The sequence below is a fragment of the Jaculus jaculus genome, chromosome 19 (assembly GCF_020740685.1).
Source record: "Jaculus jaculus isolate mJacJac1 chromosome 19, mJacJac1.mat.Y.cur, whole genome shotgun sequence".
Lineage (NCBI taxonomy): Eukaryota > Metazoa > Chordata > Mammalia > Rodentia > Dipodidae > Jaculus > Jaculus jaculus.
In genome coordinates, this window is record NC_059120.1 from 30,276,911 (window position 1) to 30,348,999 (window position 72,089).

The following is a 72,089-nucleotide window of genomic DNA, read 5'->3' on the forward strand; positions in this document are numbered from 1 at the left end:
TGGACATGAAAACAATGAACAGAGGGTGGACATCACCTCCTGACCAACATCATGCAGACAACAGTAGTAGGAGAGTATTGCAAACACTGACAAGGGGAAGCTGGTGATAATATCCATAAGCTGGCCCCCAACAATACATCACCTCCCAAATTGTCACCAGCTGGGTCCTAGCATTCATAACTGGTAAGTTTATGGGGCCAGCTGAATTAAATCACTACAGTTGTATTTTGAGTGTCCTCAGTGTCTATTTTGCTGGCCCAAATTGCCAAGCTCACTGTGAGAGCAGCACTCATGCTTAACTCACCAAGTCCTCTGGTTTCACCTGGACCCTGGATAATGCTCAAATTTGGCTCATCTCATGATATGGTTTCAGCTATTTTTCCTTGTCATGTTGATGGATTTTGGTTCTCCTGGGTTTTCGCTGCCTTCTCTAATGGAGAAAACATTCTACATCAGAGAGTGAGAACAGCATGGGTTAAAGGGCATAGGCATAGTTAATTAAGAGAGATTTTGAGGGCTGGAGAGATGGCTTAGCGGTTAAGCGCTTGCCTGTGAAGCCTAAGGACCCCAGTTTGAGGCTCGGTTCCCCAGGTCCCATGTTAGCCAGTTGCACAAGGGGGCGCACGCGTCTGGAGTTTGTTTGCAGAGGCTGGAAGCCCTGGCGCACCCATTCTCTCTCTCTCCCTCTATCTGTCTTTCTCTCTGTGTCTGTCACTCTCAAACAAATAAATAAATAAAAAATTAAAAAAAAAAAAAAGAGAGAGAGATTTTGATGGGTATAGCTTCTATTTTGGACCTTCCCACTCAAGAGCATGACAGTTGTCTCCATAGGATTCTGACTTGGTTCCCAGTATTGGCTATGAATCCTTCCCAGTGAGTGGGTCTCCTATCCCATCATAGAGCCATTGGTTGCTCATCTAGGCTGAGTGCTACTATTGCACAGGTATGTACATCTTGTCTGGCTGGTTGATTTCATCTCTAAGTGATCCTCCTACCTCTACCTGCCAAGTGCTGGGATTAAAGACATCCATCATAACATCCCTGTGTTCATTTCCTATCTTAATGATTTGAGTTTTAATTTTGAACAGTTTGAGTTTGGCCAGAAGCTTATCAATCTTGTTTTTTTTTTTTTTTTTTTTTTTTTTTAAGAACCAGGTCTTCATTTCATCAAGAAGTTTTTGAATTGTTTTCTTAATTTCCAATTTATTGATTTCTGCTCTGATTTTAATTCTTTCTTTCTGACTGGTACTTTTGGATTGTTCTTGTTTTTCCATTGCCTTCAGGTGGATGGTTAAGCCACTGATTTGAGCTCTCTCTGACTTTATAATGTAGGCATTTAGTGATATAAACTTTCATCTTAGGACTGATTTCATTGTGTACCAAAGTTTTGGTATATACTTTTTTTCTAGAAATGTATGGATTTTCCTTTGATTTTTACAATGACCCATTTATTGTTTAATAGTTATTTAGTCTCCAGGAGTTGGTGTGATTTTTTTTTCTCTTGTTGATGGTTTCTAATTTCACTGTATTATTGTCAGAAATAATGCAAGGAGTTTTGACAGTTTTCCTAAGTTAATGGAGACATGCTTTATGCCCTAGTATATGATCTATCTTAGAGCAAGTTCCATGCATTGCTGAGAAGAATGTGAATTCTGTAGAGTTAGGGTAGAATGTTCTGTATATGTCTAAGTCTAATTGTTCTGTGGTATTGTTTAGCTCCATCATCTGTTAATTTTCTGCTTGGATTCTCTGTTTGTTGACAATAGTGGGGTATTAAAGTCTAGTAATATTATTGTGTTAGTGTTTATTTCTGGTTTATTGTATAGTAGTTTGTGCTTTATGAAATTTGGTATGTTTGGTGCATATAAGTATATAATTGTAATTTATTATTGTTGGGTTGTTTCCTTAATGAGTAAGAAGTCACTTTCTTTGTCTCTTTTTATTATTTTTGGTTTAAAGTCTGTTTTAGCAGATATTAGTATAGCTACATCTGCTTGTTTCTTACTTAACACCTTGAAAATCATTTTCTAACCTTTTACTCTAAGGAGTGCCTATCTTTGATGGTAAGGTGTACGTCTTATAGACAGAAAATGGAAGAATCCATTTTTTTCTGATACAACTTGTTAACTGGTGTCTTTTGATTGGGGAGTTAAATCCATTAATATTTAGAGCTATGGCTGTGAGGCTCAAGTTCATCCCTGTCATGTTGGGGCTTTTTTGGAGTTTTGTGTTTTCTTGAGCTCTGGATGATTTTGTGTCTGTTTCAGATTTGGTTGTTGCTTTATCCCTCTTGTGGCCTCTTGAGTAATTTTTCTCTTCTGTGTAGAGTATTACCTGCAGTATTCTCTGTAGAATTAATTTCATTCTCATATATTCATAAAGCTGGCTTTTATCATGGAAAGATTTCTTTTTACCATCTATTATGAGGGATAATTTTGGTGGGTGTAGGAATTTGGGTTGGCACCAATGGTCTTTCAAACTCTGAAAATCTCCATTCCAAGCTCTTTTGGCTTTTAGAGTTCCCATTGAGAAACCAGAAGTAATTCTGATTGGCTTACCTTTGTATGCAATAAATTGTTTTTCTCTTGCCACTTTTAGTAATCTTTCTTTGTCTTCAGTGTTTGGAGTTTTAACTATAATGTGATGTGGAGAATTTCTTCTCTGATTTCTCTGTTTGGTGTTTTGTGAGCCTCCTGCAACTGAATGGGTCTCTCCTTTGTGAGATTACAAAAATTTTCTTCAGGGCTAGAGAGATGGCTTAGAGGTTAAGGTGCTTGCTTGCAAAGCCAAAGGACCCAGGTAATTCCTGGCTAGTGTGACAGCTGCCTGGTCTCTGTAGGTGTAGACCACAAAGGCATGGGGGAAGAAAAGAAGCTTTCCAGGGCTTGGATACCCTGCTGTGCCACAGTGCTGGTGTGGCTGAAGGGGTGTAGTGTACTATGGGTCAGGAATTTCTGTGGCTGCTGTCTGTACACAGCACTTTCAGGAGCTGGTATGTGGAGGGAAGGGATAAGAATCATCCCCTGGGCATGATGAAGGCCAAGCCCCACCTGCCTGCTACCTGCCCTTTATTGCTTAATCAGTCCCGGGATCTTGTGGGCCATAGTGCTAGTGCTGGCTCACTGGGGCCTAGAGGGTGTTCCAAGCTGCAGATACTGATCTAGAATTACTGCTCCTGGATCCAGGCTTCTCGCTCTCAGGACTTTCAGGACCAGGTACATGCAGTGGGTGGGGGTTAGAAAGCCTTTAAGAAAAGTGAAAGAGAAAAACAAAGGAAAACACTGGACTTTATCTCAACAGAATGACTGTTTATTGAAGCACAAGGAGGGCCTACAATCTTCCTGTATGATGTGCACTGAGGTAGGCTGAGGTTCAAGCTTATAAGGAGGATCCTAAGAAAAGCAGACTAGACCAGGTGTAGGTCCAAGAGGCAATGTTTGTATTTGATTTAGTGGGATGGGTTGAATTTGGGGTGACAGGGAGAGACCCTGGCAAGTCATGGCCAGCTGACAGAACTCTGTGTGAGAGACAGAGTTTTAGGAGGGTTAGAAGTGGGGGAGGGAACCTCAGACCATTTGCCATGTTGTCAGAGAAGTTCACAAGAGCAATGAGAATGTTAAAATTGAAAGTACCAAATTCAGGCCAGCCGTGTCATTGTCTAGAGAATATTGTGGCCAAATTTTAGTAGAGAGTTGGAGTAACTTGGTAGGCACGAGCTCACATAGTTTGAGTTCCTTTAAATTAGTTGTGAGACATGCCAATGGAGTGTCTTTTGGACTAGATAATTTACAGCCCATTTTGGAGGACAAGAATTGAGTGGCCGATCCCCCTTGGATGTCTCCAAGGCTTAGGAAGGGCAACAAAATCCAAGGATTAGAAGGGTGTGTCCCCATACTCATAATGGTTGGGGTGTCCAGTGGAGCAATACATGGGGGCCTCCCAGTATAGTATCTTACTATACCACCTCTCCAATCATCCATGGAGCAACAAGTGAGAAACTTCTGGAGTTCTAAGGTCTGAAATGAGGTGCTTCTATCACAGAACAAGAGTAAGTACCTTGTACTGAAGGCTGTAATTTGATGAGGGTATGGATGGAAGTTATCGCATGGCAATGGCCTCTCATCTGAAGTTCAAAAGTATAGGGGGAGAGGGTGAAAAGAAGAAGAAAAGAAAGAAGCCCCCAGGTATCAAGGGAAGTAGATGAGGAACTGTAGCTATTTGTGCCCTTTTCCAGAATAATCTTTTTCAGCAAGATTGTCTAGGGAGGATGTCTAGGGAACCCCAGATGGTTTCTGTTCCTTCAAGGCTTTCTGAGTTAAGGGAAGTTTATCATTCAGGGGAGGTGTTAGCATGTCTGGGACTGAATGCCTCTGATGCATCTTCAAGGCCTTCCAGTCTTAGAGACAGTCGTTAACCCTTTAGTTCCCTTTGATTTTTCAGGTGAAGTCATTAACCTTTCAAAGCTCACTGAGGCTTGAATGTCCAGTGATACTCACTGATTGGTATCTAGGAGTGAGGTCCCTCCTATGGGGTATAGCTGAGACAGGAAATTGGCCTTGAAATCTGTTTAAGGGACTCCTCTGGAGGCTAGTGCTAAGTCTCTGTGTTGTTCTCTGCATGCACCCTTCTCGGCTTTTTTTATTTTCTTTTTCACATGCGGGACACTTTTCCCAGTAGATCTGATGATGCTGATGGAGGAAATACCTGTCTGCACTGGGGGAAACCCCACCCAAGCAGGGCCTGGAGATTCCGAGTTGTGGCAGGATCTAGGTTGTAGATCCCAGCTACAGCAAATTCCTATATGAGAATCTCTGGAACAGATCTCCCAGGTAGTATAGCTGCTAGGCATTTCTTTCTCACTCTAGTTTTAGTGCCCAGGAATCCTCAAGGCATTTAATCCCTTACACACAATCCCTTTCTGGTAGATGAGTGTGCTATGTGTTATCTTGGATCTTTCTTCCTCCTAGTTTTTCTTAGCATGGCTCCTAGCTTACTATTTTAACCAGAAGCTTCCTCAGTTTTTCCTTTTACAAAAAAAAAAAAAAAAAAAAGGAAACAAACAAACAGAACATCAGAGACTCTATGAAAATAGCATATGTAAGATTAGTGAAACGTGTCTATTACTGGAAATTAGTATAGAGTTAGTAAGGCAGGTGCAGAATGAGTTAAATGTTCAACTTTGAATACCAATGATTTAGGATATCTTCTTGTTTCCTGGCAAGTTACAGCATTCTCCCCTTTCCCTCCTGTTTCATTCTGTGATTGTTAATATGTTAAATGAGCTGTACACAATAAGCAATATTTTTAAGGAAAAAGGCATTTCTGAAAAAATGTTTATCTTACTATACTCTGTTCTTTATTTTGATTTAAAAATCTGAAATTTAACTTAAATTCATCACTTGTCCCTTAAAAGGAAAATGGACAGACCTAGAAATAACAAGAAATGAAGTGTTCCACTTACAGTCTCCATGGCTATGACACATTCTAGTAAAAGAAAAGCAAAAGCATTCTTACAAATCCAATTTATATAAATGCTCTCTCTGAAGTCATTCTTCATAAATAAATGCTCTCTCTAAAGTCATTCTTCCATAATATTAGGTGACATTTTGAATATAATTGTCTTGAGTCCACATGTCAATATAGATGTAAGGTAGAAATGACAAGATATCTAATGAACCAATTTTATTAAGTTTTCGTGTTCCCAAATTATATGAAAAGTATCAGTTAAGGACATCATTTGATTATTGTTATGAAAATAGAATATTTTAAAAAATATTTTTCTTTGTAAGTCTTAACAATACTTGTGAGATAAACCTAAATATTATTCAACCTTTGAAAACTTAAACTGTGATGAATACCCCAAATATATTCAAAATGTTTTGTTTTCTATCCCAATAGTTCACTATTTTACCAATTGTAGAAAAATCATGAATATGTTAAGAAAAGTGAGTATTTGGCTCTTAAAATGTATAATGGATGGATATGTGCCATTGCTGCAAGAAATAGTTTGTGCTTTATATAACATTTGCCTGTTTGGAGATCTGGGAAAAATACAGGACAGTCTACAACCACAAATGTATGCCTGTTTTCTTCTGGCATTTAAAAATGTAAGTAAGGCTACTGTGGTCTTGGTAACATTTTGGGATTGATTTAAATGACAAGATTTTATATTTTACTAAAAATGTTTGTTGTGGACTGGAGAGATGACCTAGCAGTTAAGGTGCTTCCCTGCAAAGCCAAACAAACCAGGTTCAATTCCCCAGTACCTACATAAGCCAGATGCACAAGTTTCACATGCATCTGGAGTTTGTTTGCAGTGGCTAGAAGGCCCTGGCATGCCCATCCTAATTCTCTCTCTCTCAAATAAATAAACAAAATATTTAAAAGAAAATTTTATTAAAATTTTCCATGATTATAAAAAAATATCTCATGGTAATTCCCTCCCTCCCACCCACACATTCCCCTTTGAAATTCCATTCTCCATCATATTACCTCCCCAACTCAATCACTGTACTTACATATATACAATATCAACCTATTAAGTACCCTCCTCCCTTCCTTTCTTTTTCCTTTATATCTCCTTTTTAACTTAGTTAATGAGAAAAAAAACTTCTCATTAAACTTTGTTTTAATGGGTGTCAAAATTCTGTGACAGGTTTTTGGTCAAGTTGTTTCCATTAAAAATTACTGATTTTAAAAACTAATAACTTAAAACTGCCACACACACACACACACACACACACAGGTCCACAAACATTTTCCTTTCCTTCTGAAGGTTTTATGATGCATTGGTATCATTAACCAGTCTTTTACTAATAAACTTAAATGGCCAATTGAGACAACAGTTCTGAGACCTTCGTTCATCACTGATTACGACTGGGGTGGCAGGTGTTAGGGTTGATATTCACTTAGCCTTCTGAGCTTTCTGGGCAGACTTGGTGACACTGACAGCTCCAGCAGCCTTCTTGTCCACAACTTTGATGACACCCACAGCAATTGTCTGCCTCCCTCGTATCAGGAACAGCAAACTGACCCAGAGGAAGGTAGTCAGAGGGCTCTCCACGCCCACAGGCTTGCAGGAACCATGGCAATGATGGCAGCATCACATCAACTTGGGTTCCTCTTCCAGCTTCTAACCAGAACGAAGATCAATCTTGTCTTTCAGGTCAGCAAACTTGTAAAGCTATGCACGCTGTGTGACAATCCAGCCCAGGGGCATAGCCAGCACTGATTTGGCCTGGGTGGCTCAGGATAATCACCTGAGCAGTAAAACCTCAGCCTGCACTGGTGGATTACTTTTGCTGTCACCAGCAACATTGCCACGGAGAACATCTTTGACACACACATTCTTCATATTGAAGCCCACGTTGCCTCCAGGGAGAGCTTCACTCAGAGCCTCGTGGTACATTTCAACTGACTTGACTTCACTTGTGATGTTGCTTCGAGAAAAAGTGACCACCATGCCAGGTTTGAGAACAGCAGTCTCCACTCGACCCACAGGAGCAGTTCCAATACCTCCAATTTTATAGACATCCTGAAGGGGCAGGCAGAGGCTTGTCAGTTGGACGAGTGGGTGGTAGGACGCAGTCCAAAGCTTGCAGCAGTGTGGTTCCACTGGCACTGCCATCCTTGCTGGTGACTTTCCATCCCTTAAGCCATGGCATATTTGCACTTGACTCCAACATGTTGTCACCATTCCAACCAGAAATTGGGACAAATGCTGCTATGCCAGGGTTGTAGCCAATTTTCTTAATGTAGGTGCTGACTTCCTTAACAATTTCCTTGTATCTGTTCTGGTTGTAGGGTGGCTTGGTGGGATCCATCTTGTTGACACCAACAATTAGTTTTTCACACCCAGTGTGTAAGGCAGAAGAGTGTGCTCTCTGGTTTTATTCCAGATATGAAGGGAAGGTTCAGTATATATAAATCAATAAAGGTAACATACCATATAGTTGGACTCAAGGACAAACACTACATGATCATCTTAATAGATGTAGAAGAGGCTTTGAGATAATTCAACATTCCTTCATGGTAAAGAGTCCTGAAGAAACTTGGAAGACAAGGAATATATTTCAACATATTAAAGGATATTCACACAAATCTACATTGCCTTTGGTAATTAAATAAAAGGGGAAAAGCTCAGACCATTTTCTACTAAAATCAGGAATAAGACAAGGGTCTTACTTCAATTTTATTCAAGATAGTATTGGCAATCTTAGCTAGAGCTATGTTGGGATTTATGAATCTGTAGTTATTTAATTGCTGGAAATGTTTTAATCAGCTGCAATATTTCTGTTGATATATTTTTGGTGTAATAGTGAGTGGTAGATTTAGGCACCCCAGAAGTTATATCCTCGATCTAGGAGCCCAAGGGGTCTGATGTAACCTCTATTTACTCCCAGAGTACAATATTAACTGCAGAAGTGACTATGCTGCTGTATATGCCCACTGTGTAAATGTCATACTAGCCAATAAATAGCAGCGAAACCTTTGGCTTCAACAACTGTTGGAGAAGAAATGAATAAGAATGGTGTGGAATATATTAGGCTTTTAGTTACAGGGGTTATATATGGGAAAAAGCAGGGTTGATGAGGAAAGGAACTGGTGCTAGGCTGGATTTGGAAACAATCAAGGTGAGACTAGTATATAGGAGGGAAATGGGATATTGGCAGGGTCCAAAGATTTTAATATTTGTTAAAGCTATGTAAATTTATATTTATGAGATATAAAGAAGAGGGGCTCACAAAGAGAGAAAAAGAGGTTAAGATAAGAGGACAAGTATATGAGTTGTATGTGGGAAGGATAGAATGTGCTCAGTCATAGACTAGAAGGGAAAACATACAGAACAATACTAAAATCTAACTGAGCAATAAAGAAACAAGACAAACCCACCAGATGTTATACATGCAAATACAGCAATTAAAAATGGGCAGTACTAGGGCTGGAGAGATGGCTTAGTGGTAAGGACCCAGGTTTGATTCCCCAGTACCCACACAAGTCATGCGCACAAAGTGACACATGCTTCTGGAGTTCAATTGCAGTGGCTAGAGGCCCCAGTGTGCCCATTGTCTCTTTTCTTTGTATCTATCTGCTTGCAAATAAATAAGTACAAAATTTTTTAAAAAAATAGGTAGTAATAGGTTAAAAAGTTCTAAAAATGAGAAAAGTTAGCTATAACATACAAACTAACATGCAAAAATGCTGGGCTCCAATGGCAGGTAGTGCTGAGGGAGGACCAGGCCCGCTGGTTCCTCCCAAGGGGTTGAGGAGGAGGGTGGGTGTTGATAGCCAGGAACAAACCACTGAGCTGAGAGTCTTGTTGAAGCAGGAACTCACTTTATTGTAACAGGCAGGTGCTTACATAGCTTTGAGAACGAGGGTGGGGATTTTAGGATGGGGTGAGATGTAAGGGCCAATAGTATACTGCAACTTGTGAGATGATTGGTTCTAAGTGTGCACGCAAGAGAACTCCAACTTCCTACGCAGAAGTAGCAGGCCTGAAGCCATTAGCTATGACTCCTACTGAGTCATAGCTGGCCAGGGACAGGTCACCAAACTTTAGCTAGGCTCAGGAAGTTCCACTAGGCCTCACATCCAGACCTCTCAAGGCCCAACCTCTCCCCCTTTTGTTTTTGTAAGAACATTAGTCACCATGGCCCCTGTCTTAGATTGTCCCCCTCTGGGGATCTTACCCATCACTAGGTACCATGTGTTTAGCTCGCTGAGAACCCACTCCATGGCCTATCTTAGGTTGTCTCAGCCAGTCTGAGATCTTACCCATCATCAGTCACATGGAAGGCAGAGGAAGTGGCAGTGGGTCATCTGAGGAACTTAATTTCTGAGTTGCCAGCCTGTGGTAATGTATCTCAACCTGATGGAGTTTTCCAAAAGGGGAATAATGAGTAACAGCTATTTGCCAAAGATGGTTGGGATGAAGGCCCTGAGGGTTACTCCTGGAAGTTTGGAGGGGGGATGTGGAGGAAGGGTTGGCAAGACTTGCATGTCCTAATAATCTTTTTAAGATTTTTATTTGGTATTTGGGGGAATCTTTGTTTAAGGCCTCTCCAGTTGGTGTGGGTTAGGGAATGAAATTGGATAGCCTCTGAGACAGTGTGACAGTGAGCCGCAGAGGCCAATTGATCAGCCAAGCTGTTTCCTTCAGACAGGAAACCTGGTCAATTTTGATGGCCTCGAAGGTGTTGTATGAAGATAGGGTAGACTCTCTGTTTGAGTAGGGTGAAAGCCTGGATCATTAAGGGGGTTATAGGGTTGGAATCAAGTCTAATGTGAGCTTCAATGAGATTGGGCAATAGATTTACCACATAGAGGCTGCCAGAAAATAAGTTGAATGGCTCTTAAATGGTATCCAGGGCCAGAACAAGTGCAAAACACTCTTTGTACTGTGCTGATCCCTCTATTTCCTGAGAGATTGACTTGATGGGCTTAGGTTTGGCCCCCAATTTAAAGGGGCGGTACACAACCAGGGAAGCCCCCAGGTGTCCCCCATCTGTAAAGGCAATGAGGAAGTCAGGGTTGGGTTGTGGTAGGAAAAGCCTGAGGGGGGGCCTCCACTCCAACCTAGAAAGGGAGCTCATCCACTTATGAGGGCCATAATGGCAGTCTTTGGTGCCCAGAAACCCTTCAAGTGCTATAGCGACTCTTATATTATTTCTTTGGAGCCAATAAAATCAGTTATCTTATACGGGATAATGATGGAGCAAGGTTCAATAACAAAGAGTCTAATGGCAGTTTCCCTTCCTTTAATGATACAATCAGTTACTTGGTTACTTAAAGAATAGACCCTAGGGTCCCCACTGATCAAGAGGTGAATCCACTGGATAGGCTCGCCCTTTTGAGCCAACAAGGCAGTTGTCAGGTCTCCTCAGGGAAAAGGTAGAGGGAAAGAGGGAGATCAGGGTTGAATCGTTTGAGATTAGAGTTATCTATGGCTTCCTGGACTCTATGGAGGACTTGTCTCTGCCCAGGTGCTAAGGTTACTTGGGATGAAAGATCAAGGCCCCTTAGTAGGTCGAACAAGGGGGATAATTCCTCAGTGGATATAGGTATCTAGGGCCTTATCCAGTTAATTTCTCCTAAGAGCTTCTGAAGTTGAGGCAAGGTGTAAGAATCCTGAATATAAAGTTGTGGTTTAACAGGTGAAACTGTATCTAGGGTAAGGATCAAGCCCATGATCTTAAAGGGAGGCACAGTTTGAACTTTCTCAGGAGCTACTTTAAAGCTGTGAGTATGAAGGATAGTTAGACATTAAAAGTACAAGCCTAAAGCCAAAAGCCACAGCACACTTCAGGAACTCCTGCTAGGCACACTTTGCATATCTTTAGATTGAAATCTGAAACCCACCACCACACCTTAAGATCCACCCAGTGACATTGCCTCTAGCCAGGTGGCTGCAGAATGCCACTACAAACAAATAAACAACTGAATATATTGGGGGCCATCTATTCAAACTACCACATTCTGTCCCTGGCTATCAGTAGATTTATAACCATCACACATTATAAATTGTACTCAGTTTAATTTCAAAGGTCCCCACAGTCTTGACCAATTTAAGATATTAAGACCTGTAAAATCAAACAAGTTAACCACTTCTAACATATAAAGGCACAGAGTAAACATTTTTAACTGGTATATGGCATAGCAAGGAGAGACTAAAACAATGCTAACTTAACCACCATCCAAAAGTCTTTGTATTTCTATGATAGTCTTCCCTCAGGCATCCTTTCCATGGTAAAGCAATTGGACCATCTTCCTTAAAGATTGTTAATGTGTTTGACAATAGCAGATTTAGTAACCTAAAACCAGTCTCAGTGCCTGTAATTTTAACTTGCTTGAGGTTTTCCAGCTTAAAATCTTAAATCTCTCAGTCCAATATTTCTAGCCAAGCACATCATTCCATTACAAATTTATCCTTGATCAAACTCTCTGGGCCTGGGTAGCAGGACACAGCCAGCCCTTATGCCAGTAGCCCAGTTCCAACAAAGTCCTCTGCAGTCTTTCCTTCCCCTTTGAAAGCTCATAAGCCAAGCCTCGAAGTAGCATTCTCAGACTCTCACCAGAATAGTCCATAAAATTTGGCTTAGCACTCCAGAAGATGCCTTCAGTTGCAAGCACCAAGTCCATGCCTATTTCTCCAAAACAAAGTTTCCAAAAGATCAACATCCATATGGTCAGGTTCATCTCAGCCCACTCCTCAGTACCAAGTTCTGTAGTAGGCAGCTTTAGGTTCACTGAGATGAACTTCCAGACCAGGCACAATTATGGAGGAAGGGATATTTATTGAAGCCTACAGATCCAAGGGAAGTTCCATAAATGGCAGAAAAAGCTGGCCTGCCTTCACAGGTCCAAGAAGCAAGAGAGAGAGAGAAAGAAGCACAAGCCTAAAGGTCAAAAGCCACACAGTGCGTCCACTAGGGACATATGACCCCAAGATCTTAAAGGGAGGCATAGTTTGAACTTTTTCAGGAGTTACTATAAAGCTGTGAGTATGAAGGATAGTTAGACATTGGTGGGTAAGGTCCTGGAGTGTGGAGGAATCTAGGCACCCAAGAATAATATCATCCATGTAAATATAAAGCAGAGTATTGGGGAGACAGATAAGAGAAGAGAAAATGGATGACAGGTAATATTGACAAATGGGTGGGCTATTAGCCATGCCCTTGTTGGGCCTTGAGAGGCTTGGGCATGAGGCCTAGTGGAACTTCCTGAGCCTACTAAAGTTTGGTGATCTGCCTTTGGCCAGCTATGACTCAGCAAGACGCCTAATGGCTTCTGGCCTGCCACTTCCATGTAGGAGGTGGAATTCCCACATGCACGCATGCTTGGAGCCAATCATCTCAAAGGTCACAGTTTTACTATTGGTCCTTACCTCTTCCCCCATCCTAGAATCCCTGCCTTTGTTCTCAACATTACATAGGCAATGGCCTGTAACAATAAAGTGAGTTCCTGCTTCAACAAGACTCCTGACTCTATGGTTTTTCTCTGGTGACTAGGAGAGGTTCTGAGTTGTCGACACTCACCATCCCACTCAGCCCCAGGAAGAGACTGGCAGTACTGGCTCTCCTACAGCCCTATCTGCCAGTGAGCCCAGCATGCCCTGAGGTAAGACAGTCCACTCAAATCTCCTATCTGGGCCACAAAAATTAACAGTGGGTACAGAGAATGCAAATTTTTCCATGTCTCCTGGATGGAGCGGGATAGAGAAGAAACAATCTTTAATGTCAATGACAGTAATATAATATATATTGGAAATAGCTGGGATCCATGGAAGTCCCCTATAGGGAGTTCTGAAGGGGATCATGCATTCATTGGTCTTCCTTAAATCATGTAAAAATCTCCAGGACCCGTTAGGATTTTTAATGACAAAGACAGTAGAGTTCCAGGGACTAGTGGAGGGATGGATATGTCCGGTCTCTAACTGTTGATCAATAAGTATGTGGAGTTGGTGTAAGTTAGAAGAAGGGAAAGGCCACTGCTCAACCCATATGGGATCCCCCAGTCTCCACTGGATTTTAAATGGGGGGAGGGCTAGGCAGTGGCCCTTAGAATTGGGGGTATTCATTGGAGTACTTTTGTCTGAGTTGCTCAAAGTAAGGATCATCTCTGTAATTGGGATGGCATTCCCTCCCTTCCTCAAACTGTTGTTGATATTCTTCTTCATCTAACAAATCATTATAAAAGGCCTTATGGTCAGTAGTGATGAAAGCGTCGGCATCTCCAAGGATGTCTTGCCCCAGTAAGTTAGCAGTGAGCCCAGTCACCACGAGAGGGTGGACTTCTCGCTGCCCCCACCTGGGTCAGTCCAAGGGAGCCACGTGGCAGTCTCCCAAGAGGTGGACTGCCCGCCAACAACCAGCAGGGGAGGGCTGGGCACAAGCTGCCAGGAGAGGGGCACTTCCTCCTTTCTCAGGGCCATTCGGTCTGCTCCAGTGTTGATGAGAAGTTTGAATCTTTTATTTCCAATATTTAAAATAATTTTGGGTCTAAGTCTGGGGACCAGAGGGACTGTCCAGTGGGCTTTGATGGTCTCTTTCCCTTTATTTAACAGGGCTGTGGGGAGCCCTGTGAGGAGCTTAAAGGCTTTCCCTGTATGTCAAACTTCGACCGACACTCCCTAGCCCAGTGAAACCCCTTCTTGCATTTAGGGCAGCAGGTGCGAGGGGCATTGGTCATCCCCCCAGAGGGAGGGAGAGGCTTTGTCTTGTTGGGGCACTCCTTTTTAAAGTGGCCCTCATCCCTGCACCTGAAACATGTTGATTTTTTAGGATTTAACTCTAATGCACAGATTGTAGTGGCCAAATCTCTCTGTTTATTTTCCTGAAGGGTGGCAGCCATGGCCCTAGCCTGATGGGAGATAGTGCCAATTGGTGGCTACAATCCATCTACTCATGGAGTTGTCCTTGAGACCCACACAGGTGAGGTGATGATCGCCATCCCTTCCCAGACCAACATTTTAGTAAACTAATCCTGTAATGCCCCTGGGGGAAATTTTCTTTGGAGACTTTTTTCCACCCTATCTATAAATGTAGCCAAGTCCTCAGATGATTTATGAGTAATACCCCTAAGCGGGGGGGCGGGGGCGGATTCACAGGGTCCCTCATCAAGCCTTTTCCATGCCACCAAGCCCAGTGCCCTGACCTGGTCCCTATATGGATCAGGTATAGCCACCTGTTGAGTTCCTGTAGAATATTGGTCATACCCCTAGAGGGAGGGGGAGGCTTTGTCTTGTTGGGGCACTCCTTTTTAAAGTGGCCCTCATCCCTGCACCTGAAACATGTTGATTTTTTAGGATTTAACTCTAATGCGCAGATTGTAGTGGCCAAATCGGCATAGCGGGCCATTGACTTTGATTTTGCTCTGCCTGTGTATGGCACTCATCTTTAAAAAAGGCACACCACTTAATGTATAGGGAACCTAACAAGACAGCCCTGACTAGATTTTTCCAATCTTGGGGTGTACAATGTTGATGGGTAAGTCCCTATAACAAGGTCTCAGCACAAGAAGAGTTAGGTCCATCCTCCGAGACTGCCTCTTTAAGCTCCTTATGGTCCTGAGCTTCCCACAGATACCAGGCGATTGCCCCCAGGATTTAGATTCATGGGAAATAAAAAAGTAGCTTTATTTTCTGGAGGCTTGGTGGCCGAATATGAAGGAGGGGCCTAGGGGTTCCAGAAAGAATTAGTCAATGGAGGAGGTGGGGGAGGACCCCTGGAAGGCCAAGGAGCACTCCCAAAGGGATCAAGTGAGGGGTATAAGGATCCACCCTTTTCTGGGGTTTTTAAAGCTGCATCTCCAGGAGGAGTAGCCAGATCTTTTTCTTTTTCCTCTGTCTTTTGTTTTTGTTTGATTGGCCTTGGAGGGAAGCAGCCCTTAAAGGTTGAGATCGTAGGGAGGATCCCTAAGGGGGGTATATGACCCTTCTCCACATGTGCCCGATGAACAAGGGCCTCTACCCTATCCCAAGTGTCCCAATCAAAGAGATTTCCTTCTGGCAGCCATGGCGCCAGCTTAAGAAGGTAATCCCAGGTCTGTTGAGCCTGATCATCAGTCAAATCAAGCCCTCTGCTCTTCAGGAGTGCCCTGAGAGAATCTAAGGCAGGATTGGATTTAGAGGTAGACTGTCCCATATTATAAAGTCAAGAGAGAAATGTCCATAAAATTAGGGCAATAGCACCCACAGACACATGAGTACAACACAAACACAAGGACCCAAAAGATAGGTAAACATGCTGTAGAATTAAGTTCAGATGTAGATCCGTGACAGCCAGACAAGTCTGTATCCTTAGGGGACGGCTCAATGATACCAAACACTGTGCGGATGGGAGCGGGTCTCCCCAGCAGATTTGCTTTGTCTTCTGGGATGAAGCCCTCACTCAAATGAGGGGGCAATATGACTTGAGTCTCCTCCAGGTCTGCACACACTGTGTGTCCACTAGGGATATATGACCCGTTCAGAAATACAAAAGCTGAAGATGCAGCTTGCCAGTGAACTGAAAGTGAAAGGAAAGAGAAAGAAAATGAAGAGATGTTGACAAGCAAGTATAGGTTATAGAAGCAAAATTTAGCACATTAAATATGAAGACTGCCTCATGACTTATGAGGGTACACTCACCCGCACACAGATTGACCTCCTCAACAAGAATGCCTCACATGGGGCACCAGTCTGCCAGGTTCCCGTCCCCCCATGTTGGGGCCAGACTGCCAGGCTACCCCGGCAGGTAGTGCTGAGGAAGGACCAGGCCCGCTGGTTCTTCCCAAGAGGTTGAGGAGGAGGGTGGGTGTCGATGGCCAGGAACAAACCACAGAGCCGGGAGTCTTGTCGAAGCAGGAACTCACTTTATTGTAACAGGCAGGTGCTTATATAGCTTTGAGAACGAGGGTGGGGATTTTAAGATGGGGCCAATATCATACCATGACTTTTGAGAAGATTGGTTCTAAGTGCGTGCAAGAGAAGTCCAACTTCCTATGTGGAAGTAGCAGGCCTGAGGCCATTAGGTGTCCTGCTGAGTCATAGTTGGCCAGAGACAGGTCGCCAAACTTTAGCTGGGCTCAGGAAGTTCCACTAGGCCTCATGTCTGGGCCTCTCAAGGCCCAACACAAAAAAGGGAAAATATAATAAATGTACATTTTTAAAAGAGTAACATATTGTATCAGTTGGTATTTTTACTTGGTGGTATGGGTTTTGAATTTTTTCTCCTTGTAACATTTCATGGAGCAAGCTGTACTGATAAAAGACATACACCTTACAATTCCAGTCTAACCTGTGGAATCACAGCTGAGGTAGGTCCCAGTGGGCTTTAGACCTTTTGGATTGAGTTTTTGGCACATGTGTGCTAAGTTAATGACTTGGTTCTGCCCTTGGTGTTCTTTCGCCTTAGCTCTTCCTGGCTAAGTGCTGTGTGGGGCAGAGGCAGGCAGGAGCCCTTGGCTTCAGCAGCAGTCTGAGTTCCCTGTGTGGGCATGTGGGGAGGACCATTTTAAGATGCCACCTGGTGACACCCCCATCCTTTTCTGAGGCTTCTTAATAATCCTGTGAGGCTGTTTTGTGAGTGCAAGCATTTCCCAGCACTTTCCACCACACCACACTGGAAGGGCCAGTGGGTGTGAGTTACACTTCCAGATGGTTTCCACTGTGCTCACCAAAATATTTACTTTGGCAAAATGTACTGATTTGTACCAACTGTCAGTGGCTCTCACTTGCTTCTCTGTGGAATTCACCTGGTTTAGTATTTTGTTTGCAGCTCTTTTCTCTTGTAAGAAAAGAGATTACTAGTTATTGAAAGTTTTCTTTTACTGGGTTTCACTTGTGAGATTTCTACTATAGTACCTGGAGGTCCTTGAGAATTAACTTCTGAATGCTCAAATTTCAGATAGGCCAGGTTGAGATAAAGATCATAGATGACTAAATTATATTGTTGTTGCTAGAAGAGGTAATGTTTTGTTAGAATCATAATAAGGGCCAAATACAGACAGAGCAACAGTCTTTATGCATTCAATAACTGTAGTTTTAAAATTATCTTTAAGGCAAGAGACATACATAAAAGGGCTACAAATTGGAAAGGAAGAAATCAAGTTATCATTATTTGCAGATGACATGATTCTATACATAAAGGACACTAAAGACTCTACTAGAAAACTGTTAGAGCTGATCAAAACCTACAGCCATGTAGCAGGATACCAAATAAATACACAGAAATCAGTAGCCTTCATATATGCTAACAACAAACACACAGAGGATGAAATCAGAGAATCACTCCCAATCACAATTGCATCCAAAAAAATAAAGTACCTTGGAATAAACCTAACCAAGGAAGTGAAGGATCTCTACAATGAGAACTTTAAAACACTCAAGCGAGAAATTGCAGAAGACACTAGAAAGTGGAGAAACATCCCTTGTTCTTGGATTGGAAGAATCAATATTGTGAAAATGGCAATCTTACCTAAAGCAATCTACACATTTAATGCAATCCCTATCAAAATTCCAAAGGCTTTCTTCATGGAAATAGAAAAAACAATCCAAACATTCATTTGGAATCACAAAAAACCTCAAATATCTAAAATAATGCTGAGCAACAAAAATGAGGCTGGTGGTATCACGATACCTGATTTTAACTTATACTACAGAGCCATAGTAACAAAAACAGCATGGTACTGGCACAAAAACAGACATGTAGATCAGTGGAACAGAATAGAGGACCCAGATGTAAGCCCAAGTAGCTATAGTCACCTGATATTCGATAAAAATGCCCAAAATATTCATTGGAGAAGAGACAGCCTCTTCAGCAAATGGTGTTTTGAAAACTGGATATATATCTGCAGAAGGATGAAAATAGATTTTTCTCTCTTGCCATGCACAAGAATTAAGTCCAAATGGATTAAAGACCTTAACATCAGACCTGAAACTCTGAAACTGCTAGAGGAAAAAGTAGGGGAAACCCTTCAACATATTGGTCTTGGCAAAGACTTTCTGAATACAACCCCAATTGCTCAGGCAATAAAACCACAGATCAATCACTGGGACCTCATGAAATTACAAAGATTTTGCACTGCAAAGGACACAGTGATAAAAGCAAAGAGGCAACCTACAGAATGGGAAAAAATCTTTGCCAGCTCTATATCTGATAGAGGATTAATATCTAGGATATATAAAGAACTCAAAAAGTTAAATAATAAGGAATCAAACAAGCCAATCAAAAAATGGGCTATGGAGTTAAATAGAGTATTCTCAAAGGAAGAAATACGAATGGCATATAAGCATCTAAAAAAGTGTTCTACGTCACTAGTCATCAGGGAAATGCACATTAAAACTACATTGAGATTCCATCTCACTCCTGTCAGATTGGCCACCATCATGAAAACAAATGATCATAAATGTTGGCAGGGATGTGGAAAAAGAGGAACCCTTCTACACTGCTGGTGGGAATGCAATCTGGTTCAGCCATTGTGGAAAACAGTGTGGAGGTTCCTAAGACAGCTAGAGATTGATCTACCATATGACCCAGCTATAGCACTCCTAGGCATATATCCAAAGGACTCATCTCATTTCCTTAGAAGTACATGCTCAAACATGTTTATTGCTGCTCAATTTATAATAGCTGGGAAATGGAACCAGCCTAGATGTCCCTCAACAGATGAGTGGATAATGAAGATGTGGCACATTTATACAATGGAGTTCTACTCAGCAGTAAAGAAAAATGAAGTTATGAAATTTGCAGAAAAATGGATGGACCTGGAAAGGATTAATTATACTAAGTGAGGTAACCCAGGCCCAGAAAGCCAAGCGCCACATGTTCTCTCTCATATGTGAATACTAGCTACAGATGATTGAGCTTCTGTGGGAGAAGGAAAATACTTAGTAGCAGAAGCCAGTAAGTTAAAAAGGAGACATAAAGGGAAGAGAAAGGAAGGGAGGAGGATACTTAATAGGTTGATATTGTATATATGTAAGTACAATGATTGTAATGGGGAGGTAATATGGTGGAGAATGTAATTTCAAAGGGGAAAGTGTGGGGATCGTAAGGGAGGGAATTACCATGGGACTTTTTTTATAATCATGGAAAATGTTAATAAAAATTTAAAAATTAAAAAATAAAATAAAATTATCTTTAAGGCTAGAGACATGGTTTTGTGACTTAAAGGCACTTGTTTACAGCCTAGTAACCTGGGTTCTATTTGCTGTACCTATGTACAGCTTGATGCACAGGGTGGAACATGAGTCTGGACTTTGTTTTCAGTGGCAGGAGACTGGTATACCCATTCTCATCCTCTTAAATAAAAATAAATACTGAAACTATCTCAGACACATACACATATTCACACAAAAATATTTTAAATCAGACATGACAAGAACTGCCACTTTTAGCGTGTTTTAAGTAAACTCCAGTTAGCTCAGCTCCCTAGCCTGTGTTCCTGGCCTGGACAGTGTCAGGCGGGTGCAGGGTGTGGAGTGAGTAGGCCAGACCCATCTCCTGGCTCCTCCCAACTCCTTGCTCTGCTTCCTGCATGTCTGTGTGAGGGCTCATGGCAGTGTGGACTAAATTTTAAATAAGTGCACAAAAGAAGTGCTACAGATACACTAGTCATATATTTTTAGGAAGTTTTAGAAAATCTGGTTTTGGGATCATTTGCGGAGAGTTGCTGACATGGGAGAGAATGCTAAGAAGTATTCTGGGGTCAGTGAGGGTCTTCCCCACAGTGTCACCCATGGCCTGGATATGTCCCTTACATGTCCGAAGAAGCAACAACACTAAGAGATATGGCTTAGCTCAAGGTTTGGGGTGGCCAAGCCCTTATGTGCACATTCCAGATGAGTTTCTGGAGTTCCTTTCAATCTGGGAATGGAAAATGTTCTGTTCTATTAGACTGCTGTGTGCCATAGAGTCAGACACCCCAGAATGTCCACGAATGCCGTGGCCACCCAGCATCAGTAGAGTGGGCTGGAGGGATCACTTGTCCTATACCCTAATAGGATGGTTGCTGTATCTGTCAGGTGTTCATTTTGTTGTTGTTTATTTTGCTGTCAATAATTTTAGACATAGACAAATAGACTAACATATAGAATGAGAAATAAAACCAATACCAAACTCAGTATGGGCAGATGGGCTCAAAAAAGAAATGCAAAAAGAGTGGGTGCTGGGAAGGTGCTCAGTGGTTAAAGGTACTTGCCTGCAAAGCCTAGCAGCTCAGTTTCAATTTTCAATCCACCCATGTAAAGCAAGATGTAAAAAGTGGCACAATTGTTTGGCATTTGTTTGCAGTGATAAGAAACTCTGGCATATTCCCCACCACCACCAACAAACAAATTAAATGAATGAAAAATTTAAAAATGGGGCTGGAGAGATGGCTTAGTGGTTAAGTGCTTGCCTGTGAAGCCTAAGGACCCTGGTTCGAGGCTCCATTCCCCAGGACCCACATTAGTCAGATGCACAAGAGGTGCACATATCTGGAGTTCGTTTGCAGTAGCTGGAGCCCCTGGCACACCCATTCTCTCTCTGCCTCTTTTTCTCTCCATCTGTCATTTTCAAATAAATAAATAAAAATAACCAAAAAAATTAAAAAAAAATTAAATTGGAGGCAAGTTTTTAGGTACTCCTTGGAAATTCAGCTCAACCTTTGATCTAATGCTTATTCTCCTCTAGCCTCAAAATGCACTGACTTCTCTTTCTCACCTTCTTTCCAGAGACTAACACAAAATGTACAGAAGGCGAACAGCAAAATGCCCAAATTCGCCACCCAGCACACCAGGGTTCCCAAGAAAACCCCAGACATGGAATCTCCATCCCACAGTATCAGGCAGAACTCACACAGAACAAATTAGTAATTAGCCCCAGATAGGGAATTTTTATTCACAATATTCAAATGGCTCAAAAGTCCTCCCTTAGTGATGGGAATTCGAAATACACCTGCCTTTTTTTCTTTTTCCTCAAACAGCTGTACAAATCAGTGTACAAATCAGAATGTACAAGCACTTTATCAAAGCATTGTAAGAACCCAACTCACCTTTCTCCTATGGGAAATATCCACCTCTCCTTATCAAGAGACAGAGTGTTTGGATGGCAAAGTTGGTCACAGCCCAGAAAAGAACATGGTGGTGTGCCATCTGGGCATAAAAGGTAAATTTTATAGTCCCTGAATGCTGTGAGACCTTTGTCCCTTCTCCCCACTGGCCAAGTAGTTGGGGAGGTGCAATCTTCCTGTGCTCTGGGGTCAACCCAGACAGGAGTTTCCTTAGCTTTTATGTTTATCTCACCTTGGCTCTGATTCTGCATTTTGAAGACTTGAGGTTTGGATCTACATTCGGGAGCTTTGATGTCTACAGACCCTAAAGGAAACCAGGCATAATGTGGAGCCTCTTAATTATGAAGCTTGTAAACTCAAGGCTTATGTGAGATAATTAACTTGCAAATGGACTATCATCCTATTATGTTTTGCATTAAAAACTGGGAAACTCAAATGTCAACAATGAAGCATAACTGATGAGGGAGCAAGAACTTCCCAAATTACAACACCAAAAACCCAAATCTTCAGAGTAAGACCAGGTCAAAACTCTTTACCAATATCTAGTCATAGGTAGTTGATACCATCATGCTTTCAGAGAGGGAACAATATCCAGAATGTGGCAACTAGAACCCTCCTCTCCTGATTGGACTTGTGAAATCTGCTCCCAGAGTCTAAACTCTCAGGCCTGAACTTGATGGAGAGACAGGGACTGGTAAAGAGAAATGTGTCTATTTAGTTTTGTCCAGAACTGGGGAAAGAAAGGTTCTCAGTTTGTCCTTTCCTTTCCTGTACTAGTGTCACAATTATATAGAAAACATGAAAAAAGCCACCAAATATCCATATACAAATTCAGCTGTGAGGTAAGTTATAACTACTGAGACTTCTCCATGGAGGGCACCTCTTCCTGATGCACAGGGTTTGGTGGTGTGTTCTCATCCCAGCAAGGGATTTTTCTGAAGAAAATGAAATTCATTCTCATCTTTTTTCTGTGTGTGTGTGTGTTATGTGCATATGTGTGGGCAATCATGCATGCATGTATGCATGTGGAGGCTGAAGTTGACATTAGATGTCTTCCTAAGTCACCCTCTTTATTTTTATTGAGGCTAGGTATGTCACTTGAGTCCACAGTTTGCCAACTAAGCTGGTTTAGCCAGCCATCTTGCCCCTGGAAATCCCTTTCTGCCTCCCTGGCTTGGATTATAGGTGGTTTCCATGTCCAGTTGACATTTACATAGGTTAGATGCTGAGGAGCTGACCTGTAGTCCTCACACTAGTCTGGACAGCGCTTCATCCACTTGACCATCTCCCTAGTCCCAGAAACTGTACTTCTTTAAAGTTCATTCTTTTTTTATTTTTTTAAATTTTATTTATTTATTTATTTGAGAAAGCAAGAGAGGGAAAGAGGCAAACAGAGAGAGAGAGAGAGAGAGAGAGAAAGAGAGAGAGAGAGAGAGAGAATGGGCATGCCAAAGCCTCTAGCCCCTGCAGAATGAACTCCAGATGCATGCGCCACCTTGTGCATCTGGCTTACATGGGTCCTGGGTCCTTTGGCTTTGAAGGCAAACACCTTAACTGCTAAGCCATCTCCCTAGCCCCTAAAGCTCATTCTTTTAAGGTCTCAGAATATGGGGTAATGTACACCAGTTATCAAGTTTCTACATAAAAGACAGTGGGGTGGTGTCAACCTCATGTCCCAATCTGACCACTGTCTCTCCTCAGCCTACCCAAGACCCATGATCCTTCTTTGATCTGGGCATGGCCATATCTGGATGTGGAAGGGAAAGCCAGAGTTTGTATTAACAAAACCCACACCTTTTCCAGATTAGGTATCACTAAGTTGGTCACTGTGTCAAAGGGAGGCAGTTGTACCTCTGTCATTTTCAGGGGGCCCTGGCCAAATACTCCTGACAACACCCAGGTCCCCATGCCTGTCATCTTCACATCAGGGAGTCTTTGTCCTCAGCGTTCCCTTGTGCTGCTCCACTAGGGATCTGATCCACTCCCCTGTTCTCTGCTTGGCTTCCTCCCAGCTGAAGCAGGGTTCATAGCCCAGATCTCGCTGAGCTTTCTTGTAGGAGACAGTGAATTTGGCATTACTCACTGTGAGTAAGTAACGGGTAAAGGGGGGCCTATAGTTGTAAACTGGTCGCAGCAGGAAGCTCACTGTTTCTAGCGTGAAAGCAAGCCAGTACAGCAGGGTCAGAGGAAGTGTCCTGCTGGAGTCAAAGTGGAGGCCCCATTCCTTACTCAGGGTGTAGTATAAGGTATCATAGCTTTGGTGAGGTGTGTCATCTGAGATATAGTAGAACTGTCCTTGGATGTTTGGTGCCTTCTTAGGATCCCTCAGGCCTCTGCAGGCCAGAATATGCGCCCAGGCCACATTGCCTACGTATGCTGGATTGACCACAGAAGATGGGCCAATTTTTTTAATAATGCCATTGTTGTGTAGGGCATCAGTCACTACAGCAGAAAGCATCTGGCTTCCTTCCCCATAGATGTATGGGACTCTTAAGGCACAAGTGTAGAAGGTGCCACCATTTTTCAGAGTGCTCCCACTGGCTGCCAGCACTGCCTTCTCAGCCAGCCTTTTGCTGTAGGGGTACGGCTCAGACCACACACTTTCGTGATGCTCTTCCTCACGGCCACTCTGCACGATCTCCCTGTAGGAGTTCGGTCCAGCTGCGGCAATTGAGCTGGTGTAGATGAAGATAGGCACACTGGCTTCCACACAGGCATCCAACAGGAGCTGAGTACCTGCATGTAGGGCGCACACTGCCAATCAGGAACTGAGTCACAGATTCACATTTCATCTCCATCTAAGTAGCAGTGCATTGTTATTTGTCCCTGACTGAGATCTGCCATGACACAGCCATAGAAGTAACACTAATTTAAAATAGGTGACATTTGGATTTTGGTTAGTAAGAATTTCTTGGCTTCTGGGTCTATAGACCTCTAACTCTCTTGTTCTGTGTGTTTGTATGTATTTAAATTTGTTTTGTTTTGTTTTCAGTGCTAGGGATCAAATCACGTTTCTACCACTGAGACACAGCCCAACACCTATACTTTTGCTTACTGAAAGATTATCTGGTTGCTACTTTATATTTTTTCGTTAAGGAATTAACATTTACTTGGGAATACTGCTTCATGGTTAAGTTCTTGATTTGTGTGCAGGATTAAATCCTCAGAACTTGCAAAAAGTTAAATTAAGTTTTAAATATTCCCCCCCCAAACCCCAAACAACACTTGTTCTGTATTTCATTCACCAAAGGTGGCTCATTTTATTAATACCAAAAGTCAGGAGTATAATACTCTCAGGGGTAATTCAGAATTCACATAACATGTGCTTGTATATATAAGCAAATTAGTTTATTATTTTATAGTTTATTTACTTTGAGACAAGGCCCTACTCTGTAGTCCAAGCCAGTCTTTAAAGTTATAATCCTTCTGCCTTAGCCCCCTGAGTGTTATGCAATATACACTTTTAAGTAGACATTCTAGTACTCTTAAAGTACTGGCATTTCTCATTTGGTTGAGTCACTGAGGAAACAGTTATTGATCCTAAAGTCTTGGCCTCTGTTCTTTTTTTTTTTTTTTTTTTTTTTTTTTTTTTTTTTTTTTTTTTTTTTTTTTACCGAGGTAGAGTCTCACTCTTGCCCAGGCTGACCTGGAACTCACCATGTAGTCTCAGGGTAGCCTCAAACTTATGGCAATCCTACTACCTCTGCCTCCCGAGTGCTGGGATTAAAGGCATGTGCCACTACTCCCGGCTCAGCCTCTGTTCTTGATAGTATGTTTCCTGTAAAGCCACTTCTAGTTCTTTCAATGACTCTGTGTTCACAGACATTAATAGCACGAATGATAAACTTTGCCTCCAGTTTGCACTCTAGAGCTTTGTTAAGCCTGGCAGAGAACTGAATAAAAATAGTCATGGCATCTGGAGTTTGTCTGCAGCAGCATGAAGCCTTGGAGTGCCCATTTTCTCTCTCTCTCTCTCCTTGCAAATAAGTAAATTAATTTATTATTTATTTGCAAGGAGAGAGAGAGAGCACCTTAAGTGCTGAGCCATCACTCTAGCCCTCTAAAAATATCTTAAATACTGAGAATGACAGCAATGAGCTCTGTCAGCTGAAAATATTGAGCAGAGACACATGGCCCAGAGCAAAGCAGGTACTCCACAGTGCTGGGACTTTCTTTCCTGTCTTTATCTTTTCCCGCCATTTTCACCTTCCTACCTGCTACATCTTCTTCCCAGGTACTGTACCTTTCAGATTGACATCTATGATGGTCTGCCTGGGAGTGGCACCTGTGACATCAATGGTGGCAGCAGCATGGATGACAACAGACGTGCCCTGGCAGGCTCTCCTTAGGCACTGGGCATCTAGAATGTCACCTTCTAGCACTGTCAACATGGGCTTTGTCTGAAGCTCTGGGAAACACAAAGCAGGTCATTGGAAACTTTCTTGGTAGTATGGGAAGATTCCTGATGTGGGGGGTCATACCTAACTCTTTGATGACTGTCTTAGTCAGGAGACACTAGGGTTACTAGATATTCATTGCAGCAACAATAAATGCACAAAAATCACAATGGAGCAAAAGAAGAAACATTTATGTCTAGATCATCCCAGTTCAGAAAATAATTTTGAGTAGTAAGATCTTATTTGTGTTTTGAACATATTTTTTAAAAAAAATATTTTATTTTTATTTATTTATTTGACAGAGAAAGAGGGAGAGAAGAAGAGAATAGGTGCACCAGGGCCTCCAGCCACTGCAAACAAACTCAGATGCTTGTGGCTAACATGGGTCCTGGGGAACCAAACCTGGGTTCTTTGGCTTTGTAGGCAAAGACCTTAACCGCTGAGCCAACCCTCCAGTCCCTTGAACATAATTTTTAAATGAAGTTATGAGAATCAATTCATTAAAGTGACTGGGAAGGTGGTAGTAGTTAGATATAATAAGGAAGAGTTACACTTTAATTCTGTAGAGAACAAGAACAATGGGGATTTCATCTGAAGGAGAAGCAGAGGCAGAGTTAGGTCACAGGAAGCCAAGAATGGATTCAGAATGTGAAAGGCACAAGAGTGGGGTTGTAAAAGAAAGCTAGGTGTGCAAAAGATTAATCAATATCTCCTCCAGAGTTCCTGTGAGGAGGAACTAGGTCCCAGCAGTGGGAGCAGAAGAGGGAGACACAGATATAAATTTTATAACTTCCTACTTCAGATCCTGGTACTTAAAGAGTCTGGGTTCAGTGCAAAGGAAGGGTTATATTCACTAATGGTTCCCACTTGAGTTACTAGGAGGAGAGTTGAGCTAGTAATGGGGAATTTCCAATGGGCCTCAAGGATGGATTCAACTGAACATCTCTTATCATATATTATGAAAAGCAGACATAAAGCCTGCAATGAGTCTGCCTACACTGTCCATCCCCTGTAGGCATCTAGCCCAGGGAGTGGATGTATCAGTATCTTTAGGCTTCTCTGAAATCCACTGGGTGACACTTGCAGTCATGCTGTCTCCTAAATTAGTCTGAATAAACACCCTACACTTACTTATCCTTCAAAATATGCACACAACTTTTAGTTTGCTATTTCCTTTCCCTATTATGTCATGACTGGGAAATCTGATGCCCTTTGCTTAGGTGAGTAAAGTGTGGCTCAGAGGGGGACAGGTCTAAGGACACACTTCTAGTGCAGGCTCTACCTGTCCCCAGCCTGAAGACTTGGTCACTTCCCCTGCATCCCAAGGGCAGAACTGGTTGTTTGGAGTCAACTTGTCTGAGACACTGAGTTGAACTAAAATCGCCAGTAAGCCAGAGACACAAGGAGAAATGTATATGGCTATTTGTTCTCTTCATCCTCAGCTGAGTGTGTCTACTCCAGGTTCCTTCCTGTCATCAAGCAACTCTGAGAAGACTTTGAAGTAGATGAGGGCAGGGGCTTCTGGGAAGGAGGTCAGTATTTTTAGAGGGAGGAATTTTCTGTTTTCTTCTGTCACCCTCCAACTTCTGCTTTTCCTTTGCTACTGACTTCAGACAGTGGCTCAGAGTAGCAGCTGTGGCAAAGCAGGAAATAAGACCCAGAGTGAAGTTGATTTACTTGTCAGTTCTCAAGGACCCTGAGGTCCCAGGAGGGGACATCTTGAGTGCTTAATGGTGGAGCCACAGATCCCACCTTGTTCAAGAAACCACGGACTTTGCCAGTGTTTTGCATAGTCAAATTATCGAGTTGATGTTGTGCAGTGAACTGCATTAGAGGGAGGTCCAGAGAGAAGCCACTGGGACAACCTAGTCTTCAAGAGCAAAAGACTATAGCTATACCTCCCATGCTCTGGACCTTTGTTGTTTTATTTAATGTGTGGGACTTTGGGAAAACCAATTAACTTCTGTGTTTATCTGCACAGTCTGGAAAAAGGGGGGAAAACAATATAAGCTCTGTGCTAGGGATTTCATGTGGAGATACTAAGTTATCACTATATATATGATATCTATGTATCTATCTATCTATCTATCTATCATCTATCTATCTATCTATTATCTATCTATCTGTCTGTCTGTCTGTCTGTCTGTCTGTCTGTCTATCTATCAATCAAATATCTATCTCATATATCCTCGCAGGAAAGAACCCTGTTAGGATTCTCTACTCATCTTGTTATATAGACCTCATTCTCCCTACCCTTGAACTGGGAATTTTCTTTTCTTATCTATGCTGTGACAGGATTTTGTCTGGCATCAGACACGAGTTTGCAAATATTGCTTAGTGTTTCAGTTAGTACTGATCAGGCATGAATAGTTATCAGATGGTTATAAAGCATTCCTGAGATGATATCTTACAGTAGCCATGAGAACAATGCAAATTAAAAGTACTTTGTGATTCCATCTTACTCCATCAAAATGGCTGTTATCAAAAGCATCAAATGAACGAATGCTAGCAAGGATGTAAGGAAAGAGGAATCCTCATTCACTGTTGGTGAGAATGCAAGCTGTTGTAGCTGGTATGGAAATCAGTGAGGAAGTTTCTCAAAAAGCTAAAAATAGATCTACTGTGTGACTCAGATATTCATGTCTGGTGCATATACCCTAAGGAATTTATACTGTACTTCAGAGACACATGCTCATCTATGTTTATTACTGTATTATTCACAAAATCCAGGAAATGGAATCAGCTGATTATGGAGTATGAGAATATGGTATATATACATAATGGACTTTTATTCTGCCATAAAGAAAATGAAGTTCAAAATTTGCAGAAAAAAGGATGGGTATGGAAAACATTAGGCCAATTGAGGCAATCCATGTTCAGAAATACAAACAGCACATGTTCTCTCTCAGTATTATTGGACAGTTTCCTGTAGGAAAACGTGAACACATGTCTATTCACCCCAGATAAGGTTTAGACAGCAGACAAAAGTTTGATTTCACAAAAAACAAGTTGGGGGAACCAATGAGCTTTCTGGGTTACTTACAGAGCACAGTGAGGGGCTGCTTACAGGAGCAGTGGGTGAACCAGGGCAGCTACGTCACTGAAAAGTCCACCTTAGGATGGGCAACCTTCCTCATGGTCTCTGGAACTCTCTGCACAGCAAACAGGCATCTTGGCTGCTTGGAGAGTCTCTAGTACACTACATGACTTGGAGGCATTCAGTTGAGAGTCTCCCACAAGCAGTTGTTTACTCACCTTAGAGTGGGGTCTTGAAACCTTTTCCCAGACTTGTTGAATTTCTGAGTCTCCTGAGCTTCCTTCCTTCCTCCAAGAGGGAATGTTTCATTGCTATCTAACACTGGTTAAAGTTTGCCCCTCAACATTATTTACCATTCTTAAACCATTGGGAGTGGGCATGTAACCTTTTTATGTTTAGTTCTCCCAGACTTGTTGACTTCTTGAGTCCAGAAGGGAATATTTCAATTTTGAGGAAATTGCTATACAACACATATGCTGTGGTTGTTTGGATGTTTAATGTTCCTGATAGACTCATGAGTTGAAAACTTAATCCTCAGTCAATGGTGCTATTTGGGAAGGTTATAGAACCTTTGAGAAGTGGGAGCTTTGATGAAGGAAGTGGGTAACTGGGCAGGCCTTGGGGTGTTATAGCCTAGCCCTGCTTTGTCCCACTCAGTTTGTTCTTGTTGCTTTCTCCCTGCTGATATGAACATACCTGCCTAGATGGGCAGGGACTGCCTTGTGTAGATGTTGAAAGCCACTATGAGGTCCTGAATTCCACTTTATTCTGGACACTTCTACGCTCATGTTCCCTGATCCTTAAAGGGTGGGATAGAGTTGTTATTACTGTAAGATGAACATTCCACTGTCACTTATTGGAACTTTCACAAGTTTTGCGTCTCCCTGGAAGTCACCACCATGTGCAACTTAAAGGTTCTCTGATCAAAAGGGGCCCAACTGAAACTAAGGACAACTGGCGAAATAAGCAAGGGTGATGTTTTCCTGTGAACCGGATACCAGCACAAAGGGGAAGGAGATCAACGCAGAGAAAAATCAACTCCTACTAAAGCAGAGAGCCAGAGCCTCAGAGGCCCCCAACACCTCAGCACTGAAGCAGACCAAAAATGAACCCAACCTGGCTCAGGGAAATTTTGCAGAAGAGGGGGCGGAAAGAATGTCAGAGTCACATGTTGGGTCATGATTTGCAGAGACATTTATCATACCAATAACTGGGGGCTAACTCCACAATGCACGACCCATTTTCATTAACAAGGAGGGTCTAATGGGAAGGGGTAGATCACAGATGAGCCTAAATAATGGTACCAAACTGCCTGTATTTACTGAAAAGAAAACTAATAAATTTAAAAAAAAGTGAGAGCTATGCTCTACTTTCTGTGAGACAGGGTCTCTTGTTGCTACAAATTAGTTTGACCAACAAACTTCAGATTCTCTTGGCTCTGCCTCCCATTGTAGGAGGAATGGGATCAGCTTAATGTGCCACTTAGTGTCCAAGTTTTTACATGGGTGCTTAGGAATCAAAAGTGGGCTGCAAATAAGCACCTTTAACCACTGAGTAATTGCCTCAGCCCAAACAGTTAAAAAAATATTTTACGTATATTTGCAATGGAGAGAGAGAGGGTGGGGGGAAGGAGAATGTGGTCATGATGCCAGGGCCTCCTGTCACTGCAAACAAACTCCAGATGCAGCCACTTTGTGCATTAGTCTCTATGTAGGTACTGAGGAATCATACCCAGGCCATCAGAATTAGCAAACAATCACCTTTAACTGCTGGGCAATCTCTCTAGTCCTGAACAATTTTTGCTACAAAGAAACAATGTTTGATATTTTGGGGAGTTAATAAGCTCCAGAGGAAGTCACTTTGGGACTTGAATCTTGCATAATCACTTGGACTTGTTGGGTTTATATGTAACACCAGTTGATATGAGATTAGCTGTAGCAATCATTTTGATCTTGAAGAGCCCTTTGTACCTTGTTTGAGTATTTTGCAATACTGTTTGGTTTGAGATAAAACTCAGAGGGCTTATTGTCCCACCTTCCACTTTGGGTGGAAATTTGTCTGTCTGGAGAGTTTTACATCTTTTATTGCTTTGTTTTGTGTGTGTTATTTTGAGGCAGGGTCTCACTCTAGTCTAGGATGAGCTGGGGCTGACTCTGTAACCCAGGTTGGCCTTAAACTCACGGTGATCCTCTTACCTCAGCCTCCCCAGTGCTGGATTAAGGGATTGTGCCACAAGGCCTGGAACCTTCTGCTTCTTATAACTAGCTTTATAAGGTTAATTATAAAATATAAAAACATATTGAGGCCAGGCATGGTGGTGCACACCTTTAATTACAGCACTTGGGAAGCAGAAGTAGGAGGATTGCCATGAGTTCAAGGCCACCCTGAGACTACATAGTGAATTCCAGGTTAGTCTGGGCTGTTTTGGCCTAAAAGTGACTACATTCCCAAATTAGGGAAGAGAGATAAAACCCCAAATGAAGTAAGGGGGTGAATTAGTTGTGAATGGCTTTATTAACTTGCAAAATAATTTTGGAGAGAAATGGAACTTATGGGATGTACTTTATATGTGAATTGACCCAAAGTTCAGATTTTTGTAGAGTATTAACAGATAGTAAATGAACATTGGCCTAACACTAAACTTTGATCCCTGTGTTCAAATGAAGAAGAGCTTCCCAATAAAAACAAAGGCCTTAACCAGGCATGGTGGTGCATGCCTTTTGGGATGCAGAGGTAGAAGGATGGCCATGAGTTTGAAGCCAGCCTGAGACTACCTAGGGAATTCCAAGCCAGCATGGGCTAGTGCAAGACTGTACCTCAACTTCCCCACCCACAGTAAAAAACCCTTCTGGAAACTTGGTGTAGTGGCATACACCTTTAATTCCAATACTAGGGAGGCAGAGGTAGGAGGATCACTGTGAGTTTAAGGCTACCCTGAGACTACATACTGAATTCCAGGTCAGCCTTGGCTAGAGTGAGACCCTATCTTGAAAACCCAAAAGCAAATAAATAAATGAAGGAATAAATCAATAAAATAAAATAATAAATAAAGATTACCTTTGATCTACCCTTGATAGAAAATTGTGAGGGTTTTTGTGCATGAATGTACACACAGTTGTGCATATACTCTATTATTATTATTATTGCCTCTCCCACCCTACTTTAAAATGAAGATTTGGAATCTGTGATCTCTTGTGCTTTGTGTATTGGTTTTGTTTGATTGCTTTTTTTCTTATTTAGTAATCAAAATTTTTTTATTAGTCATGTATGCAGTGTGTATACAGCCATGCTGGTACCATCCAGTTAGCCTCCTCCCTGTCTTCCCCCTTCTGCAGGGACCCTCCTCCATTGGGGAATGTGGGTCCTGCATTGTCGGGTTAGCCATCAGTTATGGGTAAGAGGTAATGTCTCTGTGCATAATGTTCCAAAATGTGGCTCTAACAATCTTTCTGCCCCTTCTTCCACAAAGTTCCCTGAGCCATGATGGGTTCATTTTAGGTCTGCTTCAGTAATGAGGTCTTGGGAGCCTCTGTGTCTCTGGACATCTGGTTTGGTAGGAGCTGAGGGTTCTCTGTGCCTATCTCTTTCACCCTTGTGCTGGTATCAGGCTCACCAACAAAGCAGCATTCTTTCTCATTTCCCCAATTACTCTATGGTTTCATCTGGGGCTGATTCTCTCCTCAGGATCTGCATTCATTTCTCCTTCCCTTGGGCATGGAGGGAGGTGTAGCCTGATTAGGCAGGTGTCAACTTGACCAGAAGTCTCTGCTTTTTTTTTTTTTTTTTTTTTGCAATGTACCTCTTTAACTAAATGTTTAAAACTTTTTACATTCTTTACAAATTCTAAAAATTAATGTTTTTGGTGAAGAACTAATTTTAGGATTTCAGAGGTCCCTGAAAATTGATGGATCACATAAAAGACATATATTTGTAAAAATGCATTAAAATATGTCCCAAGGGGGCTGGAGAGATGGCTTAGCGGTTAAGCGCTTGCCTGTGAAGCCTAAGGGCCCCGGTTCGAGGCTCGGTTCCCCAGGTCCCACATTAGCCAGATGTACAAGGGGGCGCACGCGTCTGGAATTCGTCTGCAGTGGCTGGAAGCCCTGGCTCGCCCATTCTCTCTCTCTCCCTCTATCTGTTCTCTCTGTCTGTCACTCTCAAATAAATAAAAAATGAACAAAAAATTAAAAAAAAATATGTCCCAAGGTAGTATGAGATTCCTAGACACATATGTTTCCATGTGTGTTATCAGTCATAATTCTAATTTTAAGTAATTGTTGTTACAAAAATAGACAAGTTGTTTTCTTCTGTTGGATTTTACAAAAATTATTATTATAAAACTGTATTTCTTGGTTTAAAATTCCTATGCAAACTGAATTTGTTCTTCTATTGTTGTTTTTTCTTTTGAGTGTGCTTCACAATTTTGTAACTGTTGTCTGTCAAAATTCTGTAGAATGTCTCTAACAAAATAATCTTCCCCAGCATTTTGTCATGCTAACCCTACAAAGCAGATAGCACTCTACTCAACAGTGGATTCTAGATAATTATAGTCTGAGAACCATTCCTTCTAGCCCTCTCTGTTGTTCAAATGTGGCTAAAAGCGTTTTGACACTGCCTTAGCCATCAGTCACTTTCCCTCTGCATAGGATCAGATCAGACCATTACCTGGTACAGGTTTATACTGGCCAGGAGGGGAAATCAAAGCTAAACAATAAGGCTGGAGAGAGTTTAATCAGAAAAGAGCTTGTCTTGCAAACATGAGGATCTCAGTTTGACCCCCAATGCCTACATAAAAATACTGGGCATAATGGTATAGGCTTGTAATCCCTGTGCTGAGGAAGCAGAGACAAGCTTGGTGATTGCTCTCCAGCTAGTCTAGCCTAATTCAAAAGCTTCAGGCAAATGAGAGACCATGTCTTCAAGTAAAAATAAAAATAAAAGGTGGATGGCATCCCTTAAGGAATAATATCTGAGGTTGACCTCTGGCCTCCACATACATGTACACATATGCATTTGGACCTGTCCAAACATGGACATGTGTACACTTATTACTTGCAGGTACACACATGCATAATTAAAAACAAGCCAAACTACAGGATGGTTGGTCAGTGATGTTATCAGACACAATTATACTAATACAAGAGGTGAATGTCTGATGGATATCTCAGTGTAAATAAAGCCTGGAGTTATTAAATAAGGATTTTATTTTACTTTGGATTTTCAAGGTAGGGTCTTACTCTGGCTCAGGCTGACCTAGAATTCACTATGTAGTCTTAGGGTGGCCTCAAACTCTTGGCAATCCTCCTACTTCTGCCTCCCAAGTGCTGGGGTTAAAGGCATGCGCCACCACACCTGGCTAAATAAGGATTTTTAATGCATAATGGCCCAATAGTAGAAGGTGAGACCCTTCAACTATGTGCTTCTGCACAGAAGGTAGAACTCAAAGCTGTGACAAGGGCTAGTTGGGTAAAGACAAAAGAATTACTATTTTCATTGATTCCAAATACTTTTCCTTACACTGGTTCATATCTATGGAGCCATTTGGAAAGTGAGAAGAACTCCTGTGAAGTTTACTTAGGTGGATACCATCTGGCATTGGCTGTCTTTTATGTTTAGTTTACAATACTGTAATGGTTTGAATGTGGAATATTCCCTATGTCCTCATGTGTTTGTGATTAAGCATAATATCCAATCTCAGGGGTGGCAGTTTGGGAGGCGGGCCCTTGCTGGAGGAGAAGCATGTGTGTGGGGAGAACTGTGCAGTTTCTCAGCCAGCGTACTCTCACTGCTGCCTTCCAGCTGCACTTGCCCGATGGGATGCCTAACCTCTGCTTTCAACAAGGTTGAAACTTCCATGCTAAACTATAAGCCTCAGATAAACCCCTTCTTTGTTTAATCTGCTTCTAGTTGGGTGTTTTGTCGCAGCAACAGAAAGATAACTGCAAAAAATGCTACCTTCTCTTTTTGGAGAGTGCACCTGATTCCTTTAAACTGCATGTTTCAGTCATTCATTATAGACTCAGTTTCTAAACCTTTCTCATTTCTACTGGAACCAACAAAGGAAATCTTCTAATTCACCACCTGACCAGGGCCCTGCACATATTTCCAGACTAGTGCTAAGCAGCTTGTTTTTTCTAACTCAGATTTATCCCCTGGCTCAGTAGAAGTAGCTGGTTGTCACACCAACTCCCTCAAGACTAAGGAGTAAGCAAAGATGGGAGTGAAAGCAGGTCTTTTGAGACTTCATTTTTGGCAGTTACTTTTGGCATCTTTCCCATTGACCTTATGCCTCACTCTGATACTGTTGCAACTTTTATATCCCCACCATTTGGCCCGACATTCTAAACGCTTTTGTTTATCTAATGTAGCTCAGCCTGGCCTGAACTCACAGTATACTTGAGGATGACCTTGAACTCTTTCACCTGAAGTTCTGGGATCATAGGCATGTGCTACATATCTAATCCAGCATTCTAAATTCTAGAGAGAAGCTTCACCTAAGATTTAAGATATTCAATACTAGATAATCTTTACTTGGATTTCTAGAATCTACAACATGTGATGATCTTTGTAACAAACACTTTAGTCAAAGTTCTATCTATCTAAAAATGACCATATGAAGTAGCCTTAGGAGACTGGAATGAATTCATGGCAATGTTCTGGCCAGACTGAAAAAATAAGAACACATGTCCTGGTTGATGAAGACCACATTTAGCCCATAAAATTCCTCCTCTGCTCTTTCTTTCCCATTCTACACAGCCTTTTGTGTCCCTGAGTCCATGCAAGATGGAGCTTTAGGCTGATAACTCTTCTATCATGATGTCATCCCTCTGAGTGAACTTGATTGGCCTTAGAAAGTCTATCTGCCCAGACATTAATCTGGTAACACTTCTAACAGGAAGACACACATTGTTACTAGTCAGGAGAGGCTACAAGCAACATACTTAGGGCATGGTGGAAATCCTAAAGGAGTGAAAAGAGACTGAGGAATCTCCTTGCTGAGTTCATGTTAGTTCTAATTGGTGGGTTCTAGCCTGAACTGTGCCTTTCATATGTCAAATGATTTTGGTCTAGTTGCCTCTCTTTTCTGGATCAGAATGTCCTTGCTGGTTATATAGGAAGCCTGTTTTCCTACATTCTCCAAAGAATGTTTAGAGGATGAAGGAATGCAGAAGTTCCGAAAATGTGGTGTCAATGCAGCATTTGTGCCACTTTTGGGAAAGAATAATGCACTGTCTCAGCAGGTTATGTAGTCAATTTCTTATGAGGTTAGACTGAAAGATATAGGAGGAACCCACTGAGGCATGCCAAGTGTTGCGTGGTTCTCACTAAGGTTTTGGAGGGTCCCTATGCATATGCTTTCTAATACCATTCCTTAACATTTACCTTTCCCTTACAATCAGTTCCTGTGACTTCAATGTAACCAGTAAAGCTAAAGGAAAAGATCCTTCCCCTCAGAAAGATCATTTTAAACTAAAACAAACCACAGCTCAGGCCAGGGGCATTTAAGAGAGGTAGGCCTCACTGCTGAATCTCTAGCTTAATGATCTTTTGCTGGTATGGTACAGCTATAGGCAAGTCTTCAACCTCCAGCACATTAAGAGCTGAAGGCAAGGGAGAGAACTAGTGTGTGATTTCTATAAGAGAAGGAAAGAGGCCAGGAGGCCCAGTGACTGCCCATGGTCACCCTTTCTAGCTCTGGGTCAGGCAAGAATCTCATTTTCATCCCTTTATTCTTCCTGATGAACCTTATTATAGTTCAAAGTGTCTTTTATTCAGTAGTCAAGGAGGCCTCCTCATAGCCACTCAAGGTTTCCAAGCCTTCAGCTCACTTACTAGATAATTCCTCCTTGACTTTTGGTCTGAAGACTCTGAACAAGGCCCTAATCTCCTGCAGCTTCTTTTCTTGCAGCAACAAGTGCACGATCCTCTGGCCCAGAAACCCACCAGCTCCTGTCACCAAGCAGTTCCATCCAGGCATGGCAAAGGCAGGAAGCAGATCACAGTGGAGAGTAGGTGTGATGTAGAGAGGCCCTGGAGAGGGCTAAAAAGAAAGACCAATGAGCACAGGGTCATGGAATTCACTTAAAATGACAGTGAGAAACATACTGAAAGTCACTCTACCTCTATATTCTCACAATACAGATCATTTTTGTGGTCACAAAACATAGGGACATTTTGCCCTGTTAGCAAAGAAGGAATCAATTCTGCAGCAGGTGCGAGATTACTGACCTTTGGGCCAAGTCAGCTCTGATGCTGAGACTGCCAGATCCCACAGAGTGATGCCTGTGTCCCAGAATGACCTTTATCACCTTAGATGCCAGCTCCTATCCCTGGGTTGTCTTACCTGTGCTTCTGAGTAGCCTACCACAAATTGTGGCACTTCAATCCTTTGTTGAATATGTGTTCCCCTAACTTTTTAAAGGTATAGTAGACAGTTTCAGGTCACTGAGATGAACTTCCAGACCAGACACACTATGGAAGGAAGGGATTTATTGAAGCTTACTGATCTAGGGGAAGTTCCATAATGGCAGAAGAAGCTGGCCTGTTTACATATATCTAAGCAGACACACAGAAAAAGCCACAGGCCAGAAGCCATACCATACAGCACACTTTAGGAACTACAGGCAGAACTAGGTACTTTGTATATCTTTAGAATGGATTCTCAAATCTAGTATCACACCTTAGGGCTGTACATTAACTCCATCTACTCCAGACAGTTGGCTGCAGATCTCAATTACAAACTGTAACAAAACACTGAATGTATTGGGAGCCATCTATTCAAAACACCACAATAAGGCTCAGAAATGTTTATTCAGGTTTGTTGCTTAACCCTAAAGGATATTAGGAACGATGTAGATAAAAAGGTGTCCTGGAGGAGGACAGAAGGAATGAGACAAGGCTTCTATGCTCTTGTTGGACAAACCAGCTTCCAGGAACTGCCTTATTCATCTAACCATAAGCTTATAAGCTTGGTCCTTTGGGACTGCTGTGAATACCTCATTTTGTCAGCAGGACTATTGCATGGACAACTATAATGAAATGTGTCAACACATGTGGACTTTGACCAAGTGCTAACTGCTAGGCTGGAAAACCTAGTAAGACCCGGACACTCAGATGCTTCAGCATTCTTGCCCAGAGGGTGTGGAGTAGGACCCGCTGGACTCAGGAGGACCCCATAATGTACTCTTCATCATACTTGTACAGAGGGTGTGGAGTAGGACCCTCTGGACTCAGGAGGACCCCATAACGTACTCTTCAACATTCTCTCCTGGAGGGTGTGGAGTAGGACCCTCTGGACTCAGGAGGACCCCATAATGCACTCTTCAGCATTCTCTCCCATAGTGTGTGGAGTAGGACCCTCTGGACTCAGGAGAACCTCATAATGTACTTTCATGGTCTAGATTTTAAATCTTCTGAAAGGTTACAGCCACATTGAGAAGTGTTGCAGTCCTTAGGAGCCAGGTCCTATTGGAAGGAATGTGAGGGGGATAATGGAACCCAAGCCCTCCCTCTTTCACTCTAGCACTTCCTGTTGCTTTGAGAGCTTTGCTCAGTTCAGGCTCAGCACAGGCTTAAAGCAGTGGGTTGCATGACCATGAACTGAAACCCCAGAAGCCATAAATCATTGCTGTTGCAGTCAGGTTTGCATTGCTGGCAGAAATCACCTGACCAAGAGCAGCTTTTGGGAAAAAGGTTTCTTTTGGTTTAAAGACACAAGAAGAAGCTCCATGATGGCAGGAGAAAATGATGACATGAGCAGAGGGTGGGCATCACCCCTAGCCAACATAAATTGGACAACAGCAACAGGAGAGTGTGCCAAATACTGGCATGGGGAAACTGGCTATAAAACCCATAAGTCCACCCCCAACAATACTCTGTCTGCCTCAAAGAGACTTTAATTTCCAATTGCCATCATCTGGGGAGATTAGCATTCAGAATACCTAAGTTTATGGGGGATACCTGAATCAAACCATCACAATTTCCCTTTTTTTCAAGTGTTTGTTTGGGGGATTTTTTTTTTTTTTTTTTTTTTTTGCCATAGTGATAGAAAGCTAGCTAACACATCTGCTGCAGAATGCCCAGGGGATGTATATGAGCCAGTAGTTGTGAATAAAAACCACCATGTCACAAACTACATGTTAGTTTCTGAGTAGAGATCCCTTTTGCCAAATGGTGGTTTGCTTCAGGTGTCCCCCATAAACTTAGGTGTTCTGAATGCTAGGTTCCCAGCTGATGCATATTTGGGAATTAATGCCTCCTGGAGGGAGTGTATTGTTGGGGGCAGGCTTATGGGTATTAAAGCCAGTTTCCCCTTGCCAGCGTTTGGCACACCCTCCTGTTGCTGTGGTCCACCTTCTGTTGGCCAGGGGGTGATGTCCACCCTCTGCTCATGCCATCGTTTTCCCCTGCCATCATGGAGCTTCCCCTTGAGCCTGTAAGCCAAAATAAATCTCCTTTTCCCAGAAGCTGCTTTTGGTCGGGTGATTTCTACCAGCAATGTGAACCGGACTGCAACAGTAAAGTGGTACCGAGGAGTGGGGTTGCTGCTGGACACCTGACTTTTGTAGCTGATTTTCAAGAGGAATGTGGAAGGAGTTGAAATCTTGGCCTAAGAGATGCCTTGCAGTACTGTAAGTACAACCTGATGGACTAATCTGGTCAGAGCTGAAAGACCTGAAGGCAGTAAGAACTATGGACTGTGAGGTTTGGCTTTATGAGGGTGAGAAAAAGCTTTGCCTGGACTGGGTTAGCAGTTTGTGTGAGAAGCTTGCTCTTGTGCCCATGTCCTGAGAAGTTGTGCAGGGTTGCTTTGCGTAGAAATGAACTGGTGTGAGCAGAGGGATATGGCACAGAAAGAAAAACCTTTGGGTGAACTGCTGCCCGTTCAGCTGCAACTGAGAGATGACAACCTTTGAGACTGGGCTAAGTGACCTGCGCTGGGGCAACAAGAAGAATGTAGACTCTTTTGGAGGGGCCTGAGTGCTCAAGGAGTGTCCTGTTCTTCAAAGTCTGCTTTATTCCCCCCTGGATTAACAAATTGGCACCCTACCTGGTATCATAAGTATAAGAAATGCTGGAAAGAGGGTCATTGAGTTTGCAACATGGTCTTGTGTTTTGGAAATGGCCATGGGCAGTGTGAAGCGGGTTTGCTGGTTGCCTGCATAGAGACCCCATGGGGCCATGAGGATGAACCGTGGCTTGCAGTGGAGACCCAGTGGAGATGCTGGGACCATGAGATGGCTGCCAAGGAGCTGCCGGCCCCGATGAAGTTTCCCAGGACTGTGAGTAGCCTAGCTGGAGGGGTGGAATTGGAATGCCAGAGACTTGTTGCTGGTTAGAATTATCGGACTTGAAGATTTGTCACTGGCTAGAGTTGCTGGACTTGAAGCTACAGAGTTTGATATTTGCCCTGGTTGTTTTAAATCTTGTATTGGTTGAATGTTTCTTTGCTATGCCCAATGCCATCTTTTGCAGTGTGAATATTAATCTGTGCCATTATGGGTTTTTTGAGGTTATATTTTGGTATTATGGCTCAGTTAAAAGATCTTGGACTATGGGGATGTATGAACATCACTGGGATTGATAAAAACTATGGGGACTTTTAAAATGAGATGAATGCATTGTATTTTACATCATGTATGGATATCAGTTTATGGGGGTCAGGGGCGGAATGTGGTGGTTTGATTCAGGTGTCCCCCATAAACTTAGGTGTTCTGAGTGCTAGGTTCCCAGCTGATGCATATTTGGGAATTAATGCCTCCTGGAGGAAGTGTATTGTTGGGGGCAGGCTTATGGGTATTAAAGCCAGTTTCCCCTTGCCAGTGTTTGGCCCACCCTCCTGTTGCTATGGTCTACCTTCTGTTGGCCAGGGGTGATGTCCACCCTCTGCTCATGCCATCGTTTTCCCCTGCCATCATGGAGCTTCCCCTTGAGCCTGTAAGCCAAAATAAATCTCTTTTTCCCAGAAGCTGCTCTTGGTTGGGTGATTTCTACCAGCAATGTGAACCGGACTGCAACATGATATATGCTTAAAAATAATCTCCTTGAATCCCAGTGTCTCTTTACTAGTAAGTCCAGCCCTTCATGTTGTATGAATATGTCTCCAAAGGTGAGGCCATCTGGGCATATGACTTCCCTGCCACCTCATTGGTTCTTTTTGTGTATGTGCGGGAGTGGGATGGGATGTGGGGGGGGGGGAGTTGAGGTAGAGTCTCACTGTAGCCCAGTCTGACCTGGATTTTACTGTGTAGTCTCAGGGTGGCCTTGAACTCACAGCAATCCACCTACCTCTGCCTCCTGAGTACTGGAATTAAAGGTGTGCACCACCACACCCAGCCCTCTCATCAATTCTTTTTTTTTTTTTCTTCTTTTTTTTGGTTTTTCAAGGTAGGGTCTCACTCCTGCTCAGGCTGACCTGAAATTCACTCTGTAGTCTCAGGGTGGGCTCGAACTCTCAGTGATCCTCCTACCTCTGCCTCCTGAGTGCTGGGATTAAAGGCGTGCGCCACCACGCCCAGCTTCATCAATTCTTCAGTACAAGTGTACGCAGCAAACAGATCTTTGTTCTTGTAAGCTCTGATTGTTAAACTGCCATGATTGGCAAGGCCTCTCTGTGAGTCTTTCTGAAAGAGTTAATGTATTGTTAGGTTTCTTTCTATGTGCAACCCATTCATCCATTCCTTTATTTCTTCTTCAGTTCATTAATACTCAATCCCTTTTCAACTTTGGAAAGGGCATTAAGTTAGGGCACCATGTTTATCTGAGCTGCAGGTTGCAATAGCAGTCCAGAAAGATTCCCACCCCTAAATTGCAAAGATACTCCCATTCAGGAAGGATAGGCTATATATCTACCCAACTTTGAGGTGTTTTGATCACCAGGGGTGGTGGTTTCAATGTAAATGTTCCCACAGCCTTAGGTGTCTGTGATTGAGCTTTCTGCTTTGTCCCCACCAAGTGGAGCTTTTGGGATATGGAGTCCTGCTGGAGGAAGTATGCCACCAGGGATAGACCTTGGGGTTGGATCCAGCCCAGCATGTTTAGAGTCAGCTCATGCTTGCTTTTCTCTCTCCATGATGGATGAATGATGAAGTGAACCAACTTTCTCTGCCTTGATGAAGCTTTCTTTGGAAAATAAGCCTGAAATAACCTGTTTCCTCCCATAAATTGTTTCTGGTTGGGTGTGACATCACTGTTAACCCCAATTTTTCAGGTGGGGTTAAGCATAGTCCATCTCCATCAGAGCCTTAGAAATTTTGACCTAAGCATCTTTAGGAATCATTCCTATACAAGAACTAGAAATTGTTTCTAGTCCTCATTCTTGGCATCAGATATGGGGAGAAATTGGGCAGAAATGGGAGGATGTGGTAACAAACCAGAAACATGTATCTTATGTGTCACTGTGTCCAGCCCTTGAAGAGGGCCAAGGATAATACATACAGTTTTAGTTCACATAATCTTTCTAGCTAAGAATTTGCACATAGTCATATCAACAGTCTTCCTAACCATGCCCCTTCCCTAACTTCACCAGAAAAACTGGGATTTCTAGTAAAGTGGTGAGGACACTCTTGCACTTTTACTCACATGTGTAAGCACACTCTTGCGCAGACATGAACAGAAGCCAATTATGGCTTATTCCCTCCATTTTAGACAACAAAAATTTCAACTGCCCTTGTACTGTTGTACAAACTGTTTCTCTGATAAGGGAAATAGCAATGTGGCCATTTTTGCATATTCTGAGATGTCTGGTGCATTATCTGGCCTGCAGAATTGACTTTATCTGTCCAAATCCATACAATAGCTTCTATCTTTGTTCTTCTCCAGCATTCTAAGCCTTTGTCTCCTGTACTCTGTGGGTAAGCAAGGACCAGTCCAGAGTCAGTGTCTAGCCCTGTCAAGGCCCACTGATAGCTGTGCAGGACTTCCATCATTAGTGTGCCAAGCTAGAGATGTTCAGGTCTTTCCCACCAAGGATTCTCTGTAGCCACTTACTTCTCTCTTTCTGCAGATAGAACAGCTCTCCCTGGCACATGTGCCTGTGTGTGAGAGTGGCAATGTCTAGACTCAGCACCATTTTCTGCATTACTGCAGTGCCACCATGTATACTCATTTTTGTGTTTCCATGTGGCCACTTCAAGACACCTTCAAAACCCGAAAAAAGTTGTTTTTCTGATAGATATCATGTCCTACATGGAGAACAGCTCTCAAATTTGTACAGATCTGTAGCCCACATATATTGCCTCTTTCATTAATGAATCCGTTTTTCATTGTTCTTTTTGATGACCATTTGGTCAGGTCATTTGCCCTGCCCATAGCCAGTATAACCCAGAGCACAGGGGCCTTATCAGTGTTTTGGTTTTCAACATGCAATCAGCCTACCAGGTCAGTGTACTTCTTCAGTCAGAACAGCATAGTCTAAATAGGACATCTGTTCACCTGGAAGTGCCCTCTACCCACCAGGCAGCAATGTATTGATCTGTTAAAACTCTGCTCACAGTACATTGTCCAAGTGTCATAGAATATAGCAGTTCATCACCACATAGCTCCATCCTAGGGGAAAAGAGGCTACCTGAATGTGGGAATCCCCTCTCCTGCCTCTTAGGTCCCCAGATAGCATGACCCTGTATAAACAATTTCTGCTTGATTTTGGTCTCTTTTGGACACTACCATCCCCTCTAGACTGTTTTTCTAAGGACATCTTGGGTATTTCAAGTTTAAAGATTACTTCATTACTCCATTCATAAAAGTAGCTTCAATTCATGTCTGATTAGGGGAAACAGAAATTGATATTGTCAGCTCAAATAAGCTGGCTTGGCTCAACCTCAACAATAAATAATACATAAGTAAATAGTGGAGGTTGTGAGGCCAGGATTCTCATGTACAACTGCCCCATCCTATGACAGTCTCTGCCCAAAACACCCCTTGCAGAAAGGCCCCTGAGCTATGATTAAAAAATGTTTCTGATATGGACAGATGGCTCAGTGGTTAAGGCACTTGCCTGCATAGCCTAATGATCTGAGTTTGATTCTCCAGTACCCACATAAAGCCAGATGCACAGAGGCATATGCATCTGGAGTTCATTTATAGCGGCTGGAGGCTCTGTTGTGCCCATTCTCTCTGTCTTTCTTCCTTCTCTCCCTGCTTAAGTAAAATATATTTGAAAAATGCTTCTGCTGTTACATCTCATCAGCAGAGTCCAACTTACTTTGCCCTCGTTATTAATCACTGTGACCAATAAGTCATTTCAAATTGTTTGATATAGTGCTCCTTATTTTTGTCTTGAAAAACTTCCTCTGGCCTTCATTTCTGTGCAAGCTCCACTTTACTATGACACATGTATTCCCATTGTAGTGCTTTGATGTTCTCAAATAAATATCATTGTCTTCAGGGTAATCTGCTTCTGATTTTGTTGTTTCTATTGAGAATGTTAAAGTAATAGTAGTAGTAAATAGTGAAATTGCCCTTCTTTTAGAAACTCTTTCATTCAGCCTTTGTTCCTGGGTGGTGCTCACAGGCCTTTGCCACTGCCCCAGTTTATGTCCTGCATAGGGCTGCAGCACCAAGTATTTCTATCAATACAGCAGAGTTGATGCTACACACTGAGAGCTTTTTTTTTTTTAAATTTTTTTAAATTAATTAATTTATTTATTTGAGAGTGACAGACACAGAGAGAAAGACAGATAGAGGGAGAGAGAGAATGGGCACGCCAGGGCTTCCAGCCTCTGCAAACGAACTCCAGACGCGTGCGCCCCCTTGTGCATCTGGCTAACGTGGGACCTGGGGAACCAAGCCTCAAACCGGGGTCCTTAGGCTTCACAGGCAAGCGCTTAACCGCTAAGCCATCTCTCCAGCCCGACACACACTGAGAGCTTTTATGCTAAGTTCATGTTCTCTGAGGGTGTGTTTACATGCCTTCTTTTTTATAGTACTGGCTAGGGGAACATTCCCCCATGAGATACTTTCCATTCCCATTACACAATTCAGTAAAAGTGAGACAACCGCTTCCCATGAAGACTGTTGAAGGACAGCTATAACCTTTATTTATTTAGTTATTTTGAGGCAGGGTCCCAACTGTAGCAAGCCCAAGATGACTTGGAACTCACTGCAGCACCAGGATGGCTGCAGTAGTACCATGGCAATCCTCGTAGGTCAGCCTCCCCAGTGCTAGGATTAAAAGTGTGCATCACTATGCCCAGCCTACTATAAATTTTTATCTTCATTACATCAATCCTCCTTTGACCAGCTATAACTGCCAACTTGACTTTATCAGTATGTTTTAGTTATTCTGTATATTTAGGGGAGCACTCACAAGGCAAACATCAATCATTGAGGTAAAAGAGACAGCTTGCTTAAACATTTCAATTTTCATAATTCTTTGAGTGATGCCAGAAACTTCTCCTTTCCTGTCCCAGGGCCTTTTATCCTCTCTTCTGCAAAAAGTATTGTCACAGCAGGAATCTGAGCCAAGTGATACTGGTCCTTCATCAATCTTTAGTTATTTGTTTATTTTTAGTCACATTATACAGGCTGGATGGTAAGTCTGGTGATTCTCCTGCTTCTCCTCTGCATCACTAGAATCACAAGCAAGAGTGCCCCTGACTCCCATGCAGTCTTCATTGTGATTCCTCAGCCCACTGTCCAGATAACTGTGTATCCGAACTTCCATTGTGAAATTTATATCCTGCCTCTTAAAACTTCTCCCTATTGGAATAAATGCAGTAAATTTGTTTGGAGCCCCATCAATCTACCCTTGAGTAATGACATATTCTACTCCTTAGTAAACATTTAAGATTTCAACCCTGTTGAGAAGAACCCTGAGGCTGTCCTGCCTCCTCCCTTTACTTTCACTCACTACAAAGTTTTTGATAACAGCACAACACACAGAGATTTCATCCATTTAGAAAACTGTCACAGAGAGCTGACTTAGTGGATAATGTTCTTGCAAGTTTAAGGACCTGAGTACCCAGGTAAAGTGCTAGGTGCAGTAGCTTGCATCTATAGTCACAGTTTTGGGGAAAGGAAAACAGGGAATCCCTAGGGTCACTGGCTAGCTAGTCTTACTGAAGTGGTAAGTTCTACGTTAAATGAGAGACCATGCCTCAAAGTATAATGTGGACTGTGACTGAGGAAGACCTCTGGCATTGACATGTCTCCACACTCACGAAAATGCATTTGCATACACACATGCATGCACTCACACATGCCTCCACACCATACACATACATATGTAACTAACTAAATGTGATATAGCTCCCCCAAAAAGGGGGGCTACAGAGATGGCTCAGTAGTTAAGTATGCTTCTTGCACAAGCATGAGGACCTAAGGAGGCCTGAAACCACCTGAATTTGTGCCTCTAGCTCCCATGTAAACAACTGGGCATGGCCATGTGTGTCTATAATTCCATTCTTGTAAAGACCAGGGAATTGCTTGGGCTCATGAAAAACAAGATCTGGCATCAGTAAGAGACTCTGGCCCAAATAAGAATGGCTGGAAAAGCAACGGGACCCCTACCTCCATCACTTGGGTCTGGCAGGATAGTGCTCCCTATCCCCTACAGGAGAGATTATGGGGCACATAGACATGCTGTGTATACACACACACACACACACACACACACACACACACACACACACACACACAGCATTACACACATACATATAAGCAGCAAAAAAAAAAAAAAATTTAAAAACCCACAAAAAACAATAAAAGGAAAAAGGTTGGGCTTGAGGGATGACTTAGCAGTTAAGGCATTTGCCTGCAAGGCCAAAGGACCCAGGTTTGATTCCCCAGGACCCATGTTAACCAGATGCACAAGGGGGCACATGCATCTGGAGTTTGTTTGCAGTGGCTGGAGGCCCTGGCAAGCCCAGTCTCTTACTGTCTCTCCCTCTCCCTCTTTCTCAGTCAAATAAATCAATAAATAAAAATAAAATATTTAAAAAAGGTCGAAAGATGGAGAAGATAATGTAAACAGCTCTTAATGTATAATATATGAAGGCCAAACAAATTGCCGTGTCAAATTCCTAAGCATGTGTTGACACTTCTGACCCAGAAAGAAAAGTTCAAGGCTCCTCATGTTTTTCTTTCAGCTCATACCATACTGAAAGCATCAATCACCTAGAGCAGATTATCCTCCCATTGCCATATTGTCACTGTCTTTCTATTTTCCTGTATCTGTAAACTACAGCCAGGGTAGATTACAGTACTTTCCATACTTACAGTGCAGGCAAATGCTCTTAACTCTGGCCAGATAGACATTTTCTAAGTGGCACTCAGTCTTGCTGCTGGAAGTTGTGGGTACTAACTAGCACCTGCTCCTATTTCCTTTCAGCTAGCAATTGTCAAGCAGTCTGGATAAACCCTTTCATTTCAGACTTCCCTTGCCTTATCAGTTTCTTTACCCACATTATTTCTCAATAAGCATGAACATTTTCCACCTTCCTGGAAGGAGCCCGATTATGCTTGTCTCTCTCTGCCTTTCCTTGTTCTCTTCTTCATTAACCTTATATTATTGTGGTGGTTTGAATTAGGGATCTCCCATATATTCATGTGTTCTGAATGCTAGGTTCCCAACTGATGGCAGTTTGGTAGGTGGAGCCTTGTTGGAGGAGATGTGTAGATGGGGTGGACTTAGCAGATGTTGTAGCCAGCTCCCCCTTGCCAGTGTTAGTTTGGCTCATTCTTGCAGCTGTTAACACCTGATGTGGCAGAGGTGATGTCCAGCATCTGCTCAGGCCATCCTTTTCCTTGCCATCATAGAACTTCCCCTTGAGACTATAAACCAAAATAAACAACTTTTCTCCCATCAGCTGCTTTTGGTCAGTGCTTTATGCCAACAAGGAGATAACTGCAACAATTATTATTAGCATGTTAAGACACAGCTGAGACAGGACATTTGATAAGGCTTCTCTAAACATAACTCATACACCAGGAAAATTTTATGGGGTATGTCCTGTTGAATGATTATATTGAGCTGGTGAATGTCCTTGTGGTGGTTTGAATAGAATAGATGGCCCCAATATATTCAGTTATTTGTTTGTAGTTTGCATCTACTGGCTACCTGACTGGAGGCAATGTCACTGAGTGATCTTAAGGTGTGGTGATGGGTTTCTGATTTCAATCTAAAGATATACAAAGTGTGCCTAGCTGGAGTTCCTAAAGTGTGCTCTGGCTTTTGACCTTTAGGCTTGTACTTCTCTTTCTGTCTGCTTGGGCCTGTGAAGGCAGGCCAGCTTCTTCCGCCATTATGGAACTTCCCCTGGATCTGTCAGCTTCAATAAATCCCTTCCTCCATAACTGTGCCTGGTCTGAAAGTTCATCTCAGTGAACTTGAATCTGTCTGCTACAGTCTTGGTCATCATGACTCAGTCACATGTGGCCTATAAAGAAGGTACATTAGCCATAACATCTATTTGACATGTGTAGAAGGAAGTTGGGTCATCCCATGTGTCTCACTAATACCTTGGGTATGTCTTAGTCAATCAAGTTGGCAATGAAGATTAACCATCACAAGTTTCCCCCACCCTTGTTAACTTGTCATCCAGACACAGCACTTTTCAACTATAGCATCCCACTCTTGGTCCTCATGGGCTCATAGAAATTTCAGAATATTCCAACTTCAAATTTCTCTCTATTTTTAACAGCTTCAACACTGTTCATAACTGTAAGTATAGGGCTTTCACTAAGACATAGGTAATCTCTTAACTGTGGATCTCTGCAAAATAAAAAAAAATACATATTTCCAATGTGTAAACATTATCGTTCCACAGGGAGGAATGATGACATCCAAAGAAAAATTTGATACAAACAACACTAGAACCCAGCATGAGAAACATCAAGTTCTGCAGATCCATGTCCAGGATCTGGGGCTTGTGGTGGCATCACTCACCAGCCTTATGTAGCCCACCTTTTCCAGTTCTAATACCTGTGGCACACATAGTCTCTCTTGGGCTAGTTCCAATTCATGACTGCAGCTTTCTCCAGTGGATACCTCATGGTCCTCACAGCCAACATTCTGAGACAGTTGTTGTTTCTTAGGCTTTTCCTTCACAACATCACACAATGACCTCTTGGTACAACCTTGCAAAAAGCTGACACTAACACACATTACTTGACCTCAAAGCCATTCTGGAACCTTGATAAAACCCTCTGTGCCTCTTTAAGCCTTGCATTCTGCATGTCAATAAATTAGAACCTTGTGTCCACCACCACCAGGAAGAAAATGAAAGCTTCTAACCTGTTAGACTGGTAAAAAGCAGAAGATAGTTCTCACTGCTGGTTTCCTCATCTGCAAAGACAAAACTGGAGCTTTATACATCATTGCCTCAGGCTGAACTTAACAACCTTGAACTCTTGCACAAGGCTCACTCTCCCTATGATAATGTGGCTTTGGAAAAATGGAACTGTGAAAACAGAAAATGTGCCTATTTACATAACTCTTTCTTCATTTCTTAATAAAGGTGCAGACGATTAGGGAAGGTGTTCAGGAACTGACAGTTATGGGTTAGGCAATAGTGTCTATAAAGAATCTTCCACTGGCTCACATGAAAAATATTATTTTTCCCTCAGTCTCAAAAATACAAATTAATGATTACCAGCCATACTAAAGGGAACTTATCACCTAGATTGGACTTAATTCAAGTCTTTTTTTAAATGTTTGCATATGTGTGTGTGTATGTGTGTGCATTCTTTGTGTGTGGGGATGAATGTGTGATTCTGTGGGGTGGGTGTGCTTTCATATGTGAACACATGTGTATGGAAGACAGAGGATAATCTCGGGTGTAGTACTCAGGAAAATTGGTTACCGCTTCACAACTTTTTTTTTTTTTTTTTGAGGTAGGGTCTCACTCTAACCCAGGTTGACCTGGAATTCACTATGTAGTCTCAGGATGGCCTCAAACTCATGGTGATCCTTCTACCTCTGCCTCCTGAGTGCTGGAATTAAAGGTATATGCCACCACACAAGTAACTTTTTTGAAATAAGATCTCTCATTGGCCAACAGCTCCCCAATAAGTCTAGACTGGCTGGCCAGCAAAATCTAGGGACCCTTTGGGGATTATAAACATACACCACAATGCCTAGCATGTGGGTTTTGGGGAGCAAGCTCAGGTCTTCATACTTGAGAGGTAAGTACTTACTAAGCCATTTCCATAACTCCCTTAAGTAATTTTTGTTTTTTGATTTTTCGAGGTAGGCTCTTGCTCTGGCCCAGGCTGACCTTGTTTCACTGTTTAGTCTCAGGCTGGCCTCAAACTCATAGTGATCATCCTATCTGTGCCTCCCAAGTTCAGGAAATAATGGCGTGTGCCACCATGCCTGGCAGAGGAGAGAGAAAGAAAAAGAGAGGGAAGCACCAGGGCCTCTAGCCACTGAAAGCAAACTCCAGATGCATGCGCCCCTGTGTGCATCTGGCCCCATGTGGTTACTGGAGAAATAAACCCAGGTCACTGGACTTTATGGGCAAGCACCTTAACTGTTGAGCCATCTCTCCAGCCTGGAGTCATTTAAAAAAATATGAGAGAGAGAAAACAACAATAAAAAAAACCAAAACAACAAAACCCCAAGCCCCAGAAAGCCGGGGCTTCTTGGCCATGCAAATGAAATCCAAATGCATGTGCTACTTTGTGTGTCTGGCTTTACATTGGTTCTGGCAAATTGAACCTGGGAAGGCTTGCAGCATTTGCAAACAAGCACATTTAGCCCCTGAACCATCTTTCCAGTCCTTTAAGTCCCCTTTCCCCCATAGTATCAACAATACTAGTGGAAACTTATCATTTAAAGTGGATTTTTTTCAAAAAATGATATTTTTTCAAAAAGCAATTTTATTGTCCACATATGAAAGAAAATTCTTTGTACTTTAGTGGTTTACAAAACTGATAATATCTGAAAAATAGCCAAATATTTGCATTTGATATAGTAATCATCTTGATATGGAGCTGGCTCTCCATAATGATGGTGGAAAGAGACTGGGCTCTGAATGCGCTTGGAGCTCCCAAGTCAGCGGCTTTCAAGTCCAGAGTTCTTGTCCTCATTTGGCAAAATTTGAAAAATATAGACACGAACAAAGGTGAATGATCAGAGTTTGTTGTTGTTCTTTCAAGGCAGGCTCTAACTCTAGCCCAGGCTGACCTGGAATTCACTATGTTGACCCAGGCTGGCCTCAAACTTGTGGTGATCCTCCTTACCTCAGCTCCTCAAGTGCTAGGGTTAAAAGTGTGCCCACACACTCAGAAGAAAGATTTATTTTAGGGAAAGATGAAGTAATAGAGGGAAAAGCAGGAAAGGTTCTAAGAAAGAGAAGTCCCCCCAGTGAAGAGAGAAAGAGGAAACTGGGAAAATCTCACATGGAAGCTTAGAGCAAAACCCCCCCCTTTTTTTTTTTGGTTTTCTGAGATACGGTCTCACTCTAGCTCAGGCTGACCTGAAATTCACTGTGTCATCTCAGGGTGGCCTTGAACTCACAGCGATCCTCCTACCTCTGCCTCCCAAGTGCGGGGATTAAAGGCGTGCGCTACCACGCCTGGCGAGCAAAACCTTTTATAAATTTATAAATTTTTATAAATTAGGCATCTAATCAGGATGAGCTCATTGTCAATTTCATATGTATATGAATAACCTTAAATTGCTTGCTAGGCCCAGGAAGGAATATTGACTTACTAAAGGCCTGTTCATGGGTGCCAAGTCCAGGAAGGGTTCAAGAAGAGTCAGGAAGCTGCTCGTCATCACCATCTTGCATCAGACTGAATAAAACTGGAGTTCTAGTTTCACACAATAGGGTGGTGTCTTTTCTTTTGGGCTTGTGTTCCTAGCTGGCTAACTGTGAGAATGCTACCTTGCTGGTAATCTGTATTTGCTGACTAGTTCCATATATTTTAAGTAAAAAAATCACTGGCTGTTTTGCCTGTCCACTAAAATACTTATAGAATTAATCAAGCTGTGTTGTGTTCAATTAAATGTCCCCTGCAGGAGCATATGATTTGAATGTGTCACCTTAGCTGGTGACAGTTGGGGAGGTAAAGTATTGTTGAAAATGTTTCTGGGGTGGACTTTGTAGGTTTATTAGTCCATCTGGCAGGTGTCCAGAGCTCAGTTAACTCTTGACACTACCTTCTGGCTGATTTAACAAGATGTGTGTCCAGCCTCTGCTCTGCCATTCTCAACATTCTTTTTTTTTTTTTAAATTATTTATTTATTTATTTATTTAAGAGCAACAGACACATAGAGAAAGACAGATAGAGGGAGAGAGAGAATGGGCGCGCCAGGGCTTCCAGCCTCTGAAACGAACTCCAGACGCGTGCGCCCCCTTGTGCATCTGGCTAACGTGGGACCTGGGGAACCGAGCCTCGAACCGGGGTCCTCTAGGCTTCTTAGGCAAGTGCTTAACCGCTAAGCCATCTCTCCACCCTTTTTTAAAAAAAATTTTGTTTATTTATTTATTTATATGAGAGAGATCGAGAGTGAAAGAGGCAGAGAGAGAGATGGAGAGAATGGGCATGCCAGGGCTTCCAGCCACTGCAAATGAACTCCAGATGCATGCGCCCCCTTATGCATCTGGCTAATGTGGGTCCTGGGAAATCAAGCCTCGAACCGGGGTCCTTAGGCTTTACAGGCAAGCACTTAACCACTAAGCCATCTCTCCAGCCCCATCCTCAACATTCTTAAGCCCAAATGAGAAGTAAGGAATAGTGAGGAATGAGCATAGCTAAGGAAAATCAAAACCTGAAAGGGCAAAGTCCATGTCTTACAGCTCCACATCTGACATCTGGGGCTCATATTATGATCATTTCCTTCTTGGGGTTGACAGGAAATATAAGCCAAAAGCTTTCCATTCTCTCCTGTGCCCAGGGAAATGGAATAAAGGATGTTGTAAGATGTCCCATGCTTTACTTCCCATGGGCTTGGAGGCCACCTTCCATGAACTTCCTCCAAAAGGGAAGATGACAGGTGAGAGAGTCAGGCAAAGTCCTGTTTTTCCTTATTGACTGGAGAAGGCAGGCAAGGCATGGGAAGCTCCTGCATGGCCTTGTCTGCTTGGTCCTCTTAAAGTCTTCCTCCGCCCTTCCCTGCCTCTGCTGACCTGCATCTTCCACTTTTCACTAACCAGAGCAGATTCCCCACATTACTCTTTCCCCCAGCTGCCATGGCCATTCTCAGTGTATCCATTCCTTTGTCCCTGGTGGCATAAGGGAGGGACATTGCCACTGAGTCTCTAGCAAGAACAATCTTGTGCTGGGCTTTTCTGTTTCCTCTCCAGAGACCCAGGGACTTCCAAATTTAAGCTCTCTGCTACCACTCTGTGCAAGTTTAGCTCTGTTAATGAGGAGCACATTCTAGTAGCTTTCTATTTCTAGCTGGCTTGGTGGGATGCAGGTACTGTTTGCCATACCCTAGCCTGCATCTGGTGCCCTACTCATCACAAGTCCAGGAAGTGCTTAGTTTAGTACACGAGTGCTCTTATTGGTGGCCATTTGTGTTGCCTTCCCACAGCCCTTAGATATGCGTCAAAGCTTTGTTTTGCAGAGGAGGAAACATACTGTGTGAATTTCATCATTCTGAGGATGAAATTGAGTTGGTAACTAAGGATTTTAACTCCAACTTTGGAAAGAGTGCTTCCAAAGCAAGAGAAGCTGTTTTTCTGTGTTGTCCTCTCCTTTGCCTTCTGCTGTCTCCCTCACTGTTGGCTGCCCTTGTAGCTATACCATTAGTTATACCTGCCTTAATCCATTCCTATAGTGGCTCATCCCAGATGCTGGGTGGCAAGAGGAGAATTGGAGCTTGTCAGGTTTGAGGTTCACAATAGAACAGTGAGATAGTTTTTTATGAGCCCAAGCTTTTATTTAATACCATAAAAATAGTAGAATCTTAAGTAAAAGAGAGTAAAGTCCTAGAACCCAAACAAGGGGAAGGGGAGGGCTGTAAGGCTTTTGCAAAGGGCTTAGGTAGGATTACATTGCAAGGGAAGGGGGTTGAGTTCCCCTGACTCAAGTTGACTTAAGATATGTGATGGAGGAGGGGAGGTATTCCTTTTCTGGGTCTAGCAATTATTAGGGTTTAGAATGCTTCCAAAAAGTTCTCCAGGAAAATGAGGCTTTGATTGTACATCCTCACTCAGGGACACAGTTGTTGGCTAGATGGAGGTATCATTCCTCATGGCCTAGTCAATTTTTCCCAATAGTCAATACAGACTATCTATTCCTGGGCACACTTGTTGGGGGGCATGGACAGGAGAGGCAGATTTCTCAAAATCTAAAAGGGCTAAAACAGGTGATGCACTATTGGCCTAATGAATGTTACTCTCCCTATTTTCTTGTTTTTAGGTTTTTAGTGAGAATGGAAATCAAAAGGCAAAAAAGAATGATGTGAAAAAATACATAATTTGGTCAGGAAAGCAAGTCAGTGTGCTTTGAAGGGGTTGACAAAGAGGCCCAAGAGACCATAGTGTTTTAAAGAGATAAGCATCATTGAAAATAAGCCAGGTAATTTCTACTAGCACCACAGAAAGAGCACTTTGAAGGCATCTGAGGAATTAGTGAGACCCATTCTCTACAGGCAGTAATGTATAACCAGTGCGTAAAACTAAAAATGCTTTTGAAAAACTTTTCTTTTAAACCAGATAGCTACAGATATGCCTGAATCCAACAGGACTGCTTGGGAAGTATTTTATAAATTTCAACTACTTAGGCACTCAAAGACCATACAGTTATGGTTCAAGTGTATGAGTGTGTGTGTGTGTGTGTGTGTGTGTGTGTGTGTTTAGGGGTAGGGAGCTGACTACTGCCTGGTCTTGGCAGTGTCTAAATGAATCTGCTTTTGCAGGCATGTATAATGCAAAGGTCACATGGTCATGGAGTTTTGCATCTGGATTTTAAAGAATATTTGTGTTTCTGTGTGTCTGTGTCTGTGTACACAACATGGTGTCTTGTTACTGCAAATGAATGCTCAGCTGGCTGTACTTGGGCGGCTGTGGTATTAGCTCAGATAGGCTTTGCAAGGAAGGAAGCGCCTTCAACTGCTCAGCCATCTCTCCAGCTTCTTGCACCTGAATTTTGAAGCCCATTTTATTTTTAACTAGCTCATGAAGTATTTCTCATGGCATTTTCATATATACTTCACTTTGGTGAATTCTCCTGGTTTTCTTGCTGATCCCAGAATGCCCCCTTTTACACTAATGTCATATATTATAATGGATTCCCCGTTCATCCCTTAAAAAGCCTCATTTTCCCCTCTAGTCTCATAGGCCAGTTTCCAGTTACCCACATTCATTACCACCTAGAAACACATATTTAATAGCAGCTGGGATTTGCATATGTGAGAACACATATGGTATTTGTCAGAGCCTGAGTTACCTCAATTAATGTAATGTTTTCGAGATACCTGTTTCCTGAAAATTTCATTTTTCTTTATGGTCTCATAAAAGTTTAATTTTGTAAATGTTCCTTGCAGTTACATCATTCATTGTTGGGCAGAACACCTGAACTGAAGGAGCTTATGAGAGGAAAGGGTTTATTTCAGACTTGCAGTTTCAAAAAGAAACTTAATCATGGCAGAAAAAAGCTTGGCATCTGCTGCCTCCAGTCATCAGTGCATCAACTTTGGAAAGGCTCCACTTTCCCCAGGCTCCACTTACTGGGGACTAAGTCAGAAGCTTAATCACAAGCACTTGAGGTTGTGGGGGACATTTCACATTCACAATCTTGGCATCACTGCCACACATACTGTTGTATAAGTACCACACACCAATGGATTGTGTCACTGGAGCCTGCCAACATGTCACATTCAAACTACCACATTCTGATCCTGGTCTCCAATAGATTTACGAATATCTCCCAATGCAAAATGCACTCAGTCCAACTTTAATAAAAGCCCCCATGGATGGCTAGAAATGGCTTAGCTGTTAAGGGCTTGCCTGCAAAGTCTTAGGACCCATGTTTGACTCTCCAAATCTCAATGTTAGCCACACACACAAGTGAGGCAAGTGCAAGGTCCACATTGGAATTATACTATAAATCAGTAGCAAGAAAGGCTATAGAGCATACACAAAATCATGGAAACTAAACAATACACTAAATAATGAATGGGTCAATGAAGAAATCAAGAAGGAACTCAAAAAATTTATAGAGTTAAATGATAATGAGAACACAACATATCAAAATCTCTAGTACACAATGAAGGCAGTTCTAAGAGGTAAATTTATAGCTTTAAGTGCCTATATTAAGAAATTAGGGGCTGGAGAGATGGCTTAGTGGTTAAGCGCTTGCCTGTGAAGCCTAAGGACCCCGGTTCGAGGCTCGGTTCCCCAGGTCCCACGTTAGCCAGATGCACAAGGGGGCGCACACGTCTGGAGTTCGTTTGCAGAGGCTGGAAGTCCTGGCACACCCATTCTCTCTCTCCCTCTATCTGTCTTTCTCTCTGTGTCTGTCACTCTCAAATAAATAAAAAATTTAAAAAAAATTTAAAAAAAAGAAATTAGAAAGGTCACAAGTAAACAACCTAATGCTTCACCTTAAAGCCTTGGAAAAAGAAGAACAAGGCAAACCAAAAATCAGTAGATGGGAAGAAATAATAAACATTAGGGCAGAAATTAATGAAATAGAAACAAAAAACACAATCCAAAGAATTAATGAAACAAAGAGGTGGTTCTTTGAAAGAAATAACAAGATTGATAAACCCCTAGCAAATATGACCAAAAGAAAGTGAGAAGAGACACAAATTAATACAATCAGAGAAGAAAAAGGTAACATCACAACAGATTCCAGAGAAATTAAAAAAATCATAGGGACATACTATAAAAGCATATACTCCACAATGTATGAAAATCTGAAAGAAATGGATGATTTCCTTGATTTATATGACCTACCTAAATTAAATCAAAATGAGATTAATCACTTAAATAGACCTATAACAAGCATGGAGATCTGAACAGTTATCAATAATCTCCCACCTAAAAAAAGGCCAGGTCCAGATGGATTCACTGCTGAATATTACCAGACTTTCAAGGAAGAGCTAACACCATTGCTTCTTAAGCTTTTCCAGGAAATAGAAAAAGAAGGAATTCTACCAAACTCCTTCTATGAGGCCAGCATCACCCTGATACCAAAACCAGGCAAAGATAGAACAAAAAAAGAAAATTACAGACCAATCTCCCTCATGAACATAGATGCAAAAATTCTCAACAAAACAATGGCAAACAGAATACAAGTGTATATCAAAAAGATCATTCACCCTGACCAAGTAGGCTTTATCCCAGAGATGCAGGGATGGTTCAATATATGCAAATGTATAAATGTAATACATTATATAAATGGGTTGAAGTACAAAAATCACAGGGTCATCTCGTTGGATGCAGAGAAAGCATTAGACAAAATCCAACATCCCTTCATGATAAAAGTCCTACAGAGACTGGCAATAGAAGGAACATATCTCAATATAATAAAAGCTATTTATGACAAGCCTACAGCCAACATATAACTAAATGGGGAAAAACTGGAAGTTTTTCTACTAAAATCAGGAAGAAGACAAGGGTGTCCACTGTCCCCACTTTTATTTAATGTAGTCTTGGAAGTCTTAGCCATAGCAATAAGGCAAGAGACACACATAAAAGGGATACAAATTGGGAAGGAAGAGATCAAGTTATCATTATTTGCAGATCACATGATTCTATACATAAAGGACCCTAAAGACTCTACTAGCAAACTGTTAGAGCTGATCAAAACCTACAGCCATGTAGCAGGATACAAAATAAATACACAGAAATCAGTAGCCTTCATATATGCTAACAACAAACACACAGAGGATGAAATCAGAGAATCACTCCCATTCACAATTGCATCAAAAAAAATAATAATAAAGTACTTTGGAATTAACCTAACCAAGGAAGTGAAGAATCTCTACAATGAGAACTTTAAAACACTCAAGCGAGAAATTGCAGAAGACACTAGAAAGTGGAGAAACATCCCTTGTTCCTGGATTGGAAGAATCAATATTGTGAAAATGGCAATCTTACCTAAAGCAATCTACACATTTAATGCAATCCCTCTCAAAATTCTAAAGGCATTCTTCATGGAAATAGAAAAAACAATCCAAAACTTCATTCGGAATCACAAAAAACATCGAATATCTAAAATAATGCTGAGCAACAAAAATAAGGCTGGTGGTATCACCATACCTGATTTTTACCTATACTACAGAGCCATAGTAACAAAAACAGCATGGTACTGGCACAAAAACAGACATGTGGATCAGTGGAACAGAAGAGGACCCAGATGTAAGCCCAAGTAGCTATAGCCACCTGATATTTGATAAAAATGCCCAAAATACTCATTGGAGAAAAGACAGCCTCTTCTACAAATGGTGTTGGGAAAACTGGATATGTATATATAAAAGTATAAAAATAGATTCTTCTCTCTCTCCATGCACAAGAATTAAGTTCAAATGGATTAAAGACTTTAACATCAGACCTGAAACTCTGAAACTGCTAGAGGAAAAAGTAGGGGAAACCCTTCAACATATTGGTCTTGGCAAGGACTTTCTGAATACAACCCCAATTGCTCATACAATAAAACCACAGATTAATCACTGGGACCTCATGAAATTACAAAGATTTTGCACTGCAAAGGACACAGTGATAAAAGCAAAGAGGCAACCTACAGAATGGGAAAAAATCTTTGCCAGCTCTATATCTGATAGAGGATTAATATCTAGGATATACAAAGAACTCAAAAAGTTAAATAATAAGTAATCAAACAAGCCAATCAAAAAAGTGGGCTATGGAGCTAAATAGAACATTCTCAAAGGAAGAAATACAAATGGCATATAAGCATCTAAAAAAATGTTCTATGTCACTAGTCATCAGGGAAATGCAGATTAAAACTACATTGAGATTCCATCTCACTCCTGTCAGATTGGCCACCATCATGAAAACAAATGATCATAAATGTTGGCAGGGATGTGGAAAAAGAGGAACCCTTCTACACTGCTGGTGGGAATGCAGTCTGGTCCAGCCATTGTGGAGGTTCCTAAAACAGCTAGAGATTGATCTACCATATGACCCAGCTATAGCACTCCTAGGTTTATAACCAAAGGAATCATCTCATTTCCTTAGAAGTATGTGCTCAACCATGTTTATTGCTGCTCAATTTATAATAGCTGGGAAATGGAACCAGCCTAGATGCCCCTCTACTGATGAGTGGATAATGAAGATGTGGCACATTTATACAATGGAGTTCTACTCAGCAGTAAAGAAAAATGAAATTATGAAATTTGCAGAAAAATGGATGGACCTGGAAAGGATTATACTAAGTGAGGTACCCCAAGGCCCAGAAAGCCAAGTGCCACATGTTCTAGCTCATATTTGGATTCTAGCTACAGATGATTGGGCTTCTGTGTGAGAAGGAAAATACTTAGTAGCAGAGGCCAGTAAGTTAAAAAGGAGATATAAAGGGAAGAGAAAGGAAGGGAGGAGGGTACTTAATAGGTTGGTATTGTATATACGTAAGTACAATGATTGAGATGGGGAGGTAATATGATGGAGAATGGAATTTCAAAGGGGAAAGTGTGTTGCGGTGGGAGGGAGGGAATTACCATGGGATTTTTTTTTATAATCATGGAAAATGCTAATAATAATAATAAAAAAAAAGAATGAAAGACTTGGCCTAGAGAGATGGCTTTGCAGTTAAGGCATTTGCCTGCAAAACCAAAGGATCCCTGTTTAATTCTCCAGAACCCACTTAAGTCAGATGCACAATAGGGTGCATGCATCTGGTGTATGTTTGGAGTGGCTGGAGGCCTTGTTGTGCCCATTCTCTCTCTGTCGCTCTCTCTCTGCCTTCCTCTGTCTCCAATAAATAAATAAGTAAAAAATATTTTTAAAAAAGAAGGAAAGACTTGGCATAATAAAAATTCAGAAGAAGAGCCAGGCATGGTGGTGCATGCCTTTAATCCCAGCCCTTGGGAGGCAGAGGTAGGAGGATCACCGTGGGTTCAAGGCCACCCTGAGAGTGCAGAGTGAATTCCAGGTCAGCCTTGGCTAGAGTGAAATCCTGCCATGAAAAACAAAACAAAACAAAAAAATTATAAGAAGGCTGGAGAGATGGGGTAGCAGACAGATTCGGGTTCACCGAGATGAACTTCCACACCAGGCACAGTTATGGAGGAAGGGATTTATTGAAGCTTACAGATCCAGGGGAAGTTCCATAATGGCAGAAGAAGCTGGCCTGCCTTCACAGGCCCAAGCAGAGAGAGAGAGAAGTACAAGCCAAAAGCCAAAAAGTCACAGTGCACAATACACTTCAGGAATTCCAGCTAGGCACACTTTGCATATCTTTAATTTTTTTTTTGTTTATTATATTTATTTATTTGAGAGCAACAGACAGAGATAGAGGCTGATATATATATATGGAGAGAGAGAGAGAGAGAGAGAGAGAGAGAGAGAATGGGAGCGCCAGGGCCTCCAGCCACTGCAAACGAACTCCAGATGCATGCGCACCCTTGTGCATCTGGCTAACGTGGGTCCTGGGGAATTGAGCCTCAAACCAGGGTCCTTAGGCTTCACAGGCAAGTGCTTAACCGCTAAGCCATCTCTCCAGCGCACTTTATCTTTAGATTGAAATCTGAAACCCACCACCACACCTTAAGATCCACCCAGTGACATTGCCTCCAGCCAGGTGGCTGCAGAATGCAAACTCAAACAAATAAACAACTGAATCTATTGGGGGGCATCTATTCTATTCAAACCACCACAGATGGCTTAGTAGTTAACGTGCTTGCCTGCAGAGCCTAAGGACCCAGGTTTGATTTCCCCAGTACCCATGTAAGTCAAATGCACATGGTGGTGCATGTATGTGGAGTTCATTTACCATGTTCTTTCTCTCTCTCATATAAATAAATAATAAATAAATATTTTTTAAAAAATTCAGAAGAGCAAACATCAAATCTTAAGCCTGTATGTCCAGCATCTGGGTCATGTCATGTCCCGGGGCTCCAAAAGGCCCATTCTGCCCCTCCACAGTGCTGCTTGCTTTCTAGTCAGATCCACTCAAGCTGTGGGATGAACTGTAAGAACAAACTGTGGAATGTACTATGAGAATGAAACATGGGAAAGAAATGTAGGAATATTACTTACGAACTTTACAAATAATTTTCTGTGATTATTGCTGTGAGATGCTAAATTCCTTACTTACAACTTGCATTAAAGTTAATACAACTGGGTAATCCACCCCCTTAAAGCAACATGACTAGGTTCCTCTTTCTTAGTGTAACTTTGGCCTGAACAGTACAGATGATGAATACTGACAAACACAAACACACACATATGCACAAGCGCACACATGCGTGCACACACACACACATTTTTAAAATTAAGTAGAACCTTTGTTTTTTTTTTTTTGTTTGTTTTTATTTTTATTTTTATTTTTTTTTTTAAGGTAGGGTCTCACTCTGGTCCAGGCTGACCTGGAATTAACTCTGTCATCTCAGGGTGGCCTTGAACTCATGGCAATCCTCCTACCTCTGCCTCCCGAGTGCTGGGATTAAAGGCGTGAGCCACCACGCCCAGCTAAGTAGAAACTTTCTATGGATATAACATGTGTTTGTACCATCATTTACCTCCTCCTTGCCCCCACTCCAAGGAGGGCCCTCCTTAGAGGGATTGCTGGTACTCACCATGGAATTGTGAGTTATGAGTTGTAAGAGCAGCTGTTAGTCATTGTGGGGTGCAATATCTCTGGATATTTCCTCCCACCCTGTGGCTCTTAAATTCTTTCTGTGCCCCCCCCCCATTTTTTTTGCAAAATTCTCTGAGCAATGGTGGGTGTATTTTAAGTCTACCTTCGTGTTGAACTCTCAGAGTCTTCTGGATTTCTGCTTTGGTATGTTTTGAGTATCCTCAGTGTCTGTTTCCATCATCCTGGTACAGGTTGTCAATCTTGGCATGGAAGCAGCACTCTTGTTGATCTCACCAATTCCCCTGTGGGTTCGCCTGGGCTCTGGATTCTGTGCTAGGGGTGGTCCATCTCCTGCCAGGCTTCAGCTGTCTGTTCTTATCTTGTTGATAGATTTTTGGTTATCCTGTTCCCAGTGCTCTCTGAAAAAGTAAAGTAGATTCTCCACTGGAGATTGAGATCAGGATAAGATAAAAGGGATAAACACTTTTAATTTAGAGAGATTTTGAAGGGCATAGCCTCACTTTTGGCCAAAGACTAGTGAGAACTTCTCATTGGAGTCCATAATCTTGGTCTCCGTAGGATTCTGGCTTGGTTGCTACTTCCAGCTATGGGTTCCTTTCCACTGAGCATATCTCTTAGCCAATAAGAGAGTCATTGGTTACCCACCTAGGCTGGGTGCCACTATTGCACAGGTGTGCACATCTCGTCAGGATGACTGCTTTCATATGGCAGGGTTCCCTGCTTGCTCACAGCATTGTTGGCCATTTTCCCCCAGCCAGTTCATATACTGCTTTTCAGCACTATGTGGGCTAACTATCTGTGAACTGGATTTCTTTCAGATTTGTCTGGATCTCTCAGCATTCTGCATTGGCAGCATGAGATGTCTTCAGCAATAGGGTCTTGTCTTTTACCTCAGGTGGGTAATCACGTGATGACAAGCAATATTTTGAGATGCTGAATGATCTTAGCTTTGCTCTTTCCCTCAGAGGCTTGGTTGGACTCACCGCTCACAGCAAACATACAATGGCAATAAGTGCATTGATGACAATGAGATCAGTAAGTATGGGTCCACAGCCTGTTGAAGGAGACACGTGATCTTCATGGGATTGCATTTGTGATCAGAGTGTATGTGTGTTCTGGATCAGCAGAGTCCAACAGGTTATACCCTTAAGTCTCTTCCTTAAACAAATGTTTAATGATTATCCAAAGTTGACAGTTCATTGCCCTTTGCTCATACAATTATTGGCTTTTGCTGATCAATAAAAATGCCAATGAGTACTGCTGTAGTTTGAATGTTTGTCTTCCATAGACTCAGGTGTTTTATTAAAGCTTGTAACTTGGGTCTCTAGCTGCCTGGCTGGAGCATTTGCTTCACTAGGGGTGGATCCTAGAGTCCAGCCTTAAGGTGTTCCTGGTAGCAGATCAGAATTTCATCCCAAAGGTATGCAAAAGGTCTGAGCTCTAGCAGAGTTTTGTGCTTTTGCTGCTTTTTTGTTGTTTGCTGACTTGTGGTGATTTTTATCTTTCTGCTTGGATTTATATTTTCTGCCATACATAGAACTTCCGATAGATATGCAAGCTTGAAATAAATTCTGTTTCTCTCATAAACTGTGTCTGGTTTGAATGTGCATTCCAGCAACATAAAATTGTCTACTACATGTGTGCAGAAGAAGCCCTGGCCACAGTCACTTCAGAGCAGAGGTGACAGCAGAGGCAGCAGGTTTACTAATGGCTTAAGCTAAGCTTCTCTTCAGTTTCCTTTTTTTCCTTAGGCTGTTGCTAGAGACAGCTAGCCCACTCCTGGGCTAGGAGTACCAATAGTTAGTTCTACCACTTCTCAGACTCTGTTCCTAGAAGCACTCTGCCCATTTCTGGACAAGAAAGTTCCAGAGGTTAGTCTTCTAAATTCAGACCTGTGTGTCCCAAATATGTCACTGAGGCAGAGTGAAAAGCTTTCCTTGCTGGCTGTCCAATAGGCCTGGAGCTCCAAAATCCTGGGATCTCCACTGCAGCTCATGGCCCTCTTCACAGTTCCTCAAAGGCCTCAGTGGGATTTCAAGTTGCCATACATGATCATCTTCAGAACTCTGTCCACTTCATAACCCTATTTTCCTGCACTTCTCAGGCTTCAAAACCAGTGCTAAGGGACTTCATCTTCAAATTTGTATATGTAGTTGAAAGTTGGGCTGGGGTGGGAGGCGCATAAAGCTTGACCCTAGGAGTGGATATTCTTTTAGCATTCTTTCTTTATACCTTCAGTAAGAATTTATTGAAGGTATGAAGTATCTTGCTGGCTTGAACCTTCAATAGTTCAATGGTTAGGTTTCCCCCTCAGGCCATCATTTTCATTGTCCTAATTCAGAACAACTGGCCATCTTTAATGTTGGTATAGTGGTTTGATTCAGGGGTCCCAATAGACTTAGGTATTCTGAATGCTAGGTTCCCAGCTGATGGAGATTTGGTAATTAATGCCTCCTGGAGGCAGTGCATTTGTTGCAGGCAGGCTTATGGGTATTATAGCCAGTTTCCCCTTGCCAGTGTTTGGCACATTCTCCTGTTGCTGTTGTCCACCTGGTGTTGGCCTGGAGGTGATGTCCACCCTCTGCTCATGCCATCGTTTTCCCCTGCCATCATGGAGCTTCTCCTTGAGTATGTAAGCCAAAATAAACCCTTTCTTCCCACAGATGCTTTTGGTCAGGTGATTTCTGGTAAAATGTGAACCTGACTGCAACAGTTGGTAATCTCTTTAGCAACTGCAGCTTAAGGATCCCAAAGCCAGTCTCTGTGCTGGCAACTTTACACTTGGTTACATTTATTTTTATGTCAAATTCACACTTTTCATATTGTTTTGTTCTGTATTTTTAACAAACACATAGTCCCTTACTTTTAAATTCAATTTTGTTTAAATTCTGAGGACATAGGCAGAATGCAGTCAGCCTCTCCACCAGTATCTCAGTTCTGATAAAGTCCTTTCCCTCACCTCTGTAATTTCATAAGCCAAGCTTTTCATAGTCCACACTTCTCTCTGCATTTAGGGCTTTCAAACTCAATGAATGGTCTATCAAGCTCTGCTTACAACACTGAAAGGCTTCTTTATTTCAGAATTTCAAATCTTTCCACATTCCTCCAACAAATAAGTTCTAAAAGACCAAAAACTATATGACCAGATTCATCACAGCAATAATCTCACTGATGCCACCACTTCTCACTGATGCCACCAATTGTCTGTAGTAGTTACATTCTTGTTTCTGGGATGAAAATCCTGACCAGAACCAGATTTTTGGAGGAAAGGCTCTATTTCTGACTTACAGCTTCTAGGATAGGCTTTATCATAGCAGAGAAAAGCTTAGTAGCTGGCTCACAACTCCATGTACATGCAAGGGAGAGAGACAGAGAAAGAGAAAACAATGACCTAGTTCTGGACATCTACAGGGCAAGACTAATCAATCTCAAGTTTTGCACTTAACAATACATCTCCTCCATCAAAACTTCACCTCCCAGGGCTGGAGAGATGGCTTAGCGGTTAAGCGCTTGCCTGTGAAGCCTAAGGACCCCGGTTCGAGGCTCGGTTCCCCAGGTCCCACGTTAGCCAGATGCACAAGGGGGCGCACGCGTCTGGAGTTCGTTTGCAGAGGCTGGAAGCCCTGGCGTGCCCATTCTTTCTCTCCCTCTGTCTTTCTCTCTGTGTCTGTCACTCTCAAATAAATAAATAAATAAATAATTTATAAAAAAACAAACAAAAAAACAAACAAAAAAACTTCACCTCCCAAAGGCTACCCCAGCTGGGAACTAAGGGGGAAGCCTAATCACCAACACTTGAGATGAAGCTATGGGAGACATTTTATATTCAAGCCCCCACCGTATCACATTTTCATTATCTATTCAATTCTTGGTGAACATCTTGATTGATTCCCTTTCCTTGCTATTATATGTTGATGTAAAACACAGCTCTCATCTCTATCTTAGAAACACATATTGAGACTTCTTAAAAATTTCATAAAGATTTTGTAGTTACAAAAAAAGAGTCATAAACCAACATGCTTATCAAATTCATCAAGTTTGCTAACAGGTTCAGATGCTATCTGATGACATTCTTAGTATTTGGGTTGGTGGAAGCTAGTGATTTGTTTCTACATCCCAAAAAGAGTTTTTCCTGATAATCTGGTAGTCAAAAGGATGTTAGTTCACAGAGGTGGGCAATAACTGGCTACTAAGAGGACAAAAGATAGCCTAATATAACTTTGCTCTGAAATTATAACATTATATCTATCCACAACACAGAGGGTATAATCAGTCAACTCAGCTTTGTTTGAGGTAGATGCAGTTGATTTCAGGAACTTTTTAGTATACATGTAAAAGCAGAAGTGATAACTATGAATCTCTGTATCACTATATTAGCATGTAGAGACTTTGGTTATATACCCAGGAGTGGGATAGCTTGGACACATGTAGTAGTTGCCTTTTTTACTTTTTTAAATTTTTAAAAAATATTTTATTTATTTAGTTAATATACAGAGAGATAGAGAAAAAGAGAGAGAGAGAGAATGGGCATGCTAGGACATTTTAACTTTTTAAAAAGATCTTACAGTTTTATTTTTTATGATTATTTTGAAAAAATGTGTGCATGTATATAATATACTTTTATCTTAATATCCCCTATACCTTCTCTTGTTATTCTCCCTTCCCTTTTTCACAGAACACCTCATTTTTCCAAGTAGACTCTAGTCTACTTTGATTTTTTTTTTTTTTTGCTCTCTTCTATCATCTATGAAAAAAAGATTGATGAGCCCAATATTGTGCCGATCTTATATAGGCAATGGCAGTCATTGCAAGATCATGAATGCAACTGCCATGTCATGTCCAGGTTCAGCACTACATAGCACTCCTCCCATCCTCTGACTTTTAGTTTTTCCACCCCTCTCCCACAATGTTCTCTGAACATTGAAGGGGTAATATAGATGTCTCATTTAGCACTGAGCATTCCACAGTCACTCATTCTCAGCACTTTGATGAGTTTTGAGTCTATCCCCCTGTCTTACGCACTGTAAAGAGAAGCTTTTTTTAAAAAATAATTTTATTTTATTTTATTTATTTGACAGAGAGAAAGAGGGAGAGAGAGAGATAGAGATAGAGAGATAGAGATAGAGAGAGAGAGATTCCTTTGCTGTGCAGATGTTTTTTAATTTCATTTAGTTTTATTTATCAATTCTTGGAGTTCTTTCCTGTGTTACTGGGGTTTGATTCAAAATTTTCTTGCACCTACCTAGAGCTTGCTGTGGTTACTCTGTTTTTCTTCAGCAGTTTCAGTGTTTTATGTTTTATATTAAGATACAGTTTGAGGGCTCAGCAGTTAAAGGAACTTGCTTATAAAGCCTGCTGGCCTGGATTTATTTCCCTTGTACCTGGGTAAAGCCAGATGAGTAAAGTAGTGCATTCATCTGGAATTTATTTGCAGTAGTGACAGGGCCTGGTGTGGCCAAACTTTCTCTCTTTCTCCTTACATATAAATAAATAAATAAATAATTTTTTTTAAATATGAAAGCTGGGTATGTGTGTGGGGGTGATGCACACCTTTAGTCCCAGCATTCAGAAGGGTGAGGTAGGAGGTTTGCTGTGAGTTCAAGGCCAGCCTGGGATTACAGAAGGCATTCCAGGTCAGACTGAGTGAAATCCTTCCTTGAAAAAAAAAAAAATCAAAAAGATGCAGTTTGAATTTATTTATATGCTGGGTGAAATGAAACTAATTTCATTATTATGCAAGTGATTCTAAACTTTCCTCCTAGGACGACCTTGGCTATATCTGAGATGTTCTGGTAGTATGTATTCTCATTTTCATCGATTCTAGGAATTATTTATTTATTTATTTATTTATTATCAACTTCCATAATTATAAACAATACATGGTAATGCCCTCCCTCCCCCCACTTTCCCCTTTGAAACTCCATCATATCCCCTCCCCCTCTCAATCAGTCTCTCTTTTATTTTGATGTCATGATTTTTTTCCTTCTATTATGATGGTCTTGTGTAGATAGTGTCAGACACTGTGAAGTCATGGATATCCAGGCTATTTTGTGCCTGGAGGAGCACGTTGTATGGAGTCCTACCCTTCCTTTGGCTCTTACATTCTTTCTGTCACCTCTTCTGCAGTGGACCCTGAGCCTTGGAAGGTGTGATAGAGATATTGCAGTGCTGAGCACTCCTGTCACTTCTTCCCAGCACCATGATGCTTTCTGAGACATCCCAAGGTCACTACAATCTGAAAAGAGAAGGTTCTCTACCAAACATGAGAGTAGCATTAATATATGGGTATAAACATTAAGAGAAGTGCTTATTGAGCACTTTGATGAACATAGTATATACAGTTAGCAAGACAGCAGCAGACATTACTCCCCTATGGCTCATGACTACACCTGTTGCAGGTTTTCAGTATCAGGGATGTATTCCTTCTCATGGAGTGGACCTTCAGTCCAATTAGAGGGCAGTTGGTTTCCGGCATGACAAATGTGCCACTATTGCACCTATTGGCTCATTTGGAGGGTAATGACCTGGTGTAATCACAGTTACCTTTTGGGATGATTTTTGTCTCAGTTATGCTGCACTCCTGCTTGGGTCCCACTTTGGTGTGCTGTGGGTTCAAGTAGGCTGTCTGGGTCACTGGATTGCTGCTCTGGTCACTGGTGCTGGGTGCTGTGATCTCCCTTCCCTAGGTCTCTGGTGCTTTTTGGCACTTGAACTGGCACTGGGGGAGGGGAGGCTGTGGATGGTGGCTCTAGCTCTCCCACTGGGCAACGTGATCCTCTACCTCGTGATCTGCTCCTCTGTTGGTCACTACAGTCCTCCCTTCTCATTTCTTGAGTTTGCTAGCTGCTCTGGTGTGAGTGGAAAATTCCCTCAGCTGGCTTTTCCTGTGGCTCAAGCCAAGCCATGTAGCTGTGGCCCCACAGACCTGCTGCCCCCTCTGCTAGAGCCACTTCTGCCGGCCTGTGTGGACTCTAGATGCTCTGGATCTCTTTTACTTCTCTGCTGCCATTAGTACTTTCTTATACTACTCACTTTTTAGTAGAAGAGTGTATTTTGTGATTTTTTTCCCCTTTTTTTTTGCCTTTTCTCCCTTAGGCTGTTTTGTTGTGTTTCCTATGCCACCATCTTAACTGGAAGTCGATTCTAGGAATTTTAAATTTCCACCCTGATTTTCTCAAGAACTTACTGTTGGCTATAAAATACATTGTTAAGTATTCAAACATTCAGTATTTTCTGAGGCTAATGTTGTTATTAATTTCTAGCTCTAGCACATTGTGATCTGAGAGGACCAGGAAAACATTGTGATTTAAAAACAAATTTTTTAATGCTTGCATTTCAGCATACAATGTGGTCAATTTTAGAGGTTTCATATGCTGCTAAGAACAATGTATTTTCCTGGTCTGTTCAGTGGAATATTCTATAAATAGCTGTTAAGTCTATTTGATCTATAGTGTAATAAACCATGAGGTTTCTTTGTTAATTTTTAAATTGGGAAACCTATTTATCTGTGAGAGTGGGGTATGTAAGTCTCCCTTTATATTATTTATTTATATTATTTCTTCTGGTATTTCTTTTATAAAATTTGAGGTCCCGAGATTTTGTGTATATATATATTTACCATAGTTATGTCTTCTTGAGGGATTTTTTTTTTTTCTTTTGTGTTTTTCAAGGTAGGGTCTCACTCCAGCCCATATGATATGTAGTGATCCTCTATATCTCTTCTGACTGGTTTTGGTTTGGAGTGCATTTTATCAGATATGAGAATTGCTGTGCTGGTCTGTAGCTTCTATTTGCTTGGTAGTTTAATTCTAACCTTTAACTCTCAGTTTATGGATGTCTTTCCTAGTTATCTGTGTTGTTTTGAGACAGTAGGAAGATGGCTAATGCTTTTCAATCTTTGTCAGTGTGTGTCTTTTGCTTGGTGAGTTAAGGCCATTTGCATTCCAGGTTATAATTGAGATTGGCTGTTGTCAATGGTTCTGGTGTTTGCTTTTTTTTTTTTTAGCTGAGTTAGGGTCTCACTCTATCCAAGGCTGACCTGGCTGGAACTCACTCTGTAGTCCCAGGCTGGCCTCAAACTCACAGAGCTGATCCTATTTCTGCCTCCTGAGCCACAAGATCCCATCTGAGTTGTTATTAATTGGTAGCTTTTTTTATTCCTCTCTTGGTAGTGTTGGATATTTGATGGCTTGCTATGTGACATAGGATTGATACTACCTAGTTCTACCCTTGTTCATTTGTTGATTTCATAGCATGTATCCTTTCTTGAAGTTTAATTTTTTTTTTTTGTGTGTGTGTGTGTGTGAAAATGTCTTTCTTCCTTTGTATCCCATATTCTTCTAAGAATTTTTTACATTCTTGCACAGTTTTCATGGATTTCCTTAACTCCTGTTTGTCTTGACATATTATTTCTCCATCTATAGTAGTAGATAACCTGGGTATAGCAATCTTGGTTGATTATTTACTTGAAATATGTCATTCCATGCTTTATTGGTTCTTAGGGTTGCTGACAATAAATCTGTTGTTATTATGATGTTTCTGTCTCTGTATGTTAGTTAGTGTTATTATCTTACACATTTTAGTGTTGTTTTTTACTTTATATATTTTTTGATTTTTTAAATATTTTTATTTGAGAAAGAGCATGGGCACACCAAGGCCTCTTGCTGTTATAAATGTACCACTTTGTGAATCTTGCTTTACATGAGCATTGGAGAATGGAACCTGGCCCATCAGGCTTTGCAAACAAATGCCTTGAATGGTTGAGCCATATCCCCAACCCTGATTTTTTAATTTCCCTCCATTAGTATTAGGGATTTGTTGGTTTATTATGTTGACTATTATGGAGTCCTTTCTTGCTTTGTTCACTATGCCTGTTAGTAAACGGATCCTTCCTGAGCTTTTGTGGTGATGTGTGTAAGAGCTGTAGTGTCTATAGGCCCTTGGTTTGTGCTCCTCTGTGTAAAGCATTCCTTTAAGTATCTTCTGCATTGCTGCCTTGGTGTTCACTAATCATCATTAGCTTGTGCATTTCTTGAAATATCCTTATTTCTCCATCCATTTTAAGAGAGCTTTGTGGGATACAGTAATCCTACTTGGCAGTTGTTTCAGGGCTTGAAATACATCAGGGTGTGCTTTCCAGTTTTTAGGTGAGTTATTTCAAAGCGCTTGCCTCTGAGGGTAAGCTGATGCTTCTGGTGATTTGGTGTGAATTGACCCCCATAGCCTGATGTGTTTGTGATCAGAGAGATCCTGACATCAAAATAAAAGAGAGACTGGTTGAGAAGGGGAGAGAATATGATGGAGAGTAGAGTTTCAAAGAAGAAAGTGTGGGGAGGGAGGCAATTACCATGGGATATTGTTTACAATCATGGAAGTTGTCAATAAAAAAAAAAAAAAACTGTATGGCTTAAACAAGCTATTCAACTAAGTTATACCACAGACTTCTCAAAGTTAGAGAAAGAAATAGACATACAAACACAGAAAGCATTTTTAAAAGCCTCAAATAAAATATATTTGAGGAGAACTTTTTTACATATCATAGTCAAAATGTCAAAAATATAAAGTAGGTTCCAGCGAGGGTGCGATCCTCTGTCCTCCCTGGGAAGTCTTCCTGCCCTGGTGACTGCAGAGCTCAGGACAAAGGCCTTCTGTGGTGAGAAGGAAAGGCCATGGCTCTGATCTCTGCATGCGCCTTGGATCCCTTTGTGTCCCCACTAATTCTGTGTGCCCCCGTACAACATCCCTATGTTTTGAAGATGTACGATCATTGTAAGACACGTTTTCCAAAAAGTTGTCTAAGAAGGTGACTGAAAAAAGCATTTTTGCACCACAGTTACAAGTAACAAGGAGGGTGGCTTGGGAATTGAACCAGGCTAGCAGACTTTGCAAGCAACCACCTGCTGAACTGTTTATATTCCCAGCCTCAGAATAGATACTGAAGTCCTTGTGCCAACTTCGGAGTAGCTTAGACCTCTGGCTGCTCAGACCATTGTTGGCCATTGTGCCTCATGTAGTGCTTTCTAGTACTAGACAGGTTAACTGCCTGGGGACTGTAAGCCATACAACTTTATGTCAGCTCATTCTTCTAAATGTAGATTGTCTTGTTCAGTCTATTGTGCCTATCTCAGGCTTTTTGGAAATGTTGGTCATATTCATTTTTTTTATTGTCTATATGTGTTATCGTCTCAACCTTGTCCTCAGTTACTTATTTGATTGGTTACTTCCTTCATTCCCAGATTTTCCGTTTGGTTCTCTCTCAGTGTTTCTGTTCCCTTGGTGACTTTTTCTTCCATATTTAAATTTTTCCTCCAAGGTACTGATTTTTTTTTCCATTGGGGAGAGAGAGAAAGGGAGAGACAGAGAGAGAATTGGTATGCCAGCACCTCAGCCACTGCAATCAAACTCCAGATGCTTGAACCACCTAGTGGGCATGTGCAACCTTG

The 72,089-nt window shown here is 41.9% G+C and overlaps 1 protein-coding gene and 1 pseudogene across 1 annotated transcript; both read right to left on the minus strand.

Annotated features, from left to right (window-relative positions):
* Nucleotides 1–6,904: 6,904 nt before the first annotated feature.
* LOC101593633 lies at nt 6,905–23,442 on the minus strand (annotated as a pseudogene).
* Nucleotides 23,443–23,458: 16 nt separating this feature from the next.
* Nucleotides 23,459–36,946, minus strand: LOC101618223 (NADPH-dependent 3-keto-steroid reductase Hsd3b5-like). The gene is made up of 3 exons (XM_004663929.2): nt 36,802–36,946; nt 25,778–25,942; nt 23,459–24,270 (listed from the first exon to the last, which is right to left on the minus strand). The coding sequence occupies exons 1-3, from the start codon at nt 36,944–36,946 to the stop codon at nt 23,459–23,461; spliced, it is 1,122 nt and encodes a 373-aa protein (XP_004663986.1).
* Between the last annotated feature and the right edge of the window lie 35,143 nt (nt 36,947–72,089).

Bases quoted from the DNA above. Each gene is read 5' to 3' on its own strand.
- LOC101618223 (XM_004663929.2), bottom strand. From the start codon at position 36,946: ATGCCTGGATGGAACTGCTTGGTGACAGGAGCTGGTGGGTTTCTGGGC. The intron at 25,943-36,801 runs GTAAGTGAGCTG...TGTGTTTCCCAG, and splicing joins AGTCAAGGAGGAATTATCTA to AGCTTCAGACAAAGCCCATG. The intron at 24,271-25,777 runs GTACAGTACCTG...CCCTACATGCAG, and splicing joins CATAGATGTCAATCTGAAAG to GTACTCAGCTCCTGTTGGAT.